This window comes from Eschrichtius robustus, chromosome 11, assembly GCF_028021215.1.
Source record: "Eschrichtius robustus isolate mEscRob2 chromosome 11, mEscRob2.pri, whole genome shotgun sequence".
Lineage (NCBI taxonomy): Eukaryota > Metazoa > Chordata > Mammalia > Artiodactyla > Eschrichtiidae > Eschrichtius > Eschrichtius robustus.
In genome coordinates this window covers 104880370-104941317 of record NC_090834.1, presented here as the reverse complement: position 1 = coordinate 104941317, position 60948 = coordinate 104880370, and the positions used below count along the sequence as shown (strand labels likewise).

At 48.1% G+C, this 60948-nt stretch overlaps 1 protein-coding gene and 1 pseudogene across 2 annotated transcripts; one reads left to right on the top strand and one right to left on the bottom strand.

Annotated features, from left to right (window-relative positions):
• Positions 1 to 3449: 3449 nt before the first annotated feature.
• Positions 3450 to 4715, top strand: LOC137772077 (ubiquitin carboxyl-terminal hydrolase 46-like; annotated as a pseudogene).
• A 26431-nt stretch (positions 4716 to 31146) lies between these two features.
• Positions 31147 to 58287, bottom strand: INCENP (inner centromere protein). Of its 2 annotated transcripts, none has more exons than XM_068555954.1 (18): positions 58205 to 58287; positions 54936 to 55086; positions 54439 to 54552; positions 52810 to 53606; positions 48734 to 48785; positions 47843 to 47900; positions 47644 to 47761; positions 46502 to 46553; positions 45945 to 46062; positions 45741 to 45875; positions 38793 to 38902; positions 38539 to 38659; positions 38035 to 38157; positions 36584 to 36714; positions 34862 to 34940; positions 34575 to 34682; positions 33162 to 33312; positions 31147 to 31676 (listed from the first exon to the last, which is right to left on the bottom strand). In XM_068555954.1, exons 2-18 carry the CDS (start codon positions 55073 to 55075, stop codon positions 31462 to 31464), a joined length of 2622 nt encoding a protein of 873 aa, XP_068412055.1. In that variant the 5' UTR covers positions 55076 to 55086; positions 58205 to 58287; the 3' UTR covers positions 31147 to 31461. The 2 variants fall into 2 exon arrangements, with proteins under 2 accessions (XP_068412055.1, XP_068412056.1); XM_068555955.1 differs by having other exon boundaries at positions 52810 to 53603.
• Positions 58288 to 60948: the final 2661 nt, after the last annotated feature.

Below are 60948 nucleotides of genomic sequence, written 5' to 3'. Positions count from 1 at the left end.
AGCAACAGAAACAATAGCAGCTGTGTAAATATTGAAATATACCTACCAGAAATATGCAGACTTTTAAGGACAAAAATCATGAAACTTTACTCACAGGTATAAATGGGATCTGAATCAACAGAGGCACATACTTTGTTCCTAAAGGAAATACTGAAAAATTTAAAGATGTCAACTGTTTTCCAATGATTCTAAAAATTCAGTGCTGCCCACATCAGAATCCCAATGTGATAGATTTATGTTCTGTTATGAATTCTAAAGTACTATTTGGATTGTTTGGCTCTCTCAAAATTAGCATGTACTCACTTATTGAGTTGAGAGGAGGGACCCAACTTTGGTCCCAGGCTACCTGGGTTCAAGCCCAGCTCTGACGTTTTCTACTTGCGGGGACACCAGCAAGGTGCTTACCTTCCCAGCCTCCATTTCCCCATCTGTAAAATAAGGTGACATAATACTGCTTACCTCATACAATTTGTCTTAAGATACATGCATTGATACTGGAAAATATGTCCAGCACAGTGTCTGACAGTAAATGTCAGCTACTACACTTACGTAACAAAAGGGAAAAAATTGTAAGTACTAAGTTAAACAAAGTAAATCACCTCCTTCCCAAAGTCAAATATCAAACAGAGTCTACCTGACTCTGCCAAGGAGGAATGTTTATTTATCTTAAATGTTAACAAAGTGTGCTTCAGGATTTGGCTCTGGTTGCACTGGGGATTTTTCTCAGTTAAGATGAGATCGCTTAATTTATTGTTTTATGGTCATGTCTAAGTGACTGTTATTGTGGTTTTAATATCCTCAGTACTAATTCTTGGAACTAAGGGTATAGGAGGGTGGTGGGTGGAGATAGATATTATTTATCCCAAGACACACAGGATCTCTGGATTCCTGTCCTTAGCGGTATACTCTGGTCACATATGTCCCTTCCGGTTGAGGTTGAAATCTCAGGGCTCCTCTAAGGATTTGGTCTTCTAATTGGTCAACACATACCAGGAGGATGAAAACTCTTAAGGGGTCACTTCTAGATCGAACATCTACACATCCTTTTACCACATACACAAGTGTGGTCACACTGACTCTCGTTTCCTGCCTCCTCTTTCACAAAGACAGAAGACATACTGTCATCCGTCAGAATCTTTGTACAGACCATTGACTCTGATGTACAAATCTCCAGACTTCAAAAAAAATAACAATTTATTTTGTGGTACAGAAAATTTTTTCTGTAGAAAGCGGTTGCTAATTCCTTGCTCTTAGTAAAATCAAAGGAGGACCTAATTTAGCCTGGATGATAAATCATTAAGAATAAATTTGAGGGACTTCCCTGGTGGTCCAGTGGTTAGGACTCTGCACTTCCACTGCCAGGGGTCGGGGTTCGATCTGTGGTCAGGGAACTGAGATCCCTCAAGCCGCACGCCAAAAAAAAAAAAAAAAAAATTGAAAAAAAATTGAAACTTTGAGTGATTTATTATAGAGTGACATCACTACCACAATTTTATTCTTTTCACATCTGCACATTCATGTGACAAGTGTTTTCAGAATTTACATCTATAAGGATGAAAAACATGAATAAAATTGCCTCTTTTTAGCAATAAATGATGTTATCCATGGATATAAAAAATCAAAGAAGGTCCTCTTTCTGCTCGTTAAGAGATGCACTTAACAATAACATTTTATATCATATATTTAAGAAGTATCAAAAATTTATATGCTGGGTCTTTATCCAAAGTTGTAAGCATCTGTACTGGTACACAAAACATCAATGTATTTTATGTTGTAAACTCCTCAAAGCCATTTATTACGTCTTTAATTGCCATTGTGCACGGTTGTCCCTACAAGATTTATGCCCTGAGGGTCATCAAGGAGATGTATGGGTTGATGTACCACTGCCTACTCCTACCACAGGCCACCTGCCAGCCGCCCTCCTACACTTAATGCAGCTCAGACTTCTTGCTACAAGCCGTGAGCTGCAGAGGGAGGCCCAGGATACTGAAAAGGCCATTGGGCACCGGAGACAGTTTCCTTCATCTTGTTCACCAACTCTTGCCTTGAAGTGTGATCCTATCAACGCATCTCTTTTCTGTGTCCTAACATAGGAAGAAGGTAGGAAAATATCAGAAATGCCTGGTTTGCTCCTGAATTCTCCAAAACCGTTTCTCATTGTGTGCACTGTGCTAATTGTGAGCTTCATAATGCTGGGACTCCAGTCCAGGTACCAGTGGGATACAACCCAGAGTTCGGGGACACTTTGTCTGCTTGTAAATTGACTTCATACACCATCTCCCATCAATGGGGTACTCTCATGACCCAGATATATCGGGTACTCTCTCTGGACAGTCTAAGGCCTCCTCTTTCAAGAAGGCATAACTTGTGTTCATCACAATACATTATGCCTCGGGAATAAAATTTTTAACTTTGCATTTGGAAATAATTTCAAGCTTACAGAAACGTTGCAATGATGTATATGCTAGAAGAACACCTGTATACCTTTACCCAGAGCGTCTTATTGTTGACGTGTTACTCCATTTACTTCAGTATACAGTCACTTTAGGAGAATTCTACTCAACAGTGACTTGGGCCAAAGGTCTCAATTTATGGGGCAAAATTTCCAATATGTATGCAAAGTCTTAAACAGCTCATTACATCATATATCCCTTCCCAACTCCAGAGCCCTGGCACAGTCATATACAAATCCAGTGGCAAAACAAGGGCTAACGCGGAGCAACTAGGCCCGTGAGCCACAATTACTGAGCCTGCGCATCTGGAGCCTGTGCTCCGCAACAAGAGAGGCCACGATAGTGAGAGGCCCGTGCACCGCGATGAAGAGTGGCCCCCGCTTGCTGCAACTAGAGAAAGCCCTCGCACAGAAACGAAGACCCAACACAGCCATAAATAAATAAATAAATATTTTTAAAAAAAGAGTAATCTTTAAAAAAAAAAAAAAAAAACAAGGGCTAAGAAAATTATATAAACCCCTCTCTATGTCACAATGAACATGCAGGCTGCATTCGAATGACTGTGGAGCTCTGTCCATATGAAACTGTCATGAGTCCATGAGATCTCCAGGTGATACTCCAGTGGTTTTCTTCCACCACTAGAGGACACCTAAATATCAAGGACTCCCCTTCCATCCTAAGCTTCTTTTCGGCAGGAGTCAAGACTACCAATGTCTACAAATAACAAATGCTGGAGAGAGTGTGGAGAAAAGGGAACTCTCCTACACCGCTGGTGGGAATGTAAATTGGTGTAGCCACTATGGAAAACAGTATGGAGGTTCCTCAAAAACTAAAAATAAAGTTGCCATATGATCCAGCAACCCCACTCCTGGGCATATATCCAGACAAAACTATAATTCAGGCCACCACCGCCGCGCCTGGCCTCCCTGCAAAAGCTCCACCATGGCCGGTCCTGTATTCACCTTATAAAGATGGCAGTGCGGGATTGCTGTGACCTTTAGACTAATGACTGTCTGAAACATCGTCTCCATCTGTAATATGGGCACCAATGCCTCTGCTCTGGAAAAAGACAGTGGTCCAGAGCAGTTTCCAATCAACGAACACTACTTCGGATTGATCAACTTTGGAAACACATGATACTGTAACTCCATGCTTCAGGCCTTGTACTTCTGCCGGCTGTTCTGGGAGAATGCGCTGGCATACAAGGTCCAGGAAAAAAATAAGGAAAACCTGTTGACATGCCTGGCAGACCTTTTCTACAGCACCACCACGCAGAAGAAGAAGGTCAGCGTGGTCCCACCAAAGAAGTTCATTTCGAGGCTGAGAAAAGGAAACAATCTCTTTCATAACTACATGCAGCAGGATGCTCACAAATTTTAAAATTATTTGCTAAACACTGGACATCCAGCAGGAAGAGAAGAAACAAGAGAAAAAAAATGGAAAATTAAAGACTTCCCTGGTGGTCCAGTGGTCAAGACTCCATGCTTCCAATGCATGGGGTGTGGGTTCAATCCTTTGTCAGGGAACTAAGATCCCACGTGTTGCCCGGCGTGGCCAAAAAAATAAAAAGTAAAGTAAAAAAAAAATGGAAAATTAAAAAATGGCAACATGAACAAACATGTGGAGAATAATAAACCAGGACGGGGTCCCTGAGGTTTTTCAGGGAACGCTCACCAATGAAACTCGATGCCTGAACTGTGAAACTGTTATTTACAAAGATGAAGATTTTCTTGACCTTTCTGTGCACGTGGAGCAGAGTGCATCTATTACCCACTGTCTAAGAGACTTCAGCAACACAGAAACACTGTGTAGTGAACAGAAGTATGATTGTGAAATGCGCTGCAATAAACAGGAAGCCCAGAAAAGGATGAGAAGTCAAAAAGCTGCCTATGATTTTGGCCCTGCACCTCAAGCGATTCAAGCACATGAAGCAGCTCTTCAGGTACACCAAGCTATCTTACCGGGTGGTCTTCTTGCTGGAAGCCCGGCTCTTCAACACCTCCCACGAGGCAGTAAACCTGGACCACATGTACGACCTGGTCGCAGTGGTGGTTCACTACGGTGGTGGTTCACTACGGCAGTGGTCCTAATCTTGGGCATTATATTACTATTGTGAAAAGTCATGGCTTCTGGCTTTTGTTTGATGATGACATTGTAGAGAAAGTAGATGCCCAAGCTATTGAAGAATGCTATGGCCTGCTATCGGGTATATCAAAAAATTCAGAATCTGGATATATTTTATTCTATCCGTCAAGAGAATAAGTTAAAGGACTGTGAGACTAATTCAAGTGGGGAAATGTTCAAAGCACTCTTACCTGGTTTCTTTGCAGATGTCCCTCCTCCCCGGCGGCCCACCAGTGGTGTTATTCCGAGTCTCAGGGGTCTGGCTGTGTGACTCTGTCCACCTTTGTTTTTCTGCATGAAGCACTACTCGGGGTTTCATGTTAGTCTGAGGTAGGGTTAACTGCAGTCAGATTGTAACAAGGTTTAGATGAATAATATTTGCTAATTTTAGGATCGGGTACATGCTATGCCACTGGCTGTGTCTAGCTGAATTAGAATGACATTTCTTACAAACGTCCACAAGTCTATTTGGGGTCTTTGCTAATCTTCCTCAATGGCTTCTGGGGTCTCCTTTCAATGCATTCCTTTAACTTGTCGCTGGAAACATTGCTCACCGTTTTTAGCTCCTCTGCCTCTTTTCCGACAGAAGGACAGAAGAATGGGGTAGATGCTCACATTTTAGAGCTGCAACTATAGCTTTAAGTTTGTACGAGTGAAAATGCTTAAAAGTGAGTAACCTTGCCGGTGTTAGAATTCCAGGGGCTGAGGAGGTGTGGAGCTCAGGGCAGGCAAAGCCGAGAGGAGGAAGATTTTGTGTACAGTGGAAAGCTGCTTTTCTTATCTTTCTACCAAAACCAAGTTTCAGGAAAATAACTCTGGGCTCTTTGTTTTTAGTGATGCTTTTCTTCTGTCCTGTGAGTTGTATCTGTCTTTCATCCGGCACTGCTAAGCTTTCCAAGGTATCTTTCTGATCCTGCTGGTAGCAAGGGCTAAGACACCACGGGGACTGCCTTCCACCCAGTTCTCCTTAGTCAGGCAGCACCAACACCCGCCTTCCCCAGGAAGAACGAAGGCGCTGCACCTTTCCTCCCATCTGTCACATGGTACTACTGTTCACGTTTTAGCATTTCAGTCTGTGTACTGAGGCCCTGGCAAGTCCCAGGGCTAACATGAAACCTTCCCTAGAGGAGATACTGGAGTTAAGCTGGGGATTCAGATAGGTAAAAGGAAGTGTCAGTGGGCAGGTGGAGGGATGAACAAAATGGCGTTTCTTTGGCTCAGACTCCCAGGATGCTTGACAAGATGGAGTTTTATGGAAGAACCTCATCTCACCATAGTTCCTTTTACTTTTTTCACTTTTGTTATATACGTATTTATTAAATCATTTGAGTATTGGTACCTTTTATTAAAAGGGTCGATATGGTGTTTTGCTGTTGAGCTGGTTTTTGGTTTCCTACAAGTATTATAAGTTGTAGATCTTGGCTTCCTTTGGGACGACAGTTGACTTCCATATGCTGTAATATACTATGAACCTGTTATTTTGTTACCTAATAAATCAGCGAATGAACATGCAAACTTTTGACATAATGTGAACTAAAATTGAAAATGTTACTGGCCATTTTTGCAACAATTAAGAGCATAGCGCTTTATCTAGATGAAAACTGGATTTCTTACCTTTGAAGTATCTTGAACTGTTTATTGCTCACAACTTCTGTAAGCATGCCAACACTTCATCTATTCATGCTTGAAGTGAAATATTTTACTTTTCACTAGAGAAGACAAAAACAGGATGATCTTCACGTTATACAAGTGATGAATATACACCTTGTCTTGTTTAGAGGTGAATTCATATTTATAAATACTTTGCCTTTTGTCCCTCTACAAAACATATGCAGTAATCCCTTACCTGAAAGGTGAGTTTTTATTTATTTATTTATTTATTTATTTATTTATTTATTTATTGCCACGTTGGGTCTTTGTTGCTGCACGCAGCCTTTCTCTAGTTGTGGCGAGTGGGGGCTACTCTTCGTTGCCATGCGCAGGCTTCTCACTGCGGTGGCTTCTCTTGTTGCAGAGCACAGGCTCTAGGCGCATGGGCTTCAGCAGTTGTGGCTCGCAAGCTCTATAACGCAGGGTCAGTAGTTGTGGTGCACGGGCTTAGTTGCTCTGCAGCATGTGAGATCTTCCCAGACCAGGGGTCGAAGCCGTGTCCCCTGCATTGGCAGGCAGATTCTTAACCACTGCGCCACCAGGGAAGCTCCTTTATTCTGTTTTTAGGGAGGAACACTTTCCAACTGAAGGTGACTGATATAGGGGGCTGTTTGTACTATACATAATCCATATATTTGACTGCAGGTTGCAAAGTTTGAAAAAATGATGGATGATACCTAATATATTTGGAACTGATACATGAGAAAAACTATTGAAATTATCTCTGAAATGAAAAAAAACTATAATTCAAAAAGATACATGCACCCCTTTGTTCATAGTAGCACTATTCACAATAGCCAAGACATGGGAACAACCTAGATGTCCATCGACAGATGAATGGATAAAGAAGATGTGATCTATCTATCTATCTATCTATTTATCTATCATCTAACTATCTCCATCTATCTCTATCTATCTATCTATCTACAGTGGAATACTACTCAGCCATAAAAAATGAAATAATGCCATTTGATACTAAGTGAAGTAAGTCAGAAAGAGAAAAACAAATACCATATGATATCACTTATAGTGGAATCTAAAATATGACACAAGTGAATTTATCTATAATATAAAACAAAAACAGACTCACAGACATAGAGAACAGACTTGTGGTTGTCGAGGGGGAGGAGAGGAAGGAGGGTTGGATTGGGAGTTTGGGATTAGCAGTTGCAAACTATTGTATATAGAATGATAAACAACAAGGTCCTACTGTATAGCACAGGGAACTATATTCAATACCTTGTGATAAACCATAATGGAAAAGAATATGAAAAAGAATGTGTATATATGTATAACCGAATCACTTTGCTGTACAGCAGAAACTAAAACAACATTGTAAATCAACTATACTTCAATAAAATAAATTTTTTAAAAAAGACTGCCATACCAGAACTACAATCCTGCAGCCTGTGGAACAAAAACCACATTCACAGAAAGAGAGACAAGATGAAAAGACAGAGGGCTATGTACCAGATGAAGGAACAAGATAAAACCCCAGAAAAACAACTAAATGAAGTGGGGATAGGCAACCTTCCAGAAAAAGAATTCAGAATAATGATAGTGAAGATGATCCAGGACCTCGGAAAATGAATGGAGGCAAAGATCGAGAAGATGCAAGAAATGTTTAACAAAGACCTAGAAGAATTAAAGAACAAACAAACAAACAAACAGAGATGAACAATACAATAACTGAAATGAAAACTACACTAGAAGGAATCAATAGCAGAATAACTGAGGCAGAAAAACGGATAAGTGACCTGGAAGAGAGAATGGTGGAATTCACTGCTGCGGAACAGAATAAAGAAAAAAGAATGAAAAGAAATGAAGACAGCCTAAGAGACCTCTGGGACAACATTAAACGCAACAACCTTCGCATTATAGGGGTCTCAGAAGGAGAAGAGAGGGAGAAAGGACCCGAGAAAATATTTGAAGAGATTATAGTCGAAAACTTCCCTAATATGGGAAAGGAAATAGCCACCCAAGTCCAGGAAGTGCAGAGAGTCCCACACAGGATAAACCCAAGGAGAAACACACTGTGACACATAGTCATCAAATTGGCAAAAATTAAAGGCAAAGAAAAATTATTAAAAACAGCAAGGGAAAAATGACAAATAACATACAAGGGAACTCCCATAAGGTTAACAGCTGATTTCTCAGCAGAAACTCTACAAGCCAGAAGGGAGTGGCACGATATACTTAAAGAGATGAAAGGGAAGAACGTACAACCAAGATTACTCTACCCGGCAAGGATCTCATTCAGATTTGATGGAGAAATCAAAAGCTTTACAGACAAGCAAAAGCTAAGAGAATTCAGCACCACCAAACCAGCTCTACAACAAATGCTAAAGGAACTTCTCTAAGTGGGAAACACAAGAGAAGAAAAGGACCTACAAAAACAAACCCAAAACAATTCAGAAAATCGTCATAGGAACATACATATCGATAATTACCTTAAACATGAATGGATTAAATGCTCCAACCAAAAGACACAGGCTTGTTGAATGGATACAAAAACAAGACCCATATATATGCTGTCTACAAGAGACCCACTTCAGACCTAGGGACACATTCAGACTGAAAGTGAGGGGATGGCAAAAGATATTCCATGCAAATGGAAATCAAAAGAAAGCTGGAGTAGCAATACTCATATCAGATAAAATAGACTTTAAAATAAAGAATGTTACCAGAGACAAGGAAGGACACTACATAATGATCAAGGGATCAATCCAAGAAGAAGATATAACAATTATAAATATATATGCACACAACATAGGAGCACCTCAATACATAAGGCAACTGCTAACAGCCATAAAAGAGGAAACTGACAGTAACACAATAATAGTGGCAGACATTAACACCTCACTTACACCAATGGACAGATCATCCAAAATGAAAATAAATAAGGAAACAGGAGATTTAAATGACACAATAGACCAGATAGATTTAATTGATATTTATAGGACATTCCATCCAAAAACAGCAGATTACACTTTCTTCTCAAGTGCACATGGAACATTCTCCAGGATAGATCACATCTTGGGTCACAAATCAAGCCTCAGTAAGTTTAATAAAATTGAAATCATATCAAGCATCTTTTCCGACCACAACACTATGAGATTAGAAATGAATTACAGGGAAAAAAACATGAAAAACACAAACAAATGGAGGCTAAACAATCTGTTACTAAATAACCAAGAGATCACTGAAGAAATCAAAGAGGAAATAAAAAATACCTAGAGACAAATGACAATGAAAACACGACGATCCAAAACTTACGGGATGCAGCAAAAGCGGTTCTAAGAGGGAAGTGTATGGCTATACAAGCCTACCTCAAGAAACAAGAAAAATCTCAAATAAGTAATCTAACCTTACACCTAAAGGAACTAGAGAAAGAAGAACAAACAAAACCCAAAGTTAATAGAAGGAAAGAAATCATAAAGATCAGAGTAGAAATAAATGAAATAGAAACAAAGAAAACAATAGCAAAGATCAATAAAACTAAAAGATGGTTCTTTGAGAAGGTAAACAAAATTGATAAACCATTAGCCAGACTCATCAAGAAAAAGAGGGAGAGGACTCAAATCAATAAAATTAGAAATGAAAAAGTAGAAGTTACAACAGACACCACAGAAATACAAAGCATCCTAAGAGACTACTACAAGCAACTCTATGCCAATAAAATGGACAACCTGGAAGAAATGGACAAATTCTTACAAAGATATAACCTTCCAAGATTGAACCAAGACTGAACCAGGAAGAAATAGAAAATATGAACAGACCAATCACAAGTAATGAAATTGAAACTGTGATTAAAAATCTTCCAACAAACAAAAGTCCAGGACCAGACAGCTTCACAGGTGAATTCTATCAAACATTTAGAGAAGAGCTAACACCCATGCTTTTCAAACTCTTACAAAAAATTGCAGAGGAAGGAACACTCCCAAACTCATTCTATGAGGCCACCATCACCCTGATACTAAAACCAGACAAAGATACTACAAAAAAAGAAAATTACAGACCAATATCACTGATGAATACAGATGCAAAAATCCTCAACAAAATACTAGCAAACAGAATCCAACAACACATTAAAAGGATCATACACCATGATCAAGTGGGATTTATCCCAGGGATGCGAGGATTCTTCAATATACGCAAATCAATCAATGCGATACACCATATTAACAGATTGAAGAATAAAAACCATATGATCATCTCAATAGATGCAGAAAAAGCTTTTGACAAAATTCAACACCCATTTATGATAAAAAACTCTCCAGAAAGTGGGCATAGAGGGAACCTACCTCAACATAATAAAGGCCATATATGACAAACCCACAGCAAACATCATTCTCAATGGTGAAAAACTGAAAGCATTTCCTCTAAGATCAGGAACGAGACAAGGATGTCCACTCTCGCCACTATTATTCAACATAGTTTTGGAAGTCCTAGCCATGGCAATCAGAGAAGAAAAAGAAATAAAAGGAATACAAATTGGAAAAGAAGGGTAAAACCGTCACTGTTTGCAGATGACATGATACTATACATAGAGGATCCTAAAGATGCCACCAGAAAACTACTAAAGCTAATCAATGAATTTAGTAAAGTTTCAGGATACAAAATTAATGCACAGAAATCTCTTGCATTCCTATACATTAATGATGAAGAATCTGAAAGAGAAATTAAGGAAACACTCCCATTTACCATTGCAACAAAAAGAATAAAATACCTAGGAATAAACCTACCTAGGGAGACAAAAGACCTGTATGCAGAAAACTATAAGACACTGATGAAAGAAATTAAAGATGATACCAACAGATGGAGAGATATACCATGTTCTTGGACTGGAAGAATCAATATTGTGAAAATGACTATACTACCCAAAACAATCTATAGATTCAATGCAATCCGTATCAAATTACCAATGGCATATTTTACAGAACTAGAACAAAAAATCTTAAAATTTGTATGGAGACACAAAAGACCCCAAATAGCCAAAGCAGTCTTGAGGGAAAAAAATGGAGCTGGAGGAATCAGACTCCCTGGCTTCAGATTACACTATAAAGCTACAGTAATCAAGACAATATGGTACTGGCACAAAAACAGAAACATAGATCAATGGAAAAAGATAGAAAGCCCAGAGGTAAACCCACGCACCTATGGTCAACTAATCTATGACAAAGGAGGCAAGGATATACAATGGAGAAAAGACAGTCTCTTCAATAAGTGGTGGTGGGAAAACTGGACAGCTACATGTAAAAGAATGAAATTAGAACACTCCCTAACACCATACACAAAAATAAACTCAAAATGGATTAGAGACCTAAATGTAAGACCGGACACTATAAAACTCTTAGAGGAAAACATAGGAAGAACACTCTTTGACATAAATCACAGCAAGATCTTTTTTGATCCACCTCCTAGAGTAATGGAAATAAAAACAAAAATAAACAAATGGGACCTAATGAAACTTCAAAGCTTTTGCACAGCAAAGGAAAACATAAACAAGACGAAGAGACAACCCTCAGAATGGAAGAAAATATTTGCAAACGAATCAATGGACAAAGGATTAATCTCCAAAATATATAAACAGCTCATTCAGCTCAATATTAAAAAAACAAACAACCCGATCAAAAAATGGGCAGAAGACCTAAATAGACATTTCTCCAAAGAAGACATACAGATGGCCAAGAAGCACATGAAAAGCTGCTCAACATCACTAATTATTAGAGAAATGCAAATCAAAACTACAATGAGATATCATCTCACACCAGTTAGAATGGCCATCATCAAAAAATCTGCAAACAATAAATGCTGGAGAGGGTGTGGAGAAAATGGAACCCTCTTGCACTGTTGGTGGGAATGTAAATTGATACAGCCACTATGGAGAACAGTATGGAGGTTCCTTAAAAAACTAAAAATAGAATTACCATATGACCCAGCAATCCCACTACTGGGCATATACCCTGAGAAAACCACAATTCAAAAAGACACATGCGTCCCCATGTTCATTGCAACACTATTTACAGTAGCCAGGTAATGGAAGAAACCTAAATGCCCACCGACAGATGAATGGATAAAGAAGATGTGGTACATATATACAATGGAATATTACTCAGCCATAAAAAGGAACGAAATTGGGTCATTTGTTGAGATGTGGATGGAACTAGAGACTGTCATACAGAGTGAAGTAAGTCAGAAAGAGAAAAACAAATATCGTATATTAACGCATATATGTGGAACTTAGAAAAATGGTACAGATGAACCGGTTTGCAGGGCAGAAATTGAGACACAGATGTAGAGAACAAATGTATGGACACCAAGGGGGGAAAGTGGCAGGGGGGTGGTGGTGGTGGTGTGCTGAATTGGGTGATTGGGATTGACGTGTATACACTGATGTATATAAAATTGATGACTAATAAGAACCTGCTGTATAAAAAAATAAATAAAATAAAATTTAAAAATTTAAAAATAAATAATTAATTTTAAAAAAAAGGCTACCAGACCAAGGTGAGGCACTGTTCAAATACATCTGTTCTTCCTGGGGAACGGATGTTGCCTGAAGCAATTCCATGGGGAGAGCTGCCTTGCAGCAGTGAAGCCAGGTGCTAACAACTCTTCCTGCCCCTCCCACAGTCAGTAAGGTGAGCTGGCGTGTCCTTGAGCTACATGCTCCTCTTTGTAGGTCAGCCCCACAGGTGCAGGAGACCCCTGAGGACAGTGAGTCACAACCCCATCAAAGGTCCTGAGTCCTCTGCAAACGCAGGTGTTAGTCTAGGGAGGAATGCAGTTACCCTGTGGCATCAACAACAGGTTGAATGAAGTTGTTTATGAATTGGAAGAAATGCACGGAGAAGCAAGGCAAATAACCTCAGGACTTGTGAAGGACCAAGAAGCTGCTGAGCTAATACTCACTGTAGGATCCTCTAGACTGTTTATTAAATTTATTTATCACACTGTGGGCAACAAACCATCAGCTACAAACTCTTCTGAGGAGAGACAAATGGCCTCCAACTGGCTGAAAACCGGATGAAGACTCTGTAGATTACAGTCATGGTGTGCCTGAGAGGGTCTCTGTTTTCTTAGTTCCAGAGTTGTTTGTCCTACTCATCTCTCTATTGCTACTACTGAAGGCTGACGAGTTATACATACAGACTCTCTTGCCAACTGCCTTCCTGAAAGCTTTTCCAGGGGAAACTGGAAAACTGATGGGAGTTTGAAGGTGGGAAGAGGAAAGATGTCATGTTTTTTCAGCTTTGGCATGAAGTCTTGCAGTGGTCGTAGAAGCAGTGTGTGTGATACGCACAGCAGCCCAGCCATGGCATCGTCCACAGCTGTGGCTGTCACGTACAGGCTCCTGGTTTCTTGCTCAGACATCTTGGTTCCAACAACAGCAGCCTCAGCTTTACCTACCGTCATGAGATCTGGGCAGCACCATTTTTCTTTTTCTCTTCCAGTTCTAGGGCTGGTAGTGTCTTCTAAGCAATCATCCATCGCTGGGTATCCTTTGTATTCTTCCTCCCCCCTTTTTTGTTTCTCCAGCTCTTCAAACACCTTTATTATCAATTCCTGGATGAAATTCTCCCTGTTCAATATACATAGAATGTTTTCTATTTCTTTTATTGGACAGTTACTGATAACACTGGAAAAGGATATTTATAGTTCAGATGATTATATGCATGAAAATCATAGCTTGCAGAATTAAAAAGGAAAGAGAGAAGCCCCATCATGGATAGGACTATGGGTCACATTGACTGTCAGAGAAAAAAATTAAAGTGTCAACAAACCGTAGGCCCCAATATTTTACATTTTCTGAACAAATACTCTGGCACCTCCAAATCATGTGATCACTACCATTTGCTTTAAAAATTTGCTCATCTACGGCTCATTTGATAATTGATACAACATAGTATTTTGTGATATTTATCATTTCAGTCTCATCTGGTAACCTTGTAACTTAACGTACCTAAAGGAAATCAGTTGTATAACTTTTTACTTCTGTCTTCTATGGTGAAACACCTTTGTTTTAGTGTTGCTATTTTATTTTAATTTATTTTAATTGTTTTCTTCTAGTTTTGTTGAGATATAATTGACATACAGCGCTGCGTAAGTTTAAGGTGTATCATTTGACTTACGTCCATCATGAAATGATGACCATAATAAGTTTAGTGAGCATCCTTCATCTCATACAGACACAACATTAAAGAAATAGAACAAATTTTTTTCCTTGCAATAAGAACTCTTAGGATTCCACTTTTAACAACTTTCATATATAATGTACAGCAATGCTAATTATATTTATCATGTTGTACATCACATCCCTTGTACTTATTTGTCTCATAACTAGAAGTTTGTACCTTTTGACTACTTTCCTTTAATTCCCCCTCCCTCCAACCTCTGCCTCTGGTAACCACAAATCAGATCTCTTTTCTATGAGTCTGTCTGTTTGTTTTTGAAGTATAATTGACCTACAACACTATGTTAGTTCCTGGTACACACAGAGTGAGTCAATATTTCCATACATTTCAAAATGATCACCATGATAAGTCTGGTTGTCAATTGTCACCATCCAAAGATACTACATAATTATTGACTCTATTCCCCACACTGTACATTTCATACCTGTGACTTGTTTATGTTGTAACTGAAAGTTTGTACCTCTTAGAGAACAAACAGGTGGTTGTCAGAGGGGAGGAGGATAGTGGGGAGGACAGAAATAGGTGAGGGGGGTTAAGAGGTATAAACTTTCAGTTATGAAGCATCACATGATGAGCAAAGACAGAACTGGGGTGGGGTAGCTGTCCAGTTCTGGTTATGTGTTTCTACTTTCATCCTTTCCTATTTTCAGCTTTACTTTTTATCGTTCAAGTCCTACACTAAACCTCGATTCCTCTTTTGTACCAAAAACACCTCCCTCTAAAGGATCGTCTCTGGCACGTGATTGGACTTCAGTTTCCTCTAGATTTACTTCTCAGTAGATTTCATCCAATCTGCTCTCTATCTACCAGGAAATTTTAAACACTTCTAATCATATGTTGTCACTTTCTTTTTTCTACCACACTGGTGAGTTTACTGCTTTGTTCTTCTGTTATTGTTTTAATATCATTTTCGTTATTTTGGGGGATTTCCAAGGAGGTTGAGTAGAGATTAAACTCACTCTCAATCTGTGTTCTTGATCCAATCTCAGATGTTGTGTTTGATTTCCATTGTGTTCAGGTGCTTTGATCGATGTTGACAGATGTTCATGGGCTTGTGGTAGCAAATGAAGAGTTTTTTTTCCCCTAAAGCAAACATAACTCCCTCTAAATCTCCTTTTGACATTTGTTTCTGTATGGAGACACCCTAATTTCCTGTAACTGATGGCAGTGACAAAGGTAAAGATAATTCCAGAGAAGGGAATTGTAGTAATAGCAGGGAAAGAATTCTAGTATTGTTAAAGGGAGAAACCTTGTCCAGCTTTTCATATTCCAGTTCTGAATTCGTCTATCTGTAGGACAACGCTAATTTCATGTCCTGATGCCTTCCCAAGATCAACAGGGAAGAGACAGGGAAACTGATCGGTAACATCAAGGATTTGAGGTGGGGAATCTAACTTTCCAACCCAGGGGTATATGGACTATGTCAGCTTGCGAGAGTCATTTAATCTTTTATTTATTTAATAAATGGAGATACACTTTATTTACGAGGAAATCCTAGGAATTAAATAGTGGTATGTATCACTCAGCATTGTGTCTTATTCAGAATATGTCTTTAACAAGAGCCATAAATCCAGACGGTGTCATTCCTCTCCAAACGAGGCACTTTTGACTCATCTTCACTTCCTAGCTTCACCACCAGCATGATCATTTATCTGCCCCTCTATTATCTCCACCCTCAATAGTCAACTTTTAGACTCTACTCCGTTGTGTCTCATAATTTCGTGAGCCTATGTAGCCCTCAGTTTCTCATCTTCTGCTCCGTGGGTGTGAAATCTGAAAAGGTAGTCATTAAATACACCTGGCACGGTCATGCAGCACCCTCTTTCTTCGAGAAGAGAAGAGCTGGTCAGTTATTTTGAACAAGTACAAATCCCAGTGAAACTTTCATTTCCTTTTAGTCACTTCGACCATTGCATCCAGGAGTGGAACTTAAAGGCTCCTCCTAGTGACTCGTGGTATAACTGCAAGCGTTCAGGGAGATCCCAGATTCTACGTGAAATAGTGCCACCTGGAGGTTGGAACCTTGCAGTTGCAGAACTAATGAGTCTGATTTGATTCTATTAATTTACCATTGATTGAGCACATAAACTATGTTTGCACAAGGCAACAAAGAAAGGGAGAAAAATATCAAGCTTGCTGTTCTCAAGATGTGCAGAAGAACTGAATAGACATTTTTCCAAAGAGGAAATGCAGACGGCCAACAGGCACATGAAAAGATGCTCACAGATATGGAGAACAAACTAGTGGTTACTAGTGGGGAGAGGAAAGGGAGGAGGGCAATATAGGACTAGGGGATGAAGAGATACAAGCTATTATGTATAAAATGAGCTACAAGAATATATTGTACAACACGGGGTATATAGACAATATTTTCTAATAACTATAAGTGGAGTATAGCCTTTAAAAATTGTGAATCATTATATTGTACACCTGTAACTTATATAACATTGTACATCAACTATGCTTCAAAAAAAAATAACTACTACTTGTCACATATGGGTGAAGTATCAAAGAAGAATATCTACAATTACCTGGCAATACTATTATAATACTCCTCCCTGTTCTAGCTAAATATCTGTGTGAGTACACATGTTCTCCATATACTGCGATCAAAACAACATACTGTAATAGATTGACAGTAGAAGCAGAGACCAGCCTCCAGCTGTCTGTAACCAAGTCAGAAATTTTAAATATTTGCAAAAATATAAAGCCACGCCACCCTTCTCACTATTTATTGCTTGGGAAGATATATTATTTTTCATGAAAGTGTTTTTATGTTAACATGTAATGGATTGACTTTTGCTTTTTTAATGAATTAATAAGTAAATATTTTAATTTCTAATGTCAAGATTGATAACTATAACCCACACAAAGCTCTTTGGGGCTCGCAATAATTTTTAAGAATATAAAGTGTCCTGAGACCTAAAGTGTGAAAACTACTGAGTTAGAATCTGACACCTCACCCTAAGGTCCTCGATTTGCCAATGGACAAAGGGAAGCCCAGAGTGACATGAGGCCACACGTGCTGCCCATAATCTTGAGAATCCTGACACCAGTCCTGGGATCTTCGCATCAGGGTTGCACAAGATGGTTCTCACCATCTCATGTGACTCACCAGGGCTGTTTGCCCAGACCCAAGGCCCTCTCCGGAAAGATCCACTTCCTGATACATTGGCTCCTGCCCATCCATCTTCATTTTCCCTGCCTCTGCCACCCCAGTTCCCCACATCCAAAAGAGCTGAGAGCAACCCCTTCCCAACTGCAAGCTCAATCCATCTCATATCCTGGGCTCAGCTCCCCCAAGGCAGGAATTTGACCTGAAGCTCCCATCCTCATCATCAGTTCAGACTTACCTGGTGCTGTCGTGGATGTTGATCACCTGGTGCCTCCTGGTCCCCATCCCTCAAAGACTAGAGCTCTGTGCATGTTGGGCACAGGTTGGTCAGTGTTCCCAGCATCCTCAGGAGGTCTTTTTGCCTTAAGGACCCCTGGTTGATTCACAACACACAGCCCCATGTCAGGGGCTCACCTGTGTTCCTCGAATTCTGTGCCCTCCACAGGTTGGCAGCATTTCAAAGAAGGGGCTGCAGCCTGATGTCATCTCTCCCTTCCCAAGCCTCATCTGTCCCCAAGTGCTCCCACTGTGGACAGGCTGAGGCATCCCCCACCTACATCGGGCTTCCGAGTTGTCTCTCTGCTGAGTGACATGAGGGGCTGTTTGGATTCAGTTTCCCCCAGGTTGAAGGAAGAAGAATGAGACTTTCTGGAAAGTGGATGGGGGTTGTTACCTTCAGCAGGTCGACAGGCCTGAGATGCTGGCACAGCCAGTATCCTCAGCAGTGCAGGAGATTGTACCACTGTCAGATTCAGACTTTAACAGAAAATAAAGCCTCCATTCTGAAAGGTTTCCTACTGCTCGGTGTACAAGAGCTTGGTGTTTGTTTACTCTCTGAAATAACCTTAATGTCCCTCAAGGGGACTGTGTGATATTTAAGGGCCTTTCTTCATACCTGATCTACCAGTCAGGATACTTGATTATACACAAGAGAAATCACCTCTAGCTAATGTAGATAAAAAAGATGAACTGGGGAATTCCCTGGCGGTCCAGCGGTTAGGACTCCGTGCTTTCACTGCCGAGGGCGTGGGTTCAGTCCCTGGTTGGGGAACTAAGATCCCACAAGCCGTATGGCACGGCCAAAAAAATAATTAATTAATTTTTTAAAAAGAGAGATGAATTGGAAGGATAGACAAGTGTTTAAGACATTACGATGATACAAATACTTGCTACAACTCAATAATAAAAAGGCAAATAACCCAACCAGAAAATGATCAAAGGATCTGAATAGACAGGTCAACAAAGATGATCTACAAATGGCAAAAGACAAACAAACAAACAAACGAAAAGCACGTGAAAATATTCTCAACATCATTAGTCATCAGGGAAATGCAAATCAAAACCACAATGAGATACAACTTCACAAACACCAGGATAAGAATAATCAAAAAGATGGAAAATATCAGGTGTTTGTGAGGATATGGAGAAATGGGAACCTTCATACATTGCTGGTGGGAATGTAAAATGATGCTGTCAATTCTTCAAAAGGTTAAACATAGAGTTACCATATGACTCAGCAATTCCACTTCTAGGTGTTTATCCAAGAGAATTAAAAGTGTATGTCCACACTAAAACCTGTACAGGAATGTCCATAGTGGCGTTACTCATAAGAGCCCCAAAGTGGAAACAACCCAATTGTCCACCAACTGATGAATAGATTAAAAATATGGTATGTCCATACAATGGAATATTGATACAGGCTATCACATGGATGAATCTTGAAAACATTACATAGGTGAAAGAAGTTGGACACAAGAGGCCACATATTGTGTGGTTCCACTGATGTCCAGAACAGGCAAGTTCATAGAGACAGAAAGCAAATTAGTGGTTGCCAGAGCTTGAGGGGAGAGGGAAATGGAGAGTGACTGCTTAATGGATATGAGGTTTCTTTTGGGGGTGATGAAAATGTTTTGAAACTAGAGAGTGGCGATGGTTGCACAACATTGTAATAAATGTACTAAAAGCTGCTGAATTGCACAATTTTAATGGGTTAATTGTGGAGCGTGTGATTTGTATCTTCCCCCACATAAGCTGTTTAAAAAGAAAGCAAAAGGGAACTCGTGAAGAGGAGGGAGGACTAGTTTAACGTGCCGGAACAAGCGAGGCTGGGCAGAACTGGGATCCAGCCACAGGAACCATCTCCTTAAGGTGTGCCCCTGGGGCTGGCACCATCAGATGCTGGTGGCCACACCAGTGGAGTCTGTGGGCACTGGATTCCCATGTTCACCCCGGCTGCCATGATTAATCATGATTGCTCTGGAACATTCTTGTCATTCCCTCAAAATTGAAAGTCTTGGATAAGAACACGCCTTTGGTCAACCTGGGCCGCCCGCTGCACGTCCAAGCTCTCTGTGCCAGAGAGCTGGAAATGTGACTCTGTCCCCTCTCAGCCTCTACAGTGTGAGGTGGGGTCCTGTCTCCCACCTGCCTTCAGATTCCCATCAAATAGGAAGGGTCCAGATGCTGAGCAGCCAAAAAGGGACAATGGTCCACGACACACGGACAACTCTTCTGAGAGCCTGGAGGTGCTCCAATCCCAGCAAGCCCAAGCCCTGGCTCCTCAGATGGAGACAAGCTGGGACCTGGGACCTGGGACACTTGGCTGCAGCGCTTGCACCTGGATAAACGTCTCCTCAAGCAACAAAACACAAAGAAACTATAAGAGACTAAAAATAACTGCATGCAGTTGGGGCAAATTATGGACAACAAGATACAAAAAGACCAAAAACCCAACTGCCACTTCTGAAGAACCGGGTGCAAAAGCAGAGGGTCAGGAGAAAAGCAGGGTACTGCTCATGCCCCCTGCACACAACACCACCAGAGGGGTTGGCAGGCCGCCTAAGCCACCCCTCCGGCCCGAGCCCTGGACACACCCCTACCCTCACCCCATATAAGGAACCAGCTCGCCCCCCTTGGGAAGCAAGCAGGCAAGCAAGGGAACCTGTTACTTGTTCCCGCTCCCTCCTGCTGCAGCAAGAGCCCCAGTAAAGCCTTGCCTGAATTTCTTGTCTGGCCTCTTATCAATTTCTATTGATTAAGGAGGCCAAGAACACCGGTCGGTAACAATATCATCACAGTTACAGATCCATGAGCATTTAACCAGCAAAAGACTCCATGCTGAGCTCTGTACAAAGCGGGTGACTTGGGATTTCTATTAATTCTGCTGGTGGGGGCTCTATTCTTATCCCCATTCTACAGATAAATCCCGCAGAGGTTGCTTGGGGGGCAAAGAATTATTCCTTACCCTTCACCTAAAGAAGTTTAGCAGTTGTCTCTCCGACTCACTGCAGGGGTTGGAGCCCCTGTGCATACACGTGCAGCTCCCCACCCTCACCTCCCTGACGAACTCCTATGCGTCCTTCAAGCTGCACTCAAGTAGCCTCCCAAAGCCTGCTTTGACCTACTTAGGCAGGTTGAGGTGGAGGTAGGACCCAGAGGGTAGGGCTGTCCAGCCCCACCTTTGTACCCCACTTAAGCCTGCGCAGGAAGGAGCGCCCTCCAAACTCCCCTTCCCCTGGCACCCTGGACTGGCCTCCATGCCCTGCCTATCCCTGACGCGTGCCCAGGCCACCAGCAGGAGCCCAGGGATTGCTGTGGCAGGTGGGCGCAGGTGCCGGGATATAAGCAGTGGACACCACAGACTCTCTGTTCTGGCCTTTAAACACTGTCCACGGCCGGCCCAGCCATGGACGTGACCTTGGCTTTTCTGATCCTCACACCGGGACTCTTCACCCTGCTGAGTGTCCTCCAGGCCAGATGTCTCCTGCCACCAGAACATGGGTCACGTTGACCTTCTTGGCTCCCTTTGACCTCTTGAACAAATTCTGGGCGCATCACCAAGGGACCTTCCTTTATGACACAAAAGAAATCCCAGTATGGATTTGGAAGGAGATGGGAGACCAAATGGTAAACGTGTGCCTGGGCTTTGGGGACAGAGACACGAACGCGGATGTGACTACACCGTCTACTCCCTGTGTGATTTTCGTCCCTAAGCCTGTTTGCTGCTCTGTAAAATGGGCATGACTGCCCTGCAGGGCTTTGAGAGAGTGAGTGTGGAGAATGCAAGTAAAGTGCTCATCGTAATTCCAGGCACATACTAAGCTTTTAGTACATGGAGTTCCTAAGGACATCGTTCTTGATGATTTTTGTCATGCTTTATAATTAAACTGTGTTTGCCTCTATGTACATCGGTGGTTCCCTAACTAGAATCCCCTCGGGAACTTTTAAAGCTCCTAGGCTCCAGCGGTACCCCATACTGATGACATCAGAATGCCCGGGGTGCCACTGGGCAGCAGAGTTTGGGAACCTCTAGCACACAGCATCTGGCACGGTGCTCCCATAAGGTTGGCAGGACAGTGTGTTCACAGCAACATAGCAGATGAAGAACCCGGGGTCAAAGAGGGAAATGTCATCTTGCAGGTTGACGGCCAGGCTGAGGCAGGACAGGCCCTCTGACCACAGGAATCTCCACACGCAGTGGACACATGTCTGCGTGGACTCTGCTCTGAGCCTCGGATCTGCATCAGGCTTCCCCAGCTGACCACGCTCCCGCAGCACAGCCCCTTCCCTCCCCGCCAGACTCCCACACAGGAGGGAGGAGTGACCACCAGCTTCCGGATGTCACAGGCCCCGGGGCCAATGGCCATCGGGAAAATATCTGTGACTTCCGTCTAGAAGGCTTGGAAACCACACAAAATCCTCAGCTGCCTGAGTACAGGGATATGGTCCTAGGGAAATAGACTTGCCTCACAAAGCACTGTCTCGTGAATGATTTTTTACTATAAAGGTTTTTTGCTATAATGGCTTTTTGCTACATTGCCACTTTTTGAAAAACTATTTTTTTAATAAATTAACTTGTTTATTTTTGGCTGTGATGGGTCTTCATTGCTGAGAGGGGGCTACTCTTCCTTGCGGTGCGCAGACTTCTCATTGCCGTGGCTTCTCTTGTTGCGGAGCACGGGCTCTAGGCGCGCGGGCTTCAGTAACTGTGGCATGTGGGCTCAACCCCACGAGGCACGTGGGATCTTCCTGGACCAGGGCTCGAACCCGTGTCCCCTGCACTGGCAGGCGGATTCTTAACCACTGCGGCACCAGGGAAGCCCCGCAGCACTATTTACAATAGCCAGGATGTGGAAGCAACCTAAATGTCCATCAACAGAGGAATGGATAAAGAAGATGTGGTACATATATACAACAGAATATCACTCAGCCATAAAAAGGAACGAAATTGGGTCATTTGTAGAGACATGGATGGACCTAGAGACTGTCATACAGAGTGAAGTAAGTCAGAAAGAGAAAAACAAGTATCGTCTATAAACGCATATATGTGGAATCTGAAAAAATTGGTATAGACGATCTTATTTACAAAGCAGAAATAGAGACACAGAGAACAAATGTATGGATACCAAGGGGGAAAGGGAGGTGGGTGGGATGAACTGGGAGATTGGGATTGACATATATACACTATTGATACTATGTATAAAACAGATAACTAATGAGAACCTACTGTATAGCACAGGGAACTTTACTCAGTGTTCTGTGGTGACCTAAATGAGAAGGAAATCCAAAAAAGAGGGGATATATGTATACATATAGCTGATTCACTTTGCTGTACAGTATAAACTAACACAATATTGTAAAACAACTATACTCCAGGGGGTGGACATGTACACACTGCTATTTAAAATATATTTAAAATGAATAACCAACAGGGACTTACGGTATAGCACAGGGAACTCTACTCAATGTTATGTGGCAGCCTGGATGGGAGGGGAGTCTGGGGGGAGAATGGATACATGCATATGTATGGCTGAGACCCTTTGCTGTGCACCTGAAACTACCACAACATTGTTAATCAGCTATACTCCAATGTAAAATAAAAAGTAAAAAAAAAATCCACCCCAGGAAGTCTTCAATTCCCCGCACTTCCAGGCTATGTCATCTGCCAGCCCTGTGGGTGATACCAGATACCATGCCCTGCTGCCAGAGGGCGTTAGGAAGTCTGGGTGAGCCACAGCAGCCTGGGGCCAGGGCCCAACACTGCTGGGCGAGGACTGGGCGGTCGGCAGCGGCATCAGAAAAGTCTGGGTGCCAACTAGAGGCAATGGGGGGGCCTCCTCTTACCTTCCTCCCTCATGTCTGGACAGCGGTGCAGCAGAGCTGACCTAGAGCAACACCTTCTGAGTCAGAGATTCCGACCTAACTGCACTCCCTACGTGACCTTGGGTAATGGCTTTGAGTCTCACTTTCCATAAGCTTAAAACGAAGATGAAAATAACACCATCACCACCCCCTTCCCCGGCACAGAGAGCCGGTGTGATTGAGAAGCACAGCAAAGGCAGAGACCTTGCACGGTGCCTCGCACACAGTAGGTGATTTGTAATTGACAGTTATTAGCCTTATTTCCAACTAGTTCCCCGGGGAGCAGTTATCTGGGGCTGGATACAAACCCCACATCCTTGACCCTGACACAGTAAGAGTTTACTGCCCTGTTGTGTTATCTGCCTGAGTCAGTCTTCTTGATCTGTTTCAGCAAAACACAAGACACAAGTGCCAAAGGGCCAGCGGCACCTGGTCCTGAGGACGGCAGCGCAAGAGACAATGCTCCTCCCATTGCAGCCCCTTGGGCTGGGCCAGAGAGGGGACACGTTCCTGCTCCCAGGACCCTAACCATCTGCGTCTGGACCCTCCCCCCTCCTTGCGCTGCCACCTCTTCTTGGCTCCTCTCAATAAAATCACTGCAACTGCCTTCATGGTGAGGGTCCTCCCTGCTGGGGTCTCCTGCAGAGGTGGATGCTGCAGAGGCAGACCCAGCAAGGGCTGGGTGCCGGGGGTGGAAGAGGGTGGCATGGCAGCCAGGGATAAGGGGCACCGGGGTAAGAGGGACAGGTTTGGGGGCCACAAAAGGTGTCCATCCAGGAAGCGTGATGGTCACCTAGATCAAACCAGGGCTTCTCAAGTGGCTACTGTCAGGTCCTTTTCAGCCCTGAAGGGATCTCTGATGAAACGCTGGCCACACAGAACTACCGTCTCTTCCCTGAGCTTATATTTTCCCTGCATCATCTCAAATCTCTCCCTCTCTGTCTCTCTCTCTGTCTCTCTCTCTCTCTCTGTCTCTCTGCCATTGTGCCTGCTCTCAATCAATTTAGTCCAGTGGGATCACAAATATTCTAATAACATCATGACCAAGACACCTGGGGCAGGAATCTTCTAGGCTGGCGTGTTTCCCTGCCATTCCTGCAGTGGCTGACTGCACCCTCCCAAGCCCTTCCTGCTGCTCCCAGCGCCCCCATGAGGTTTCTGAGTGCAAGCAATCACTTATAGGAGCCCTTACAGGAGGTGATCCTGTACTTGTTTTGTTACAGAACCCCAGGGCCCCTACCTCTGTTATTCTCAAATCACAATTCAAAGACACAAATACACCCCTCAAATTCTCCTGCTCTGATTCTGTGGGATGGAACCCCATCCCCACCAATCCCTCCAGGCCAGAGGCAGGGCTGGCAGGGACAACAGAGACCCAAAGAACTGTTAACAGCTCTCATGGGTTATTATCTCCTCTCCCTTGACATGTAACCCTAGACTGGTTATCTTGAAATTAATCTGATATGATCAGCTTTCCTATATCTTAATAGCAGAGGAATGGGGAATGTTTAAAGAGGAAAGTAACATAGGCAGTTGTGTGTGTGTGTGTGTGTGTGTGTGTGTGTGTATCTGTGGGCAAATAAGATTAAAGGCTCGTGGATTTAGGCAACTAAATCTGAATGAAAGCGTTGGGCCTTCATGTCCCCTTTTCTAGGCTTAATAAATTGCAATCAAGGCAAGTACCAAACGAAGGTGTGACTGTTTTCAAAGCTCCCCATTATAAGAAAATGAGTTCACTTCCTCTTCGCAGCATGCAGGACAGATCGCTTTGGTCGAGAAAGTTCAAAGTTATTGGCAGGAGTGGAGCTTTGGTTGGGGTGGGCCATGGAACTTATTTTCTGCTTTGCTGGTTGGGGACAACCAAGGTTGCATTCCTCAGTAAGGATACAAAGCAGGTGCCTCAGGCCTCGAGTAACTCAGCTTCTCTAGTTCTGGCTGCTGCTGCCTGCTCTATACGTATCCACGAGAACCTCAGAATTGAGCTCCAAATGGACACACAGGACAGTAACCTGAGATCAAGTTTGCAAACCTTTGGAACACAGGCTATGGCCAGTTTCCCTTCTGATGCCTGCTCTTCCTTCTCTCCTGAAGCTTCTGGAGGAGTGTTTGCATCAGGGAAGCCCAGAGGGAACAGAGGCTGCTGTGGCTCTTCCCCACGCAGAGTTTACCCGGCGTTCACTGGTGCTTGGCAGACCGAGCTGCAGGGTTACCCGTGGCATCACCATCCTGGATGGAGCCAGAAAGCAGCTGTGCCTTAGTCTACCTGAGGGAGATGGGGAAAGTCTCACAGGGCAGGGAACCACACGGGGCCTGACCAGAGGAAGAGTGTCAGGGAGGTAAGATGGAGGGCTACAATGAGGGGTGGGATTGGCACGCATGGATGGGTCCTACGGAAGCAAGAGAGAGCCTAGATAAACCTGTTCTGCTCATCTTTACTCTGACTAGGTGTTGAAGACCTCTCCCAGCTCTGTTCCTGGGAATATGGTAGGATAGGCTATTTGCGCCACCTCACTCACGGGGGCAGGGGAACGGTTAGCAGCAGTGACTTTCAAAGGGCAAAAAGTTTGAAATTTTGACTTTTTTCACAGTTCATACTTTTTGTGTCATGTGTAAGAAATCTGTGCCAAATACAAAGATAGTAAGATTTTGTCCCATTTTTCCCCTAGTTTTATATTTTTAGTTTTTACATTTAGGCCATCATGAATTAACCTGATAGATGGTATGAGAAGGGTGGGAAATTTTTAAATATATCCAATTGTTCCAAGACAATTTTTTGAAAAAAATTATCCTTCCCACACAGAACTGCCTTTCCACCTTTGTCAAGAACCAAGTGACTATACATATGTAGTTCTATTTCTGGACTCTATACAGTTCCATGGATCTATTCCATGGATCTATTTGTCTATCTTTACACTAATACAACACTATCCTGATTACTGCAGCTTTGTAATAGTCTCGAAGTTATGCAGTGTAGCCCCCTCTAATTTGTTCTTATTGACATCTTAAGAACATTGAGTTTCCAATTCATGAACATTGTATTATACATATCCCTTTTAGGTCTTCATTAGTTTCTCTCAGCAATTTTTTTTTTTTTTTTTTTTTTTTTTTTTTTTTTTACTATACAGATCTTTCACATCTTTTGTCAAATCTACTCCTAAGATTTTGATAATTTTGGACATTATCAATTGCATTGTTTTTTAATTTCAACTTCTGATTGTGCAAGGTAGGTGTATAGAAATACAACTGGTTTTCATATACTAATCTTGTATCTGCATCCATGCTAAACTCATTTATTAATCCTTTTGTAGACACTGTCAGGTTTTCTACAAGTCATCTCTGAATATAATTTTAATTCTTTCTTTCTTGTACCTTTTTTCTTTACTGCCCTCTTGCACTGGCTAGAACCTCCAGTAAAATGTTCAGAAGTAATGACAGTGGACATCCTTGCATTGGACCTGTTAGTAAGAGGAATGCATCCAGACATTCACCATGTTTGCTGAAGATTTTTTGGTAGAAGGGCTTTTTCAAGCTGGGGAAATTCCCTTTAAATTCTTATTTGCTTAAAGCTTTTATCATGAATCAGTGTTAAACTGTCCAACTCACTTTCTGTATCTATCAATTTACTCACATGATTTTCCCCCTGTATTATTATGGTGAATTACATTAATTGACTTTCAAATGTTAAACCTACTTTGCAATGCTGGGATAAACCCTATTTGGTTAAGATATATTATGCTCTTTATATGAGTCATTTGTTGGATTTCATTTGCTAAAACTCAAAGAACCTTGATGTTCGTGGCAGGTAATCTTCTAGCTTTCCTTTCTTACAATGTCTTTTGTCTGGTTTGGGGATCAGAGCAATGCTGGCGACAGAGATGGAACAGGAAAATATTTTTTCCTCTTTGATTTCTTGGGAGAGGTTGTGTAGAATTGGTGTTATTTCTTCCTTGAACATTTACCGCTAAAGTGATCTAAGCCTAGAGGGTTTTTTGTGAGATTTTATTTATTTATTTTTAAATTTTATTTATTTATTTTTGTCTGCGTTGGGTCTTCGTTGCTGTGTGCGGGCTTTCTCTAGTTGCAGCAAGCAGGGTCTACTCTTCGTTGCGGTGCGAGGGCTCCTCATTGCGGTGGTGTCTCTTGTTGCAGAGCACGGGCTCTAGGCACACAGGCTTCAGTAGTTGTGGCACACGGGCTTCAGTAGTTGTGGCACGCGGGCTCAGTAGTTGTGGAGCATGGGCTCAGTAGTTGTGGCGCACGGGCTTAGTTGCTCTGCGGCATGTGGGATCTTCCCAGACCAGGGATCAAACCCATGTCCCCTGAGTTGGCAGGTGGATTCTTAACCACTGTACCACCAGGGAAGACCCTTTTTGTGAGATTTTAAACTACAAATTAAACTTCTGTCATAGATAGGGCTGCTTAGATTTTATATTTTTTCTTGAGTGAACTGAGATAATTTTTACCTTCCAAGGAATTTGTGTCCATGTCATCTAAATTGTCAAATTACCATAAGTTGTTCACAATATTCTCTTTTAGTTCTAGTATCTGTGGAATCTGTAGTGGTGTTTCCTCTCATTCCTGACATAGGTCATTTGTTTATTCTTTTTCTCCTTATCAGTCTCAACAGAGGTTTACATTTTTTTTTTTTTTGAGCTTCTTAAAGAACCAGCTTTTGGTTTAATAAAATTTTCTCTATCATTTTTCTCTTTCCAGTGTCATTGACTTCTGCTCTACCTTTGTTATTTCCCTTCTTCTGCTTATATTTTTGTTTGCTCTTCTTTTTCTAGTTTCTTAAAGTGGAAGCTCGGGTCATTGATTTGACACTTTTTCTAACATAGGCATTTAGTGTTATAAATTTCCCTCTAAGTACTGCTTTAGTTGCATCACAAGATACAAGGTCAATACATCAAAGTATAGAAACTGCATTTCTATATGCTAGCAATGAACAAGTAGAAACCAAAATTAGAAAGACAATACCATTTATAACAGCTCCAAGAAAATAAATACTTAGCTATAAATCTAACAAAACTTATACAGGATCTGCATGCTGAAACTACAAAATGCTGATAAAAGAAACCAAAGATGTAAATAAATGAAGAGATATATCATGTTCATGGATTAGTAGACTCACTATCATAAACATGTGAATTCTCTCCAAACTTATAATATATAGATTTAATATAATTTCAATCAAAATCCCACAGTGTTTTTGTATAGATAAGCTGATTCTAAAATTTATACAGAAAGGCAAAATTGATAGAAAAGCCAAAATAATTTTGAAAAGAATAAAGATGGAGAAATCACACTACCAGATTTTTAAGACTTATACAAGCTACAGTAATCCTGACCATGTGGTATTGGTAAAAGGACAGACCCATAGATCAACGAAAGAGAATACAAAGTCTGGAAATAGACCCATACAAACATGGCTGATTGACTCTTCACAAAGATACAAAAGAAATTCAGTGAAAAAGAATAGTCTTTTAAACAAATGGTTCTAGAACAACTGGACATCCATCTATATGCTCCCCAAAACAAAAAACATAAACCTCACATTAAAAAAAAATTAACTCAAAACAGATCATAAGCCTAAATGTAATATATAAATCTATAAACTATTTAGAAGAAAATATAGGAGAAAATCTTTGAGAACTGGGGCTAGACAAAGATTTCTTAGACATGAAGCCAAAAAAGCACAGTCCATAAAAGGAAAAAAGTTGATAAGTTGGATTTCAACAAAATTAAAATTTTCGCTCTATGAAAAATACTGTTAAGTGAATGAAGAGACAAGTTGCAGACTAGGAGAAAATACTGCAAAGCACGTATCTGACATCAGATTTGTATCCTTAATACGTAGAGATTCTAAACACAACAGTAAGAAAACTAACAACTCAATTTAAAAATGAACAAATGAGGGACTTCCCTGGTGGCCCAGTGGTTAAGACTCCGTGCTTCCACTGCAGGGGGCATGGGTTTGATACCTGGTCCCCTGGTTGGGGAACTAAAATCTCACATGCCATGTGGCATGGCAGAAAACAAAAACAAAAACAAACACAAGGCACATGAAGAAAGAAATCGTGGCCCAGTAAAAAAGGAACCAAAAAAAAAAAAAAGAACAAATGAGTTGAACAAACACTTTGCCAAAGAAGATACACAGATGGCAAGTAAGCACATGAGCAGATGTTCACCATCACCAGCTGTTACGGAAATGCAAATTAAAACCACGATGAGAATTCACTACGCGTCTATTAGAATGGCTAAAATAAGAAGCACTGACAATATCAAGTACTAGTGAAGATGCAGTGCAACCTGTAACTACCTTTTTGCTGAATGACAATTTTTTTCTCAAACACACTATATAAATATGCTTTTATAAGAGGTAATATTTTGACATTGTGGTTTCAAGCAAAGACACACTCACCAGTTGACTCAACACAACAGTTTCTCGTCAGAGAACATGTGGAACAAATTTAAATTCACACCGTATTTGAATGAACTGCAAAATGTTTTTCTTTGCATGGTGGAATCTTCTAGATTTCAGCCTGTTGTGTGCATTCACTCTTTACTCATTTTAAAAAGCTCTCTTATATTCAGCTTTGATTTTGTCCCAAAGCAGGGTCAGCAAACATTTTCTGTAAAGGTTCATAGTAAATATTCTCAGCTTTGCGAACCATAAGGCCTCTGTTGTAACTACTGAACTCTGCCCTCAGCAGAGTAGCCGGAGACAACAGGCGTTCATTTCTACTGGGCGGGTTCCAACGAAACTTTACAAAAATGGACTGCGACTTGATTTGGCCCATAGGCCTCAATTCACCAACCCCCGTTCCAGGGGCTGGAGTAGGAGATGATGAAGTTGTGGCACGTTTAGAACACGGTTGGCAGCGATGGGGCAGGGCCAGCTTCCATGGACACTAAGCACTTAATTAGCAGCTGCCTGGATTTGTTGGAGAAACATCTCAACTACTTGCACGTACTGGTCCCGAGGGAGTTTCAAGAGGCGGCGCCTTCCTAACCCAGATCTCCTGCTTCAGCAGCACGTCCACGTTCTTAAGTCCTTTCACCATCCGTGCAGCAAGGGTGGGTGGAGCCTGAGGCGTGGAGGGGCTGAGGGCCTCTCTTAAGCGGCAGAGCTGTGTCAGGAACCCAATTCCCCTGACCTCAACTCCAGGTCTTACCCACTGAATGAGCCCCCCTTTACAGGCTGGGCGCTCCCCAGAAAAACAGGAAGTATCGTCACCTGCCCCAACATGAAAGTAACTGAAGTGTTTCTCAGGGTTGTCCAGGGCTGGCATCAGAATCACCCACTCCGTCGGCATCTCTGGGGGTGGGACCCAGGTGACCTTGACGCACACCCCAGGAGAATAAGCAGTTCCTATTCCTCCAGCCCATCCAGCGGCCCGAGACAGGGCCAGGGTCCAGGGCTTTCTGCAGAGAAGCCCAGTCTTCATGACACTCACAGCAGGCATGAAGGAACAGACTTTATTAACCTAGCTCTCAAACACTAGAGGCTAAAATTCAGCTGAACTCTAACAATCTATTTACAGAGTGCTGTCAGCAGACCAGGCAAGGCTGGGCCTGGGTCTTCCCCAAACACCCATCAAGCTCAGCCTCCCAACAGGCCCGAGCCGCTTTCCACCTGTAGCCCACAGAGGACGTTTATATACACTTGACCGAACCCTCAGCGACAGGATACCAGGCAGGATGGCACCAGACCAACAGAGACACAGACATACAGACACAGATGAAGGCTGAGACGGCTGAGCAGGCCCGAGGGCCTGGCTCAGTGCTTCTTCAGGCTGTAGGCCAGGCTGCCAGGGACCCTGGTGCCCTGCAGGGGCGGCGAGTTCCACACGGCAGAGCTGGTGCGCTTATGGTAGCGGGGCTTGCTCTTCTTGAAGATGTCCTCCAAGTCCAGTGGGAGAATGGTTCCGAAGAGCTCCAGAAGGTTCGGGGGGTGGTAGTACTGGTGGATGATGGCCTGGCTAAGCTGGGTGCCTGCAGGAGGACACCAAGGGCTGGGTCACTGCCCTGGGGTTCCCCCTGAACCGCCCCATCCCCCCGCCCCCACAAAGAGCCCTCGTCGCCCTCTCCATCTCAGCATTCCTTCACCTCCTGTCAAATCAGCTCCTCTCAGGGCCCTCCTCCACCCACCCCACCCACCAAACACTGATAACCTCTCACTGTGCGCTTCTACAGCTGCTCTCTAGCGACTCACGTGAGCCAGGCGCTTGGCTGAGGTCACTGCATGACCCCCTCATCCCCACAGCCACCTCGGAGGCAGGCCCTCTACCCGCCCCGGTTTACAAGGGTGAGATCCGCCCAAAGGCACACAGCTAGAGACTCGCAGAGCCAGGATTTGAGGACAAGTCCAGCTCCAGAACCAAAGCATCTGATGCCATCCTCGACTGCCTTGGTTGGCTACTCATCTCATCAGCACCACAGCCCCACGACGCCTGGTGCAGGCTGACACTGCCGGTGGCTCAGAGCCCGGCCAGCGAGGCTGAGGATGACCCCGGGGGGGTCGGGAAGCAGAATGTGTGCCCGGCACTTGCCCCGCACCAGGCCTTCCTACGCTAACTCACTTCATCCTTGATAGCCCTTCTCAGCTGGGTGCTCTTAGCACCCCCATTCCACAGATGGGAAAACTGAGTGAGAGTTTAAGTAGGCTGGTAAAGGTCAACGGCTCTCCGGCCACGCTGACCCCTGCCTGCTGCCACCTCTGGAATGACTGGATGTTAAGGAGACGAAGTCAGATTCCAGTTACTGTGGGGTTCAGATGAGGTGAAACTCACAAAGCAAGCTCTCTTCTGTACAGCGCTGATCCCCTCCAGGGTTCTGGGCCCTTCCTCCGGGGAGTGAGACTGCAGCCCGCCCCGACCCCAGCTCGGCCAACTCTGTAAGGCAGCCGCTGCATGCACTGGCCCTGCTCACTCCCTGCAGGCCTTGCACCCAGGCCTGAGGTGGCACCTTCACACTTACCCACACTCCTGTTTAGAGGCCTGTAAACTCAGCATCCAATCCTGCTGAGCCTCAAGTACTCCCACCCCCATCTCCAACTCCTCCCCCAGTTGGCTGGAACCCCTTGGCTCCAGCTCTGTGCGCTGCCGAAACCCCGCTACTCTTAGCTCTATTCCCACCCCCAGGCAGCATATTTGGGTCCCTGTGGCCTGCTGGGTGGGACTCCAAAGGGGCAGCCCGACAGAGTCTGCCAGCAGCCAGCTGAAATCTAATGTATCTGTTGAGAATGGAAGCGCCCAACGTCGTAGGTCTGGTCCTCAGATGAGCCCACTGGCCACAGGGCGCCCACCCTTCCCCAGGCGCATCCCGAGGCCCGATGCAGACCTGTCGGCCAGCGACTCAAGCTGCCAGCCCGTGGGTACAATGGGCTCCTGACCCCCGCAGCCGCTGAGCCACCCCCTCCAGGGCTCGAAGTCACAAGTGGGGACCCAGCTCTCCTGGGGAGCTCCGGGCCCTGCCCACCTCTGGCCCAGTGGGGGATGGGCTTCCGGGGATGGGCCTCGTCGTCGGTGGAGTCATCGCTGTTCAGATCCATCCCGTAGTTATCCGGGTTGATCTTGGGGGGGGCCCTGCGTCCTTGTGGAGTCATTTGATACGAGGTGCAAGCTGGGGACTGGAAAAGATGAACAAGGCCTTCAGCTGCCTGCCCTGCAGGCTGGCACCTCCCGCCACTGAGGAGCATGGGGCTCTGGCCATCTCCCCTCATTTCACGGGAAAAAAGAAAAAGGTTCAGGGGTCGCTTTTTAATTAAAAAAAAAAAAAAAAAAAATCACACCACATACATGACTCCGTGTCTTCCTTTTTCATGTGGAAGTATGTTGTAAACATCCTTCTAGGTCAGTGTGTGTCCTGCGACCCGCAGCAGGGCACTCCACTGGGAACCCCACGATTTGTAATTTAACCATGCGGTTCAGCTAACTTCCAAGTTTTCAACATCTTAAACCGTGTTGCAATGAAAACCTTATACCACATTTTGTTTGTAACAGCATTAATAGCCTAAATGCTTGTCATTAGGAACTGGTTAAAGACATTCGGGTACCACTAACTGGAACACAGCAGTCAAAAGTAAGAGATTTACAAGCGGTGAAACAGATGTCTAGGATACATTAAATGAAAGGAAAAAAATGAGAAAAACTCAAACTGCCAAATGGTATGTGTTGTGGACTAAATGTCTGTATTCCCCCCCCCCAAATTCCCATGTTAAATCCTAACCCACGATGTGATGGTATTTGGAGGTGGGGCCTTCGGGAGGTACTGAGGTCATGAGGGCAGAGCCCTCACGAACGGGATTAGTTCCCTTAGAAAAGAGAGCTCCCTCTCCCCTTTGGCCATGTGAGGACACAGCGAGAAGACGACCGTCTGTGAACCAGAGGAGGGCTCACATCAGACCCTGGATCTGCCAGCGCCTTGACCCTGGACTTCCCAGCATGTCTGTCGTTTAAGCCACCCAGTCTAGGGTAATTTGTTGTAGCAGCACGAACAGACTAAGACAGTATGCATAGTCTGTGCCCATTTAAAACTATGTATATGTGTGTGTGAGAGAAAGTGTGTGTATAAAATGTATTTATACGTAAAATATAGAAAGATATACACCAGACTTAGACTTTCCCTCTGGGGGTACCTTTCTTTTGCTTTTGCTTTATATTCTTTTATAAAGTTTAGTTTCTTTTCTTTTCTTTTTTTTTTTTTTTTACAACAAATTCTACTTTCAGAATAAGAAAGAAGATATATTTCAAAAATAGTAAAAATACAACTGGTCCAACTGTATCCTTCCACTTTCTTATGGTCCTAATATATACAGCCTGTGCCTCCAGCTACTGGGAAGAGAATAATCAGAGCCAGGGGGCCCTCTCCACCCTGATGCCCGGGCCTCACCTGCACATCCACGGTCACGTTCAGGCTTTTGCTGGCTGCCGCGGCCTCCTTGGCCTTCTTCTCCTGCTCCTCCTGCAGCCGCTGCTCAGCCAGGCGCTGCTGTTCTTCCTGGGACCCGGCAGACGGCGGGACGTCACAGACCACATGTGCGTCCTCCCCTCCCCAACACCAACGGCACGCAGCAAGGCAGGCAGGGCGGCTCCTGCACCAGGGCCCCTGGACCCGGCCTCCCCAGCCCAAAGCTCAGGGCAGACCCCGTGGGAGCCACAGGCCTGGCTCCCCTTTACCTTTTTCTTCTTCTCCTCCAGCTCCCTCTGCAGCCGCTCCTTCTGTAGCCGCAGGGCCTTCTCCCTCTCCTGCAGCTCCCTGAGGACCGAGCAAGAGCCTGTCAGGGCAGGAAGCTGAGGCCTGGCCCTGTTCCATCCTTGCCAGGGAAGCCAGGCCCCTGGCACACGCCGCGGAAGAGGGAATGGCAGGACAGGCACGCCAGCTAAGAGCCAGTAGCTGTGCTTGCGCCCAAGGGGCTAGGAGTGCACAGCCGAGGGTGCAGGAGCACTCAGCCTCGAGGCCCCCCAAACTGGGCCCCCGCTCCTCCACACAACTTAGATCTCTGTGCCTCAGTCTTGCCTGCTGTACAATGGGGAGCATAACACCTTTCCTCCAGAGCTGCCACGAGAACAAAATGAGGTCATCTGAGCTACCGCCACTCGTCCTGACCCACAGGCCAACACCCGGCCCCAAGCCTGACACGAAGCAGGGAGGGGCCGTTCACGGGCTCAGAGCCACCTCCACTTACTCGCTCATGACCCTGAACACGTCACGGAACCTCTCTGGACCTGTGTCCCCCCTCTGGGAAGTGGAGCAGCTGGTACCCACGCTGCAGGTGTCTTCAAGTGAGGATTAAACAAGGAAACACGTGGAAAGCGTGTGGCTCGGTACCCGCCCGAGCTGCCAGACATCATGACCATCACCCCCTGAAGCCCCTGGCGCCGCCCGACACACATCCAATTCTAAAGCCACATCAGCTGCCACCCTCTGTCCCCCTCCCAGACTCCTGTCTCTGATTCTGCCCACAGGACCAGGGACCCCTTTGTGCCAAACGACATGATGGCCCTGACGCAGTCAGCCCTCTGCTTGTGACCCACCTCCTTCTCCACTGGGCCTGTAGCCACCCACAAAGACGGATATGGAAAAAAGTGCTGCCTGGTGTTCCCCAGGGGGTGGAAGCAGGGGAGAGGCAAGGCCTGGGCCTGGGCCCACCCGAGAGTCTACACGGGCGGAGTCTGCGTCTGCACACAGGCGCAGGATCCCACAGACCTCCCGGCCAGGGGTGACGGAGGCTTATCCTCCTTGGCATCCCCAGGCCCCGGCACAACCCGGCACAGGGACCGGCCTTGGATAAACGCTTGTGGAACTAAACGCGGAACTCTTGCCTATCGCAGAGACCACTGCCTCTGCGAGGGCTCATTGGCCACGGTCCCCAGTTGGGGGGAGGCGAGGCAGTCGGGAAATGGTGGTGGGGGTCAACCCGAGTCAGCACCAGCACCAGAGGAGCACGCGTGGTGGGCGGGAGCCAGGGATGCCGAAGGCCCCGCAATGAATCACAGCATGCGGTGGACTGACTCTCCCACCCAAAGGCCCTCAGTGGCTGCTGAGAAATGCTGGCTTGTCCTGTGGCCCCCCCCCCCGCCCCCTTATGTCAGCTGAGAAAAAAACGAACCGAAGGGCTCAGCTCATCCGGCTGGAAGCAGAACAGAGACACAATCCCGAGTGACCCTGCCCATTACTCCCTGAATCTCCAGCAGCCAACACACCACGTCTGGGTGGTTAGCCTTGTTTGGAGCCAGGAAGAAAGCCTGTCCTCCTCCAAACTCCCGAGTGAAGGCGGGAGCTGCCTCTAGGTGACGGCTCCATCTGCCTCTCAGCCACACGCACGCACAGGACGACAGCGGATGTGACGGCGAGGTGCTGCAAGGTCACCTGGGGGCCGGGCCACCGGGACCCCTCACCTCTCGGCCTGGAGCCGCTCCTGCTCGCGCTGCTCCGCCAGCCGCTTGGCCTCGGCCGCCTTCCGCAGCCGCTCCTGCTCCTCCTCCTTCCTCTTCTGCAGCAGCTCCTGGTGGCGCCTCTCCTCCTCCTCCTGCGACCAGAGAGCAAGGTCAGGGCCCGCAGGCCAGCCTGGGCTGGAGAGGCAAGAGCGGGTCTGGGAGGGAGGAACGGGGTGGGGGGGGGTTGGGGGGAGGAGCGGCTGGACGGAGGGCCTGTCCTTCCCAGCAGCTCCTCTTGCGTCAAGAACAACAGGGGCTGACTTCCCGGGTGGCGCAGTGCTTAAGAATCCGTCTGCCAATGCAGGGGACACGGGTTCGAGCCCTGGTCCGGGAAGACCCCACACGCCGCAGAGCAACTAAGCCCGTCTGCCACAACTACTGAGCCTGCGCTCTAGAGCCCGCAAGCCACAACTACTGAGCCCACGCGCCACAACTACTGAAGCCTGAGCACCTAGACCCCGTGCTCCGCAACAAGAGAAGCCACCACAATGAGAAGCCCGCGCACCACAACGAAGAGTAGTCCCCGCTCGCCGCAACTAGAGAAAGCCCACGCAGCAAGAAGACCCAACGCAGCCAAAAATTTTTAAAAATAAATAAAAATAAATAAATTAAAAAAAAAAAAGGAACAGCAGGGGCTGAGCCCAGGGACACCCCATACAAGGCTCCATCTACAAGGACCACTGCAACCGGCTTGAGGAGCATCTTGCGACAACTTCTTTTGCTGCAGCAGCAGATTTAGTAGTTAGGGGTACAGACTGGATGGAGCCAAACTCATGAGCTGGGTGACACGAGGCAAGTCACAGAAGCCTCCTGGCCTCGGTTCTACCCTCATTGATAAAATGGGGACAACAGTCACACCCACGCCTCATAAGACTGCTGAGTTTATACACATGACACACTTAGAACACTGCCTGGCACAATGTAAATACTCAATAAATTTTAGCCATTAGTCTTATAACCCCCTAATGACAGCTTTGTGTTCCCTAGAGCCATAAGACCGACAGTTCCCAGGAAGAGATAGGCCCATAATCTTAGAGGCAGAACGTTTAATCCTCACAACAACCCTATCGAGTAGATACCACTGCTACCTGAAGGAACCCCAGCACAGAGAGGTCAAGTAACCCACCCAGGGTCACACAGCTGCCATCTATTGATGGCAGAACTGAGATTGGAAGTCTGGCTCCAGACTCCGTGCACTTAACCCTCAAACTGCTGCCTCTACAGAAAACACAAGGCAGGTCACTGTCACCGTCCCCATCTCCATGGCCTTTGTTAAACCTCCTTGTGAGCTCAAGGCAGCAAGACCCACCAAGATCAATCCGACAGAGGGGGGTGTGCCCAGCGGTCCAGGGTCACGGAGGCAGCGCCGTCCTCCCCCGCCTCCTCCTGACGCCCGAGCCTGGCGCTCGTACCTGCTGCAGCCACCTGAGCCTCCGCGCCTCCTCCTCCTGCCTCCTGCGCGCCTCCACCTCCTCCATCTTCTTGGCCGCTGCCTTCTTCTTGGCCTTCTCCTCGGCCAGCCGCTCCTCCTTGGCCTGCGGAGCCCACCCACAGACGCCCATTGGAGCAGCCCCCCGCCACTCAGCCGTACAGGGTGGGGCCCAGTACTCTGCGGGGCAGACACTCCACGTCCCTGTGGCCCCGGCTTGCCCCCCACAGCCCGGGGGAGGGGACATCCGGGAGCCAGTCCTGCCAGGAGCGCAGGGCTGTGCTCGGTCCAGGGCAGCCCTTCCACCCTCCACGTGGCTCAGAACAGACCCCACGGCCCACGGACGGCCAGGAGAGGGATACAGGGCGTCAAACCCGTAACTTCCGGACGGGTCCAGCCCTAACCCTCGGGCCACCCAGTGTGACGGGCCTGGGTCCCGCCAGGGCACAGCCCAGGGAAGCTGCTGCCCACAGCCCGAGGCCTGCACCTTCTCCGTCTTCTCGTCGATCTGAGCAAACTTCTGCTCGATCTGCTTCTTCTTCTCCTCCTTCATCTGCTCCACCCGTTCCCGGGCCTGCAGCACCTTGCGGAGGCGCTCCTCACGCTTCCTGCGGGCCCAGGGTGGTCATGGGGGCGCAGCAAGGCCGGGGGAGGCGGGGGGGCCGGGGGGGAGCCGGAGGGGGCCGAGGGGGGAGCCGGAGGGGGACCGGGGGGGGGGGGCCGGAGGGGGCGGGCACTTACAGCTTCACCTCCTCCAGCCGTCGCCGCTTGTCCTCCTCCACCTTCTGCCGGCGGAGCTGCTCGGCCTCCTCCTTCCGCCGCAGGTTCTCCAGGCGCTGTCGCTCCTTCTCCTGGGGGGATGGCGGTGGGGGAGTGAGGGCAGCCCCGCGCTGGGCCAGGACGACCCCAAAGGCCTCCCAAGGGCCTGAGTCACGAGTGCCCTCACCTGAGCCCTGCCAAGTTGTGGGCAACACAAAAGTCAGGCTCAAGACTGGATGATCCAGATGGATCTGCTGAGCCAACTAGTACTTTTTTTTTTTTTTTAATTATTATTATTTATTTATCTATTCATGGCTGTGTTGGGTCCTCGCCTCTGCCCGAGGGTCCTCCCCAGTCGCGGCAAGCGGGGGCCACTCTTCATCGCGGTGCGCGGGCCTCTCACTGTCGCGGCCTCTCTTGTTGAGGAGCACAGGCTCCAGACGCGCAGGCTCAGCAATTGTGGCTCACGGGCCTAGTCGCTCCGCGGCATGTGGGATCTTCCCAGACCAGGGCTCGAACCCGCGTCCCCCGCATTGGCAGGCAGACTCCCAACCGCTGCGCCACCAGGGAAGCCCCAAACTAGTACTTTTAACAAATTGTTTTTGAAATTTTTATGTAGCCATATCACAAGAAGTTTGGAAAATAAAGGAAAAACATGCCATCCCTAATCTACCTCAGCAGCCTATAGTAACCTCTGTTAGCAGAGGTTATAACTATATAAAAAGTTATATTTGAAAAAAGAGTGAAGAACGAGGGACTTCCCTGGTGGTGCCGTGGCTGAGAATCCGCCTGCCAATGCAGGGGACACAGGTTCAAGCCCTGGTCCGGGAAGATCCCACACGCCGCGGAGCAACTAAGCCCGTGCGCCACAACTACTGAGCCTGCACTCTAGAGCCCGCGAGCCACAACTACTGACCCCGCGTGCCTAAAGCCTGTGCTCTGCAACAAGAGGAGCCATCGCAATGAGAAGCCCACGCACCGCGAGGAAGAGTAGCCCCCACTCGCCACAACTAGAGAAAGCCCGTGTGCAACAACAAAGACCCAACACAGCCAAAAGTAATAATAATAATAAAAAAAAAGAACCAGATTGGGAAGGGACAGAAAGGCAGCTTTGAAAGTTATGGTTAATGTTCTATTTAAGGGGGTAGATAGGTACACACGTATTAATTTTTTATTATTATGCTTTATAACTTTTATGAGTGTACACACACACACACACTGTGTATCGACTCTTTCCTAATAGTTGAAAAAAAAAGAAAATACTGTCAAATGCTAACAGAGGTTACTAATATATAGGCTGGTGACATAGATTAGGGATGGCATTTTTTTTCCCCTTCATTTTCCAAACTTCTTGTGATATGGCTACATACCAATTTCAAAAACAACTTTTTAAAAGTCCTAGTTGCTTCAGCAGATCGATGCTGGTACCTTCCTCCTCCACAGGCCCAGAAAGCCCCAGGGGCATGGCCATAGCAGTAGGCAACCAGCAGGACAGGCGGGGCCTCCAAGCCCTCCCTGGCCAAGGATGAGACTGGTGCTTTACCAGTAACGGTCAGGGGATAAGGGTAGAGGCTGGGACCTGGACTAGAGGCCCACCCCTCACCCCAGCCTGGCTCCCACTAGACACCACGTCTGGGCTAAGCCACCCATCGGCCTCCCTCTCTCTGTACTAGTTGCTGTCCATTTCTCCTTGGCCGCTGACCTTGACTGCAGATTTCCCACCTAGAAATCTAGCCCCGAGGTAATACCAGCCTAAAGATGGAGAGAAGGGCTCCGGTTATGGGTGAGATGGAGTAGACACTCACATCTGTCTCTCCCACTACATGTGGCTGTATAACCTAACAGAATGCACGGAGCAGTTATTTGAGGCCTCTGCAAGGTAAATAGCCGCAGGCAGACTGGGAAAGGAGACCTAACTTTGAAGCATCACCGAACCAGCAATGAGCTGAATGCTTTTTTTTCCCTCCAGCACTAACTCAGTGAAGCCTGAGACCCCAAAGAGATCACCGAGGTGCTGACAGAACTCCGGGAAGAGCCCTCTGGTTCTGACTCAAAACACTGGTTTTTTCCCTCTTTTCTCCCTTCTCTCATGCTCTGGCCCACAAGCAATCCTGTGGCAACGGGGACAGCGGCAGTTACTGGAACCTGCAGAGTCAAAACTCAAGGAGGAGAACCTTCCATGCCACACTATGGAGCTGTGATCCCAAAACGCCGGGAAACACTGTTGCCTTTCTTTCTGTCTCCCAGTCGGAGGCCCTCCACGTGGTTAGGGGAGCACACAGCAGAGCAGAGTAACTAAGGCCCCAGCTTCCTGGCTGGGGGGCAGAAAGGGGGAGCCCCAGAGAAGAGGAAAGTACTGGATAGATTGAGAAAGTAATACCATAAGGTTTTTATGAACTCCCGGGCACAGCACCAAACTGGAGATGTTTGGATTTGACCCAAACTATCACACCTGAAACTTTGAGAACTAAACTCACAGGCCACCTGCCAGATCCCAGACGGACCGCTGACTGGCACACCCATGACAGATCCAAAGAGCACTGTAAAGGCTTTGAAATCTGAATGAACATTGGAACCACAGGCCACAGAAAGCAGGTTGGAACCACAGCCAGAACCAGTGGGTTACTGCTAAAGCAAACTATCAACAGTCTCCATAAGATTTAAACAAGACCCAGAGTCTCCTAACATCATATTCAAAATGTGCAGGCTGCAATCCAGAATTACTAAGCATACAAGGACCAGGAAAATCTCAACTCCCACGGGAAAAGGCAATCAACAGACACCAATGCCAAGATGGCCGGTTGGAATTCTCTGACAAAAATGCTCCAACAAATAATCACAGCACTCTTAAGACAACTGGAAAAACAGAAAAGCTCAGCAACTAGAAGATCTAAAGAAGAAGCAAATGGCGATTTTGGAACTAAAAATACAATAACTGAAAAAAAACCCTCAGTGGACGGATCCAAGAGCAGAATGGAGAAAACAAGAAGATAAATCAATAAAATTTATCCAATCTAAACACAGAGAGAAAATATACTGAAGAAAAATTAACAGAGCCTGAGGGAACTGTGAGATGACAACAAAAGTTCTATGAGGACTTCCCTGGTGGCCTAGTGGTTAGGATTCTGGGCTTTCACTGCGGTGGCCTGGGTTTAATCCCTGGTTGGGGAAGATCCTGCAAGCTGTGTGGTGTGGCAAAAAAAAAAAAAGAGTCTATGAAATGCTGAATAAAAAAACAAAACCTTGAAGAAGTAATGGCTGAAGATGTCCAGATTTGCTGAAAGATATAAATCTACAGATTCAAGAAGGTCACCAAAACCCAAACAGGATAAACCCAAGGAAACCCATGTCCAGCCACAAAAGAATCAAACTGCTAAAAACTTAATATTAAAACAAAGGAAAAAAAATTCTGAAAAGCAGGCACCAGAAGAAAAAAGACACATTATCTATCAGGGAGCAATGATTTGAATGACTGGGGATTTCTCATCAGAAAGTATGGAGGCCAGACAGAAGGAGCACATTTTAAGATTGCTAAAAGGAAAGAACTGCTAATCCGGAACTCTACCTATATTCAGTGAAAATATCCTTCAGAAATGAAGGGAAATACTTTCTCAAATAAAGGAAAACTAGAGAATTTGTTGCCAGCAGACTTATTCTCAAAGAATTGCTAAAGGAAGTTTTTCAGACAGAAGAGAAATGATACCAGAAGGAAAGGTGAAGCATCAAGAATGAAGAACAACAGAAATGACAAATATCTGGGTAAATATCAACAGACTTCTTTTCCTCTTGAGTTTAAAATGTTTGACAGTTGAAAGCAAAAATTATTCTGCTGGAGTCATCGATGTATGGAGATGGAATATGTAAGACAAGGATCACACACAGTGGGAAGTCAAGGCATCTATAGGTGGCAAGGTTTCTACATTCCAATTCAACTGATAAGATACCGATGCTAAAGTGATTGTCAAAGTTAAGTGTTTAATGCCTCAGAACAACCATTAAAAACCCTCAAAATGACAGAGTCCAAATCGCAAGAGACAAATTAAAATGGAATACTAAAAAACATCAAGGGACCCCAAAAAAGGCAAGAAAGGGGAAACAGAAGAAAAAAACAAAGGTAACAGACAACAATAATAAAACGGTAGACACAAATTGAAACATACCACTAAATATATCAAGTAAGACACTGTTAGATTTTAAAAAGAAACAAAACAACCACCCTGACTCAACTATATGCTGTCTACAAGAAACTGACTTCAAATGTAATGACTGAGTTCAAAAGCATTATGCTGAGTGAGAGAAGCCAATCTCAAGAGGTCACCTGTTGTATGATTCCACTCATGTGACATTCTCAAAAAGACAAAACTATGGTGATGAAGAACACGGGGTAGGGGTGGGGGAGGGAGTTTTGTGGGGTGATGGAACTGCTCTGCACCCCAACTGTGGCAGTGGTTACATAAACCTATGCTTTCACAAAGTATAGATTTCACTGTATGATAATTTTTAACATAAATTTTACTGTAAAATTTTTTAATATAATTTTTTTTTTAAAAAAAGACGGAAAGAGAAATGGAAAGAGGGATGATCATGAGTCATAGAAGCCAAGCTGGGGTAGGAAGCCAGGCTGGAGGAGGATGCTGGCCTTTGGGAGGACCCCCTCAGGGAGGGAGCAGGTGGCCTTTTGCTCTCCAACCACACGGACCCAGGGAAACTCAGCAAGTGCCCCACTGCCCGCTGGCCTATGAGGAAAGCACCTGGGAAACAAAGGCCACGTGGCACCCAGAGCGCTCACCACCCTCTCTTCCTGCCCCCAGACTCCTGCTCTCAGCAGGGCTCAGCAAAACAGGCTTTTGTCCTGAAGCTTGACTATTAGGATTTCCCAGCCCAGGTCAGAGGATTTATCCTGTTGCACTGTGAACTTTATAGAAGAAAACAAGAGTTTCTTAGGTCGTAGAATCCGTACTTCCTCTCTGCCCCAACCTTGGAAGGTGGGCTGCTCCCCAGGGGCCACCATCAAGCCCAAAGCAGAGGGTGGGAGGGGCTTGTGCAGCCCCTTCTGCCTCCAGGGGTCTCAAATGAGCAGTCTCTCTGCCATCCATCAAACAACCACTTCATGCCGAGCCACGTGCTGGGTGCCTGACACTTGCTACTACTCCCTGGTTCATCCAATCTCCCTGAATGAACCTCTGTCTCCACCCTTTGTAGCCAAGGAAATTTAGGCCCAAAGGTTAGGAAACCAGTCCAATGCCACAGCGACCTACCTAGGTAGGTCCCCTGGCCTCCCGAGGACTGTCCCACCCGTGCAAGATGCCGCATGCAGGGTCCTGGGCTCCCCAAAGCAGGAAAGGGCAGTTTCCTGAACCTCTTGGTCATTCCTGCAAGGCCCCGATCAGTCTGGGTGGGGCACAGGTAGTTCCTTGTAGGAGGAAAAAGTCCAAGGCTGGTTCACTGCTGTGGGCCCAGGTGCCTAGTAGGGCCCTGGCACAAAAACAGGTACATAAGGACCACACAGCCTGCTTGCTGGCATGTTGGATGACATGCTGTGGCCCTGTCCACTCAGACGGGACCAGCCTTCTTGCAGGAGAGGCCAGTTCAGGACCTGCCTGTCCAGCTGCTGGGCAGCCTCTTGATTTGCCAAGCTCCACGGCAGTGCTGCTGAGGCCCTAAGACCCCTGGCTGGAGGCAGAAGCCCTCCAGGTAGGTGGCCCTTCAAAGCGCCAGTGGACACTAAAGGACTCAGCCTTGCAGCTGCTCGGGAGACCCTGGGAGCTGGGACTGTGGGCCGAGCAGGTCCCAGGCCCCCATGGCTCCTTGCACACAGCTGGTGGTTCAGCTCAGCTCTGGGGTATGTGAGAAGAGAACAGCTTCTATGGCCTTCTTTCTGGAGGATGGCACTGACAGCTCCACCGTTACCCAGCAGACCCAGATCTCCTTTCCCCCACTGCCCCGCCCCTCAAGGCAGCAGCTTAGGTCTGCGATCCTGTAAATCTCGGTGGCCTGGGATCAGAGATGCCTTGTCTATTCTCTTTCCAGCCCCAGACGCTGAGGGCAAGCCTGGCACCGGGGAGGTGGGAGGGACGTGGCTGGGGGGGAACACTGCAAGATGTGGCCCTGGTGACCCATCGCAGGTCACACCCCCTCTGCTTCCTCCTGCCTGGGGACCAGTCGCAGGTCACACTCCCTCTCATCCTCCTGGGCAGGCTCTGCAGAGGGAGGACGCCGGCTCCAGAACTGCTGGGCCGGCGGGCCAGCCAGCCAGCAACTCTAGCTCACCTCCCACCTCCCGGCCCCCTTAACGCTCCCACTGATGTTAGTGCCTCTACAAGTGCTGTCAGTTTTGCAGGGACAGGGCTACGGCAGGTAAGTGCGGGGTGGAGCTAGATTACAAGGAAAGGGAAAGGCTTTACTTACAACAAAGCTGCACTGTGGAGGAGAGGAGACAAGGAAAGAGCCAAGAGTTAATGCCAGGTGGAGGGCATCCTGGAAAGCAGGCCGCCCTCCTGAAGACGCCAGTGGGTCTGCTTGGGGCCTGCGCCCTCTCCCAGCGCCACCACCTCCTCTCACGTCACCCAGCCCTCATCCCCAACAAGTCAGCGTCCACGTGAGTCCCTCACCTTAACTACTCAGGCCACCGGGAGGGAACGGGGGCGGTGCCTGGGGATGGATGGCCATGGCGGTGGCCAGCCAGGCCAATTCTGCAACTTCCCAGCCCCGGATCCAAGACCCGGGAGGTCACCCTGAGCCGGCCGAGCCTCTAGGCTGCAGTGCAGAGCCCAAGGAGTCAGGACAGTCCCCAGATGTTGAGGTAGCCCAGGGCCACAGGGGCTCAAGCTGGTCCTTGACCAGTGCCAGGTCACACCCGCCTTGGGCCAGGCCCCTGCTGCTCCCAGCAGCCTGGGGACACACTGCGGCCTTCAGCCAGGCCGCCCTCACCTTGGGGTCCACGCGCAGGGGAGTGTTGCGCTTCATGAAGGATTTCATGCCGCTGCTGTGAGGGGTCGAGGTCGGGGTCATGAGCGTCTGGTTCCTCTGCACGGTGTGCAGGAAGGTCCGGAGGGGCCGCACCACCTGCGGTGGGACCAGGGTCAGACCTTGTGGGCGGGGCAGGGGGCGGAGGGAGGGCAGACGCACACTCACCTTGCTGGCGGCACAGGGCGGGGAAGGGGTCTTGCTCCTGGGGGGCTGCAGCTCCTCACCCTCCAGCTGCTGCTCCTCGTCCAGCTCACTCACGGCCTGCTTGTAGCTGCGCTTCCTCCTGCCGGCGTGGGGAGGCAGCAGCGTCACAGGGCCCGCCCTTGCGGCCCCCCCAGTGCCCCCCGCCACGCCCCAGAAAAGGTCACCCTTGTGAATGGAACTGGGCCCAGCCCCCGGGACTCCAGACTGAAAGGCACTGCAGAGGTGGGGTCTCCCTGACCGGCCCTCTGCCGCCCAGTCAGAGGAAGGGGAGTGACCAGTCCAAGGTCACACGGCCAGGAGGACGCAGGAGGATGGGGGTCTGGGATCCCGTCACCCACCCCCAGGCCAGGCTCCTCCCACAGCCTGAAGCCACCTCCGTTACTAAGTGAGCACGCCAGGCCCCACTCCTGCTGAGAGGACACGGAGGCCCCTGACCACACGCCCACCCTTCCCGAGGGAGGACTCAAGGTTTGTGCCCCTCAGAATGGTCGCCTGCACCCGCCTTCCCACATGCAAACCTGACACTCTGAGGCGGCTCCTTGGGGCCATCAGCTTGGTCAGTCTTGGCCTCTGCGGAGAGAGCAGTTTCAGGGGGGCGATCGGGAGAGCGTGGAGGGGTCAGGGGAAAGCGCCCACCGGCAGCAGCTGTGGCAGGGGCGAGGCTCTCTTCCCTGCAGACCCCAGGGTAGCCAGAAGCAGGAGCACCAGCCTTAGCACCGCCTGGCCTTGACCCATCTGCGGGCGCGCAGAGCTGGCGTGCTGCCCCCAGCCCGCAGATCCCTCACCCCCAGGCCTGGCCTCCGGGGCGAGAACAGCAGGACAGTCCCATCGAGGTGGCCCTCACCACATCCCAGCCACCTCTAACACTGAGAGCCGGGGGCAGAGCCCTTTCAGGGGCAGAAACCTACGGAAGCTGCAAGCTCTAACAGGCCCCTTGACCGGCTTCGAAATCCCACTCCTCCCGGCCCTTTCAGCTGGGGCTGGCACGGGGGCGGGGGCCTCCCAAACATGGTCAACATGCGGGGTGCGGGTCTGTACGTTTCCTTTCGCCGCCAGGAGGAAGCGCCGATCTCTCCCCCGGCTCTCCGACACTCTTTACTCCAAAGGGTCCCAGCAGCCCCCTGGGGCCTCTGGGGCTGGCATGGTCATTGTCCTAAGCCCGTCCAGCAGCGGGGGGAGCCGTGTTCAAGATCTCACGGCTACAGTGCTTCTCCCACCAGGGAGATGCAGGCCAGGCCCCAGAGCCCACAGCTCTCAGGCCGTTTAGCCAGGAGAGCCACAGAGGTGAGAAGTGAGCCAGCAGCAGAGACAGAACACGAGGCCAGCTGTTCACACCCCAGGACACAGTTCCTCCTGCTCCCCCCTGGAGTGAGGCCCAAGGCCTTGACCTGGCACGTTCACAGTTAATGCCCCAATTCAGGTCCCGCCCCCAGCTTCCTGCACCAACCAGCCATGGCCACCCAGTGGCACTCGGCAGCGGCTCCAGCCAAAAGGTGGGAGATGAAATGTGCAGACTTGAAGGAGATCGCTGCACCCTGGGTCTCATTTTCCCTCGGCCTCTCAGCCCAGAAAACCGGGCTTGCCTCTCCTCCAAGAGAAAGTCAGGCCGAGGCTACCACGGCCTGCATGGCCCTGAGTGTCTGTAGGTCAGAAGACTCACCCTGCCGCCCTTCAGAGGGCGTCCCCTGGCCACTGGCTGCAGGCTGCGAGCCGGGCGTGCTAATGGCGATCTTGGTGGCACTGCGGAGCCGCAAGGCACTGCCATTGTTCTTGGGGACCTAAGGGAAGAACCATGGCTTTAGGGGTCTGCACAGGGGACTCGCAGGCCCGCCCCTCCCTGGCCTGCCCGCCTGCCTCACCTCTGGCTCGGCCGCCTCCTCTGGCTCAGCTTCCTTGCTGGGCTCCTCCGCCTTGGGGCTGGAAGCAGAGCAGGGGGCACTGTGGGACCCACCCAGCCCAAGCCTCCCCACAGGGGCCCCTCCCCTACGCCCTGGGGTAGCGACCTAGGAGGGACGGGAGGATGGGAAGCCAGAGCCAGTGGCTCCGTGGTTTAAGTCTGCGGCCTGGGCAGGCACGGGGTGCCAACTTCTGAATTTGGCTTCACTCATCAGGGCCTTGATCTGGGAGGTTGGCCCTTTCCCAACTCCGTCTCAACCCTTTTGGCCTGAATGAGCCACGTCTCTTTTGAGGCCCGTTCTCCATTCACCGTGGGGCCGGCACAGTCACCGGTCTCCCCGTCCCAAGCACTGCTTCTCTGCTCCAGAGCAGGGAGTCGTGGTGGTGGTGGAATAGTTTTAGTGATGGCACACGTGGCCTCCAGGAAAAGGAGCACTGGCTCAAAGCAGTGCTGGGGTGTAAGCCTGGAGCAGGAAGCACCCCACCAACCCCCCTGCCACCCACCCCAGTCTGAATTGGCTCCTCATGGCTGCACTGGCTCATCCACAGGCCTTTGGATTTGACAAATCAATGGAGCCCAGGCTCCAGGGTAAGGCTTGGAGGGGTCAAGGCCAAGCCAGGACTGACGAGCAATGCTGACGAGCAATTTGGGAAGACCTGACACCCGGGTGGCACTGCCTGGTAAGACTGGGGCAGGGGCAGGGGGCAGCGGTGGGCAGCCCAGGGGCAGTCCCTGTGATGAGGGAAGGCTCGAGCACAGGAAACGCCTCCACCTGTGGGGCTCACGTAGAAAGGCCCCCCCGTGTGCCCTGCCCAGCCCTGGAAAGGTCCCCAAGCCCTGAAACTGAGCTCACCTCACTTTCTGGGGCACCTCGACATTCAGGAGCCTCTCCAGGTAACTGTGGCCTGACGGGAAAACAAAGGAACAAAAGATGCCCTCAGAATCAGCCAGGTGCCCCTCCAAGAGGACCAGGGAACCAGGCTCTGATGGGGGCTCCGCCACTTCTCATCTGCAGCCTGACCCTCTCCACCTGCAGACCCCTCCTTTCACTAGACAGAGACCCTCTCCACCTGCAGACCCCTCCCTTCACTAGACACAGACCCTCTCGACCCCGTAGACCTCTCCCCCTTCCCTGGGTGCAGAGCCCTGCCGTCAGCACTCCCTCGACTCCTAACACCCTCAACAGAGCTGCTGGCTTGATGGCTCCTGCTACCCCCTAGAGGGTAACATGCCCATCTGAGGGCACGTCTTGGCTCCTTCACTGGGTTGGGAGTATCCTGGGAAGAGGGATGATGTCCAGCTGCGAGCCTCCAACTCCCAGCACAGGCCGACACAAAGCAGCTTATTCATTCAACAAACATATGTCGAGGGTCTACCAGGCACAGGCCCTGGGGACCCAACAGAGAGCAAACCAGACTGGGCCACGACCTGGTCTAGATAATCATCAGATAATCCTGTAACCGACATGTGACATGTGCCATGACAGAAACGAGCAGAGGACTTGAAAAGCCTGTGATGGGAAGCCGAGCTAGTCTGGAGGCTGGGACGTAAAGGATACGAAGGTAAGAAGGTAAGAAGGTCGCGAAGGAGGAGGGGGAGGAAGGAGGATGTCCTGGCCAGCGGTTCTCAAGGTGTACTCCGGGGTTCTGGAAGTCGAGTGCCCAAGAGGAGGACCCTTTCGGGGGACCCACGAGGTCCTAACTATTTCCACCGTAACACCAAAATGTTATCTTCCCATTTCACGGTGTTGAGATTTGCCCTGACAGAGTGAAAGCAATGGAGGTAAAGTGCGAAGCCTGGGTACCAAACTGCACCCCACACTCGGGACGGAAAGGTCTGGTTTCACTTAAGAATGTCCTTGGTGAAGGAATGAAAACTATTCATTTTATTAAATCTACACTTAAGTACATGTCTTTCTAATACACTATGTGATAAAGTAGGAAGTATGCAAAAATGCCCTTGGGCTGCATAGCCAAGTCTCTGAAAAGCACGGGGGTCTGAGGTCTCAGCTGAACTGGCCCCTTTTTTAACGGAATGCTGTTTTTAAGTCAAAGAACAACTGACAAACTATGGCTAATCAAGCTTGGGTATTTGGCAGACATTTTCTTAAAAATGAACAAAGGGAGTCTGTCCCTTCAAATAAAACGAACAGTATTTGTTGCCAAGAATAAAAAACTGAGCCCCCAAAAAAGCCAAAAATAGAATTTTGGAACTTGTATCCACCACCATGAACTTCATAGCTTCCCAATACCTAAAGATGTTTCTGATGAGACCAGAAAGCAAATGTGCTCCTTTAAAAAAATACATAATGAAGTGTGTCGACATCTGGAAGATGTGCATAACTCCACATATTTGTGAGTATGCACAAATTATCTGGAAAAAAAAAAAAAAGAATATGCACCATTATCTGAAAAGGCTTTTAAAGTACTCTTCCCTTTTCCAACTATGTATCTGTGTAAGGCCAGATTTTCTTCATATATTTGAACCCAAACAACACAATGCAACAGACTGAATGCAGAACCCAGCTGTCTTCTTTCAAGCCACACATGAATGGGATCTGCAAAATGCAGAATAACGCCAGTCTCCTCATCACATTTTTGTTTGGAAAACTGTTATTTTTTCTTAAAAAAAAAACCAACAAGAATAAACCCAACTAACCTTAACAGGTAATTGGCTTGTTACTTTTATATTAAAGTATTAAATAATACTTTTAATATCAAAATAGTAAGTAATATTAATATAAAAAATAAAATATTAATGAATATTAAGAATTTTTGAATCCTCCAAGTTAATTTCTAATACAGTGACTGCCAATAGATAGCACCCTCATAATCAAAAGCTCTTTGGGGGTCCTCAATAATTTTGAAGTCTGGAAGCACGGGCTGAGGCCAAAAGTTGAGAGGTGCCAGTCTAGGCAGAAGGAACAGCATCTGCAAAGGCCATGAGGCAAGAAAGAGCAGGCTTTGCTGGGCACAGAAGAAGCCTGGCTCGGCTGGAGCATCTGGGCCACAGGTGCGTGGCCAGAGGTTAAGGCTGAGAGGGAGCCGAGGCCGGAAGCAGGGACCTTCCTGGGGTGAGGCAGGCAGGCCTGGAGGTGTGGGAGGGAGCAGAACAGGGCCAGCTCCCACCTGAGGGGTCCGTAGCCAGGAGACAGCTGACATACCCTGCCTCCCATCCCAGCTCAGGGCTCGCTGATGAGGGGGCAAAAGGGTGAGAAGACGCCCACGTGACCGCACAACTATTCCACCAGCGCAAAGACTGCTCTGGAATGTTAAGTGCCACCTGCATGCCATTCAGGCTTCAGAACAGGTCTGGGGGCAGGGAGAAGGCCTGGAGGGGGTCGAGGGGCGCCACACTGGCTCCAGAGGCCCCCCCGAGGCCCCAGGCCTGTCATGGGCGTTACTGGCGGTCCTCTCTCCCCGGCTCACCTCCCCGCTCCCCTGCTGCAGGTGCTTCCTTCCCCTCCCACAGTAACAAGCTACACTCAAATCCTGATATCAAGAGCTGCTTCTGGGGTAACCCAAACTAAAATCCAACCTCTGAGTTGCCCGCCCAGCCGAGCCCCAGGGCCTGGGCATCAGGAAGGCCTCCAGGAAGCCCCCTCTCCCCTCCCTGCTCCACACCCTTGAGCGCCCCGGAGGGTCACCCAGGCCACACCTCCACTGAGCTTCGGGGACCCAGGCCGTCTGCAGTTTTATCATCCAGTTTTGTTTTGATTTAGATGGACTGAGCTGTACCATATCCAAGCACTAAGATGGGTCCTCTACCCACATTCAAGGCAGGTGCTCTTACCATTTAACACATGGGGAAACTGAGGTTCGGAGAAGGGTGTGCCCCAGGCCCGCCAGGCTCTGTGTGACTCCAAGGCTTAACCACTGTGTTTGACTGTCTTCCTTCCACAGGACTGGGTCAAAGGCAAATCAAATCAGAAGCCCACCCGTGTGCAGGGCGGGGGGCCAAGCAAACGGACTGGCTTAAGAGCTTCCAGATGTCTAATCCAGAAGCATGGGGAGGGCCTCTAGGGTCTCTCCCCCAACCTCCCTCTAGAGTTCCAGGCTTGCCCGCCCCCTTGGGCCCCTGCCCAGGATCAGATTCACACCTGAGGAAATCTCCAAGGCAGGTTAGAATCACTTGGGTCCTTCTGAGAATCCAAAAATGGACAGTGTGCCAGATCGCATGTCTGCACGGGCCCCCGACTGTGTGTCCCTGAGCCCCAGGCCCTGGAGCAAACCCTTCCTCAGGCGGGGAAGAAACCGGGCCCAGGGAGGTGCCCTCACCTGCCTGACAAGCCCGCCCTGTGGCTTTCCACCTGGCCTCCTCAACAAGCGGCCACCATCCCAGAAGGGACGAAACATGTGGGGCTCTTCCCAATTTATAGACTTGGTAGCCTCCTTAAGCCTCAGTTTAAATGTACAGCTGGGCCCAAACCAAACAGTTACGTTAACAGGAGGTGGCCCACAAACAGGGTGAATCTAAGTGAGCCTCCGCAGGAAGGAAGGGGGAACATGCGGGCCCTGGGGAAAAGGCCCAGGTTCAAGCTCAGCATGGCATTAACCACAGCGACACTGCGGCCAACGGCCCCGGACCTCAGTTTCCTCATCTGTAAAACAAGAGCGTTGGACCAGATCTGCCCTGTCCAACGTGGTAGCCACTTAGGTACGTGTGGCAACTTAAATCTGAACTAAGTAAAATGTAATAAAACTAAAAATTCAGTTCCTCGATCAAACGAGCCACATTTTGAGGGCTCAATAGCCATACGTGGCTAGCTAGTGGCTACAGTATGGGGCGGCACAGATCTGGAACATTTACACCATTGCAGAAAGTTCTGTGGACAGCTCCTTGCTAAATGGTCCCCAGAGCCCCTTTGGCTGAGCCAGGCAGGAAAGACCACCCTCCGCAGCCTTGCCCAGTGCTGAGCCCCAGACTCACAGATGATGCGGGCGGAGGCGGCCGGCTCTTTGGTGGCCTTCCTGGCAATCCTTCTGCTTGATCTTCGGACGGTGCTCTCCTCTTTGGAAACCAGGGCGTAATTCTGGGCCAGCGAGACCTGGGGACCCGGGGAGGACGGGGCGATCAGGCTGCGCCGCACCGACCTGCGGTCCACACGGGAGCCCGTGGGCGTGGAGAAGTTATCCGGCAGGATGGGAGCCAGCACCCGCTCCCGCCACGGGGAGGCCGGAGAGCTGGGCGAGTCCTGCGGGCCTGGGGAGGTCGCGGCAATTCTGAGCTTGGAGGCGGACCTTCCTGCTCCGAACCCTCGACCCTTGGGGTCCTGGGGTGTAGTTATCAGGGAGCTCACGGTGACAGACTCCAGTCTCCCGGCCTCTGGCTTCTGGGGTGTTGAGTCCTCCTCCGAGGTCAAGGTGATCTGGGAGGCCAGAGCAGTGGCCGGAGCCGGGCTGGGGGGTGGAGCCTGGGCAGACTGGAGCTGGCTGAGGTGCTGCTCAGCGCTCCGGCGCTCGCTGATGCCAATCTCCACCACGGGTACCAGCTGGCACTGGGCCAGGCTCTCCTTGGGCTTCTTGGCCAGCACCGTGGGAGACTCAGGGGTGGGCGAAGGCGTGGCTGCCGCGGAGGTCGCTGCAGCTGCGGCCGCAGCACGGGTCACCCGCTGCAGGACGGAGCCGTTCTCGCCCACCACTGTGGCCAGCCTCTCCACCTTGTCCTTGCTGCGGAGGTGCCGGGAGCTCTGATGGCTGCTGCGTGTCTTTCTGCGGGACAACCTGCTGGAGGAGGTGAAGCAGAAGCTGAGAGGACCCGGCAGGGCGGGGAGGCTCCCTGAAATTCCAGCTGCAGGCACCAGCCCCCCCAGGAGCCGCCAGCTCGAGTGGAGTCGGAAGCGGAGGGCTAGGAGGCAGAAGACCGGGCTTCCGGTCCAGGCTCTGCTGCCTCTAGCCGTGACACCCCGGCTGCCCCTCTCTGGGCCTCAGTCTCCCTATCTGTAAACTGGGATAACGCCCGTCCTCTCAGAACCACTGGAAAGATTAAATTCCCCTAAACCTCCCACTGACCGGGGTCACACTGGGCCAAACACCTTGCTGGAGGCATTACTCATGCTGTCGCCTAAACCACCAGACAGCCCTGAGAGGCAGGGACCATTATCCTCACTTTAGATTCCAGAAACTTGAGGCTTAGAGACGTGGAAAATTAACCCAAGGACATACAGTTGCTAAGGGGCAGAGCTGGGGTGTGCACCCAAGACCACCTGACCCCCAAGACCCAGCCTCTTTCCCCTGGTACTTTGCAGCCCATGGTCGTTACCAGGGCAGTTATAACCAGCACAGCAACAGGGGGTTAGGGAACAGCCCCTGGTCTACACCTCTGGTCACTCTCCCCCAAGCAGAAGGTCAGATTCTCTTGCTTCTCCTACCTCTGGAAGGAGAGGCCCAGATCAAACACCATCCCACCTCCAACGCACACAAGCTCTGGACTCCACGGCCTCGGGTCATGCGTCATTCCCCCTCAGCATGGCATGCGTTGTACCCACTGCTCCTGATCTCAGTTAACACCTGCGAATCAAACTCTCCACGTGGGCCCCAAGCCTCCGGCCCCTCCTACCTTCTCCGGATGGGGTCTCTGTTTTCATCCTGAACATAAGAAATCCGTCTCTTTTTCCGTCGGTTCTTCTGAGAAGGTGTTTTGGGCATCAGCTCGGGCTCTTTGCTGAATTCTCTGTTTGGTACAAAGAGGGTGATGTTCGAGGCTTCCTGGAAACCACAGGTCCCCCTTCCCCACCCAGCCCGACCCCTGCCCCCTTCCCGGCAATGCCTGGTCAAGCTGGGGTGACCGGCACCAAGCGAGCTCTCCAAGGCTGCAAGTGAGTCACCGTAGGCACTCAGGGCTCCCCCCCGCCCCCGAGACACGGCAGGGGAGCAAGGTTGCCAGGCAGCCCAACACCTCTCCCCCCACTTCCCATCACCCTAGCCCTGAGCATCCTGCGCACTCAGGAGGGACCGCTGGCAGCCTGTCTGTCCTGCCTGTCAGGTGGGGAAGAGGCCCCTGCTGGGGCCTTAGGCAGCCCCTGGTGCGTCCCTCCGGCACGCCCCTGCCCGCACCTGGTGAACATGCGCTCGGCCTCCTCCTCGATCTCCTCCAGCCACACCATGTCCTTATTGTCCACGTTGTAGACAAACTCTATGAGCTTCTGGTCACAGAGCTCCAGCAGGTGAATGGGCCCTGGGGCTGTCGTCCCCATGATGGCTCTGTCTGGAGAAAGCAGAGACAAGAGGCATGGGGGCTCAGGGCTGGAATCTTCACACTCTTCAAATGTCTCCCCCTCCCCACCCCACACAGCACGTTGTCCCCAGAAGCCCACAATGACCAGCCAATTCTGGTGTCAATGGACCTCCTTACCAATGGCCTTCTCTGGGGCTTAAAATGACAGGGCATGGCCAACTGCCTTCCTGGATCAGGAGAAACTGTGGTCCCACTAGGAAGGACCCCTTGACCTGCCCAAAGGCCTGCTCTTACCCTCCTAAGGGCTCCTCTCCTACTGCCGGAGGGTGAGTTACCCACGAGCTGACCCCAGGCATCAGGCCAAAGAACATCAAATCCAACTGCCTCTTCAGGAGGCCAGTGGATGGAAGGGGTTCTGCGTCCCAAAGTAGTGGGTAAGAAAGCAGGGGTCTAGAGACAGGCTCTTCTCTAAGGGGCCCCTACAACCCTCTCCCTTGAGCTGAAATGCCCTTGAAACGCATGAGGGAGCACGAGGGGAGCGGATAAGCAATGTCTTGTTTTCAAGAAAACTTGTCTAGAAATATCAGGCAGTGGAAAATACAAAATTAGTTTTCTCTTAATTTCCTTTTAAAAATTTTTTTATTGAAGTATAGTTGATTTACCATGTTGTGTTAGTTTCAGGTGTATGGCAAAGTGATTCAGTTATACATATATATATATTTATTATTTTTAAGATTCTTTTTTTACTATAGGTTATTACAAGATATTGAGTACAATTCCCTGTGCTACACAGTAGGTTATCTATTTTATATCTAGTAGTGTGTATATCTTAATCCCAAATTCCTGATTCATCCCTTCCCCCTCTTCCCCCTTGGTAACTATGTCTGTTCTATGTCTTCACTTAATTTCTTAAAAAACTAGGAATTCAAAAAAGCAAACAAATAAACAAACAAAAACAAAAAAACAACTGGCAACTCAGATATTCTCCTCAAAACTCAGTTATAAAATCATCACCAAAGCCCCAGGCAAGGAAGAAGTGTTCTATTCTGGTCATAGCAGGGGCTCAATAAATATCCCGACTGGTGGAATGAATGAAAGAACAAATGAATGGGTGACAGTCGTTAGCAACAATAACAGACTGCATGTCTCATGCCATGGCAGTAACCCACCACCCTGATCTACAACTTCAAAACCAAGAACCACGCATAGCTCAGCCTCCCACCTAAGATGGGAACTCCTGGAAGGAGGGGCTAAGTCACTGACCCCTTATAGAGCTTAATGCCAGGTCCTGTTGCAGCCTCATAGGACTTCCTGGGGGCTGATTTCCAGGGCACACAAGCCTTTGTTCCTTGAGCAAGCTCTGCCCTCTGTCTGGAACCTTCTGTCTCCTATTTTGTGCAGCTCATTCCTCAGCGCTTGGCTCTCAGCAACTCAGGGAGGACCTGACCACCAGCTACCATCCTATCCATCAATTTCAATTCTCCGCGTGGCACTTGGGTGACTGTATCTGTTTGCTTGCTGCCTGTCTCTGACCACTAAGCATTTGTTCCCTGAGGACAAGCCCTTGTCTGTCTTGCTCGCAGCTTTGAAAGCCCAGAGTATGGCACAGTGCCTGGCACGAAAGGGATACTTGTTAAATGAATTCATCCATCTATCAACTCTATACCTAGAAATAAACATTCTACAGGTACTCCCACCCCAACACATACACATGTACAGGAACACCAAATGAGCTCATTCTACACAGGTTAGGGCATGCCTTACTCATCCAAAGGCCTACTCCTAGATGCCAAAGGCAGCACTCAACGGGGCAGGGCCAATCGGGCAGGATCGCAGAGGCTTTGAGCAGAGACAGCTCTGCAGCCAGCCAGTCACCGACACAGCCTCTTGGCTGCCATCCTTCAGGATCCCCCCAGTCCTTCTGTCCCAGAGCTCAGCCCTGGCTAAGGGCAAGAACCCAGTTTGAGGCTAGGAAAGAGAAAAATGTTAAAGGAAGACAAAACACTTTGCTGTTACGGAAAGCAACAACTTGCTCTTTTTTTAAAAGTATTTGTTCAAAATGGCAAAATGGGCAAAAGCTTCTTTCACAAAGTGCAAAAAGGTGTTTGGGCTTCTTCCATGAGGAAGTTTGTTTTCAGCAGCCTCAGCCTGGGTATTTAAAAAGGGTCACTGTCGTTAGATCAGGGGTGACCCTGAGAAAGGAGGAATCAGTGTAAGAATGAGGGTCCTGGGAAAAGCAGCAAAAATCTCTTCAGCACCTGCAAGAACCTGGGCACAAACCCAGAGCACCCTACATCCCACCAAGGGTGAAGGGTGCTTGCTCATTTTCCTCTCCCAAGACTTCTCTCACATCATACACCAGACTAGAGCCCCACGGCCCTCCTTCACAATGCCTGTTCTTTTGAGGGTGCAGGAAGTCAGGTACCTAACTCTGACCGCGCCTCAGCGAAGGGAGGGTCACAACAGTTGCTTTCTTTAAAGAGTCCTACTCCGTGCTTGGATAGAGCACCATCTCATTTAATTCTCGCCGCAACCTCAAGGAGACCCTTGTGCAGATGAGCAAATTAAGGCAAAGAGAAGTTAAGTCAAGGGCAGGGCCTGGATGTAAATTGTGCTCTTAACCGCAAGCTTTGCCGCCTACTCCATTTCAACCTCGGGAAGGCAGGCGCCAAGTTCCGGCTCTGGGCGCCCCAGAGAAGGCCACTGTCAGTGAACGCGCTTGGGGAATGACAAGATCAGGGGTAGCAGTGGACTCCAGAAATGGTCAGTTTAAAATGTTGCTCAGCCGATGGGGGAGGTGTTGAGCGAGGGTTAACTGTACAGAAATGCCATCTGGCATAATTCTGTCACACAACCCGGTCGGTGTGCGCTTCCTGCGCGTCCAGATCAACAAAGGGCCTCCTGGGCACAAAAGAAGGTGCTAGGCAGCGGGAGGGGGAAGAGACGGGGTTATTCTCTAGGATGGAGAGTGGGGGTCATCTCTGGCCCCAGGACCAAGGCAGGTCACCTCATCACTTGGAAGAGGTGACCCATCCACTGCCAGGCCGCAACGGGGGTAGAGGGTCACGCCCCCGGTCCGGGGCTGGAGGAAGGGGTAACAAATCGCTAACTACCCCCCGACCCCCGCCGGCCGCCCGCGCGCACTCACTCGACTGCACCGCGTCTCCTAAGTGCTGCTCCGATCCAAGTCCGGCAACCTTCCCAGCACAAATCTCAGCCCGCCCAAGTCCCACCGCTCCCGGCCTCCAAAGCTCGCGGCTGCAAGGAAGCAACGGGGCGGTGCAGCGCGGGCCAAACCTACGATTTTCAAAACTGAAGGCTCGACCAATCCCCGGCAAGTTTGTCTGTGCGGCTGCAAAAAACCTAAGCCAATCAAGTAAAAGGAAGCACCAGTCCGGCCATCTATTGGCTACCTGGATTGGCAGTCTGCGGGACTAAGAGGCGGGGAAAGGTAGCTTTGAAACTTTAACCCGCACAGCTTCCGGGAACGGCGGCGCGCGGCCTAGAGAGGAAGTCGCCCGCGGTAGGGGTTGCGCGCGCAGGCCCTCGCACGCCGGAACTACAAGTCCCAGCGTGCACTGCGAGTGCCCTAGGGGGCGTGGGAAGTCCGTGGGGCCTTAAGTCGTGGACCTGCAGGTCGTGCTCTTTCTGGGAGTCTTGTGCTTTGCCATTGCCATTACTTAACCCAATTTGTCCTCTATACGAGATGACAACCTTCTGACCTCTGCCACTTTTGAGAAATAATACTTGCTATAGACTTGATAATGTTTCTTAATGATTTCAACTTAAAATTACAAACTGAAACAGCACTTACATGCAAAATTTATTATACAGTGAAATCATTTCGATGACAATTAACAGTGTTTGAGTCACAAGTAAAGCCAAGTTGCTTGTATGCTTCCCATGCTGTCAAATGTTAAAACAAGAATCCAGATCTCTGTTCCCACACAAATTTGCAGCAGGTATATTTTCCAAGCTCAAACTGCAGTTCCAGCATAGTTTTTCAGACTTTGATGCAAATGCAAAGGAAATTTCTGTTACTTCAAAATCCATTTAACTGGGCGATCCAGGAGTTTCCACCTAATATCCAGTTGGGAGTGCTTAATCTGCAATGTGATGACCTGCTAAAAGGCAAATATCAAGAGAAGAATCTAACAGAATTCTACAAATGCCTTCCTGGTGATGAATATGATTGATTGAAATCATCTGCTCAGGGGCGGATATCAGCATCTGGCGGTACATATCTGTGTGAAAAGACATTTCAAAAAGGAAGTGGGTAAAAATCTCACTGTAGATCTGCATTAACAGATGAACATCGCAATCGAGTTTTAATGATAGGGAACACTAACTGAGCCACAATTAAGAAAATATTATCCTCCACGCCTCACCCTTATCCCCAAAATAGAATTCTATTGTTATTAGTAGGCATATACCTTTAAAAATTATATTCAATTATTATTACTATATTTTGAATTACATCAATTTTTAAAATTGTAGATATTTGTTTCCTCTCTTGTTAGGTAAGTACCTACGTAATATCCGAGATTTTGCCTCTTGGCCTACAAAGCCGCAAGTATTTACTGTCTAGACTTTATAGAAGTTTGCTTATCCCTACGCAAGAACAACATTTCTGGAACTAAACACGGGTACCCCCTTAGGAACGTGCAATTCAGTCCAGGGGACACGCGACCGCAGCTCCTAGCCCAGTAATGATACTTTGCCCACCGGGCAGCTGCCACCGACTCCCTCGCTCCAGGTGCTGCTGGACTGGCGTTAAAGCCCGGCGGGGCAGACAGCGCACGCGCAGCCGAGTCTCCCGCAGGCACGTCAGCGCAGGCGCAGGTGGTGAGAAGCCACTGGTTTGGCGCCTGACTGCTGAGCTGACAAGAGCACGTTCCAGGCACTTTAGTTTCCAGGCAGTTTAGTCTCCAGGCTGTTTGTGCCGGAGGGTCTGGCGACCAGCGAAGGACAGGCTACCCTTGATGGGGCTTCATGCTGCGGGTGGTGGATGGACCTGGGGGCAGGTCCTGGCTTCTTAGACACCTCAGATTATTCTGAATGAGGGTTTCTTTTTCTTTTCTCTCCCTCCCAACCTCCCTCCCTCCCTCCCTTCCTTCTTTCCAACATTTTAATTGTGAAATATAGCACACATCTAGAAAAAGGCACAAAACAGAGATATACAGCTTATTAGTTTGTCAAAATCATTCCTTAAAAACCACCTCCAACGTCAAGAAATAGAGCTTGGCCAGCTTCCCAGAAACCCCCCTGCTCCCTCCCCCAAAGTAAAACCTTTAAAAAAGTATGGTAATCATTGTATAGTATTGCTTGTACAGTAGTCTCCCCTTATCCATGGTTTCACTTTCCGTGTTTCAATTACTGGGGTCAAATGCAGTCTAAAAATATTACATAGAAAATTCCAGAAGTAAATAATTCATCAGTTTTAAATTGTGCTGTGTTCAGAGTGGGGTGTTGAAATCTCACGCCACCTGCTCTATCCAGCTGGTGACAAGAATCAACCCTTGTCCAGTGTATCCCACCCATTAGTCACTTACTGTCTTGGTTAGCGGATCAACTGTCGAGGTATCGCAGTACTTGTGTTCAAGTGACTCTTATTTTACTTAATAACGGCCCCAAAGCACCAGAGTAGTGATGCGAGCAATTCGGATATGACAAAGAGAAGCCATAAAGTGTTTCCTTTAAATGAAAGGTGAAAGTTCTCAATTTAATAAGGAAAGAAAAAAATCGTATACTAAGATTACTAAGATCTATGGTAAGAATGAATCTTCTATCTGTGAAGTTGTGAAGAAGGAAAAAAAAAAACTCGTGCTAGTTTTGCTGTCACACCTCAAAGTGCAAATGTTACAGCCACAGTGCCCAATAACTGCTTAGTTA

Excerpts from the sequence above, each read along its gene's own strand:
- INCENP (XM_068555954.1), bottom strand. The coding sequence starts at position 55,075 with ATGGGGACGACAGCCCCAGGGCCCATTCACCTGCTGGAGCTCTGTGAC. Across the intron at positions 46,554-47,643 it reads GCCCTCTGAAGGGCGGCAGG|AGGCCAAGACTGACCAAGCT; the intron begins GTGAGTCTTCTG and ends CTCTCTCCGCAG. Across the intron at positions 45,876-45,944 it reads CGCCCTGTGCCGCCAGCAAG|GTGGTGCGGCCCCTCCGGAC; the intron begins GTGAGTGTGCGT and ends GTCCCACCGCAG.